We start from the raw sequence: 72,089 nt of genomic DNA on the forward strand, positions 1-72,089 counted from the left end.
GATTTTGGGGAAGACAAAATTTCATATTTAATATCAAAGTGTCCTACTTGTGCATTCCATCTCTCCACTCTTCATGATCTTTTAGAATTCTTCATCACTGATTCAATTGGTACTTTCGTTAATACCTTTATCTTATGTGCCTGAAAATATATGCGGAGCTTAAATGATGCATAAACTAATTCTAAGATTAACTTCTCAATCTTTGAGTAATTCTTCTCGGCAGTATTAAAAGTTTTGCTAATAAATGCGCTTCTTCACTCCTGCGTCTATTCGCAATAACACATCACTTAATGCATGCGACGACTGCGACGTCGTCGCAAGATAGATCAATAATTCTTCTCCTGGTTCTGCTTTTTGAAAATAGTTGTATTCATAAGATGTTCTTTGATCCCTTGAAAAGCTTTTTCACATTCATCAGTCCATTTAAATTTCGCACCCTTCTTGAGTATATCGAAAAATTATTTGCATTTGTCTGATGATCGCGAAATGAATCTCCCCAGCGAAGCTAGAAGCCCATTCAACTTCTGTACATCTTTTATTGTTGCTGGTGTTGGCATGTCACGAACTACTTGAAGTTTTTCTGGATCAACCTGTATTCCTTCCTTTGATACAATGTAGCCTAAATTTTTTCCCGATGCAACTCCAATAGTACACTTCTCAGGATTAAATTTAATGTTCTACTGTCGCATTTGTTCAAAAATCTTCCTCAGGTCTTGTACATGGTCTTTAGCTTCTTTACTCTTTACTAACATGTCATCCACGTATACTTCTAATGTTTTGTGTATCCATTTTGCGAACACCTTCTCTACCATTCTTTGGTATGTCGCTCCCGCATTTCGCAAACCAAATGGCATTTTCGTGTAACAATATAAACCTCTAGGGGCGAAGAAAGCAGTATGTTCTTGATCTTCTTCAGCGAGAGGGATTTTGTTATACCCTTTGTACCCATCTAAAGACGATACTCTATCATTTCCCGCTGCGGATTCCACCATTTGAGGAATATCTGGTAACGAAAAACTATCTTTGGGGCAAGCTTTGTTTAAATCAGTGAAATATATGCAAATCCTGATTCCTTTGTTTTTCTTTGGGACAATGACCATATTCGCTATCCATTCTGGATATTTAGCTTCTCTTATGATTCCCGCATCAAGCATTTTCTGTAGTTCTTCTTCTATTTGGGAATGGTAAGTTGTTGCAATTTTTCTTATTCTCTGTTTAAATGGTCTCACATTTTTGTTAATCTCCAACTTGTGGCATGCAATTGATGGATATATTCCCGGTATCTCATCCATGCTTCCTGCGAAAACATCTTTATACTCTCGCAAAAGGTTAACAGTTCTTTCTTCTTCTTCCACGTCCATTTTGGTTCCAATTCTCAATATTAGAGGTTCTTCTATAGTCCCAACGTTTATTTCTTTTGTTGGTTCTGCGGCAATGTAACTGGGTTTAGGTTCTCCCATTGGTGTTGGTTCTTTTATTGTTTTCACAGGTCCTTCTCCTTCTTCCAAAATTTCGCTGGGTATTCCTTTGCCTTCTTTTGCCCTTATCATATATACTCTAAATTCTTCTTCTTTCTTTGCTTCCTTTGCCAACTTTCTGCGAAATTGTTTCTTTTTTGCTTGTCCTTCATAATTCTTTACTTCAATTTGATGACATAATTTCGCATTGTCAACATCTCCTCTGATTTCACCTATTCCATCTGGTGTGGGGAACTTAATACATTGATGCAACGTTGATACTATAGCTTTTATCGCATGTATCCATGGTCTTCCTAATAACATATTATATGGCGATTTCATATCCACCACACATAATGTTACGTGTGTTTCGATCTCTCCAAGTGGGATTCGTACCACTATTTTTCCTTTAGGTTTTGTTGTGGACTTTCCAAAGCCGTGAACAAAATATGTTGAACTGGACATTTTTTCATCTTTAAATCCCATTCCCCGGAATGCATGATAAAATATTATATCCACTAAACTTCGAGTATCGATTAAAGTTCTGTTCAATATCCATTCTCCCGTGGATTTTGTTGTTGTCTCCTTCTATTTTCGCGTAATAGGCACTGTAATAACCAATGGAGATGTGTGGTTCAAATTTTCTTTTGGTATTTCTGCCGCCATGAATGTAATTTTTTGCTTTTCCCAATCTTTCAAGGGTGACGTCTTTTCTACCGCCATAACCTTCATTCCTTCAAAATTTCGTTTATGTATTCTTCCTTTGATGTTTTCATGGAATTCATTAACCATCGTTTTTGTTATCATATTACACTCCAATCTTTTGTCATCTTCATTAATTCTAATCTTTTTCTTTTAACTGGTTCACTGATTTATTTAATCACTTTCTTGATTTGAACAATCTCAACAACAATCTTCAACTTTCGATCTTCAATTCCCTGTTTCTAGCACCATTATGTAGTTGCAGGAAATCCTACACTACACCCCTCATATGATTTCATGATTACTCAACTCATTTTAGATTTACACTCTTAATTTTATTGATCAATCTTTGAATATTCTTACAAGAAAAGATAAAGGAATCAAGAATGACCTCTGCTCTAGACTTTCTCTCTCCTATTTACTTGTTTCTTACTCAAAAAAGATCTCTCACTTTCCTTTACAACTGAACGACTATTTATAGGGAAGTACATAGTGGATGACAGCTAATCTATCCTTTATTTTCGGAAACGACTTGCGATATTCTCGCAACCTTACAAATCTTAATCTCGCAAACTCTCTAAATTTCGCAGGACCATCACATCTTTCTCATGATTTTAGCTGACGTCGTTTATTATATCATTTCTGAAATTGTTCTGCGACACTGTTGTGTTGTGTTTTTGATAATTTCGCTAAGATATTATTGTTGCGAGATTCTGATCCTACAAAGAAAAAGTATATCAAAGAGTTATATCTCAATTTCTCAATTCAATCTGCAATCAAACAAATAGGAATTTGCGAGCCTGATTGAATATAAGAGAAATAACTTGAACGGTACCAAAAACCATTGTTCAAGGATCAATCGATTTCAATCAACAACCAAAGGTTGGATTTACCAATTGATCGATTCAACGCACAACCTGTGATATTTCAATTATATAACAAAATATAATGCGGAAAAGAAATAACACACAGACCAGTAGTTTTGTTAACGAGGAAACCGCAAATGCAGAAAAACCCCGGGACCTAGTCTAGATTTGAACACCACACTGTATTAAGCCGCTACAGACACTATCCTACTACCAATGAACTTCGCTCTGGAATGTAGTTGAGCAATAATCAATCTCACACTGATCAAGGAATAGTTGCGCTCCTTACGTCTCTGTACCCCATCAGGATTCTACGCATTTGATTCCCTTAGCTGATCTCACCCACAACTAAGAGTTGCTACGACCCAAAGTCGAAGACTTGATAAAAAAATCTGTATCATACATAAAAGTCTATTGAATAGATAAATCTGTCTCCCACAGAAATACCTACGAGTTTTATTCTGTCTTTTGATAAATCAAGGTGAACATGAACCAATTGATAATCCAGACTTATATTCCAGAAGAACATCCTAGTATTATCAATCACCTCACAACGATCTTAATCGATTAACGAAACAAGATATTGTGGAATCACAAACGATGAGACGAAGGATTTTGCGACTACTTTTCAATCTTGCCTATCGAAGATAAAATCTCGAGCAAATCTTAAAGAAGATAGTACTCAATCATGATAGAAAACAACAAGATCAGAACATGCAACTACAGAGAAAATAGTTGGGTCTGGCTTCACAACCCCAATGAAGTCTTCAAGTCGTTAACCTACAGAGTTTCGTAAAAAACCTAAGGTTAAAGGAGAATCAACTCTAGCTTATACAACTAGTATCACACAGGAGGTGTGGGATTAGGTTTCCCAGTTGCTAGAATTCTCCTTTATATAGATTTCAAATCAGGGTTTGCAATTAAAGTTACCTTGGTAACAAAGCATTCAATATTCAACGTTAGATGAAAAACTGATTAGATTCAAGCTAATATCTTTCAACCGTTAGATCGAACTTAGCTTGTTATACACAAATGAAATGTATCTTCATTTAGGTTTGAGTAACCGTACCTAAACGTGTACACTTAGTCGGTTCAACAATAGTTAACCAATGGTTAGCCATATGAGCACTTTCATATCAACCTTATTCATCTTTACTATAACTAGTTCAAATGACTCAAATGAAACTAGTTGGAGAGTTATTCAATTCCTTAGATCCCAGAAGTATACAAGACACCATTGAAGGAAAATCGATTTTGATTCACTCGGATTAATTCATGAACATCATAGCCACGGTTTGCAAAAGATTGCATTCGTTATTATATAAATGTTTTAATTCATGAACAAACCGATTTTAGAAAGTAACCTACTTAAGTATGCAAACGGGTACGCATACCTAAGTAACCGGACTGAGTTTGGTTACGCCAGCACGCATACGAGTACGCATACCAATTCACACTTCCAAACTCCAGCATAAATTCACGGAACCCAAACTTCTGCCAGTACGCGTACGGGTACGTATACCTTAGTTCCGGACTTCCAACAACCAATCAGTACAGGTACGGGTACGCATACTTAGGTTCCCGGTTTTGGATTTTACACAAATGTGAATACACACTATGTTTATATCCAAACATGGTTAACTCATTTGTAGTTTTTGGAAGATGATTTTGCAGTATTTAATCTTTATTGATTTTATATATTGAAAATAATGTTATGGGATATGTGTGTTTACGTCCGTGAACTATGATTGTCCCATATATGTCAAAAGTTAAGTCTATTATGTCATTATGCATATATTGATAGAAGATAGAATGAACTTTTGACAACAAAGATTAAGTCTATGATATCATTATGCAAATATTGATGAAAATAGAATGAATCTTTGAATATTCCGCAGTATTGATATTTCCATGATCCACTTCTATGTGAATGTACTGTGCGGCTTCGTAAGTTCTCTTATGTTGAGCATTTCCGATTAAATTAATCTTGGGTTCTCTTGTGGTTAATTTAATTGAGTTTTCTGGATACAAATTCATGTTTCATGTAATTTGTTAATGTTCAAGGAAATCCTTCTTTTCTTGCAAAAATAAGGTCGCTCTTGTTGTTCTTTTGGAATGACATTTTATGTGGGAGAGTTCTTATTTGAACTTGTGCTTAATTGCCAAATCTTTGTGGGGAATGCGGCTGTAGAATATTGTAGGAGTTTTCTTGTATCTTTATAAACTCCTTGATGAATACACTAGTTTCGGCTATGTGGAATCATCGAAACAAAGTTGATATGTTCTCTTTTGGTCATGAAGTATCTCTATGGAAATTTCATTAGGATCCCACTAGTTTTCTTAACTTTGCCAATTTATATTGACAAAAATGGGGAGAATTAATGTGTAGTTCACTCTACAAATACATATGGTTTACAAATCATTATGTAAGGGGGAGTGGTTTTCATGTGAGATGAAGTATTGACTAAGGGGGAGTGATACATATCACCATAGTATTGTTGTCAAAGTTGTGATACAGTTGGACTTTGATGTTGTGTAATGAGTTTAACACGTTCAGAATCACTGGAGTACTTGGAAGTGACGAATATTTCGAGTAATGTTAAAGAACCAAGAAAATAAAGCATTTGGATGAGAAACTACAAAGTTTATTTATTTTGTAATCCGTATGTATTGATAGTTTTGTCACTAAAATTGACAAATGGGGAGATTGTTAGAGCACTGCTTGGTCGAACTCGCAAGCGTTGCTATCTCAATCTTGTTTGTCAGGTTTAGTTGCCAAAACTATAAGTCTAGTTTACTTATAGCTAAGTCTCGGATTAGGATAGAAAGTGTAGTTGAGCATTAGACTTCACGGCATTCATCGATTGAAGGAGAAGAACTACTAAGGGGAGCTTGTGGAACTTCATCAACAAAAGGTATGTGGAGACTTGAACTCATCTATCACTCAAAAGTCTATCTACTCTATCTCCTATTTGAGACAAAAGTCGTATAACTATATAGACTTCATTTGTGCACATTTGATATTTCGAGTTGAGTTTAACTCGCTTACATATTTCTCAAAATATGTGTTGGTAAGCTTTCGCTTTAACCAAGTCCATCTTATATTCTTAACGAAAGTCAAAAGATGATCATGTGAAAATATTCTTGTAACATCTGACATGATTTGTGTGAGACAGTCATTTGATGTAGACTCGGAATGTTTCGTATTGATCATTCGATCACTTGAAAATTGCTTTGAAGTTAATAGTTTATGTGAGACAGCTATTTTCGTCTTCCAAGAATGTTTCAACTGTTGAAATGAGAGTTTAGAACAATTTTATATAAGCATAGTATGCATACTTTCATATATGTAGTCTAAGTCTGGGAACCATGGTATGCATACCCGTACGCGTACTGGTTGGTTTAGTGAAAGTCCAGGAACCTTGTACGCATACCGATACGCATACTGGCGTGAGGTTCAGTTCCGGGAATTTCTGTTGAGTTTGGTGGTATGTGTACCCGTTCGCATACTGGTGAACCCAAACTTAGTCCGTCCACTAAGGTATGGGTACCCGTTTGCATACTTGAGTGGATAATGTTCTAAATCGATTTGTTCATGAACTAATACATTTATATAATAAGGAATGCAATCTTTTGCAAACCGTGGCTATAATTTTCAAGACTTGAGTGAATTAAAATCGATTTTGCTTCAATTGTGTCTTGTATACTTCTATGAGAATATTAATAACTGAAAAACTATAGAACTAGTTTCATTTGAGTCATTTGAACTAGTTATGGTTAAGATGAATGACGTTGATATAAAAATGTTCATATGGCTAACTTTGGTTAACTATTGTTGAGCCAACAAAGGTGTACACGTTTAGGTACGGTTACTCATATCTAAATGAAGTCACTTTTCATTTGTGTGTCACAAGCTAAGTTCGATCTAACAGTTGAAAGATATTACCTTGAGTCTAATCAGGTTTTCATCTAACGGTGAATATTGAATGCTTTGTTACCAAGGTAACATTGATTGCAAAACCTGATTTGAAGACTATATAAAGGAGAACTCTATCAACTGGGAAACCTAATCCCCACACCTCCTGTGTGATAGTAGTTGCGTCCAGAGTCGATTCTCCTTTAACCTTAGGTTTTTCCAAAACCCTGTAGGTTAACGACTTGAAGACTTCATTGGGATTGTGAAACCAAACCCAACTATTTTCTCTGTAGTTGCATGTTTTGATCTTGCTGTTTTCTATCGTGATTGAGTATTATCTTCTCTAAGATTTGCTCGAGATTTAATATCCGATAGGAAAGATAAAAAGTAGTCACAAACATCTTCGTCTCATCGTTTGTGATTCCACAATATCTTGTTTCGCTACCATACAATTAACATTATTGTGAGTTGATTGATATTTCTAGGTTGTTCTCCGGGAATATAAGTCCGGTATATCAATTGGTTCATGTTCACCTTGATTTATCAAAAGACGGAACAACACTCATAGGTTTATCTGTGGGAGACAAATTTATCTATTCAATAGACTTTTCTGTGTGAGACAGATTGGTTTATCAAGTCTTCGACTTTGAGTCGTAGCAACTCTTAGTTGTGGGTGAGATCAGTTAAGGGAATCAAGTGCGCAGAATCCAGCATGGTTCTAGAGGCGTAAGGAACGCGACTGTACCTTGATCAATGTGAGATTGGTTAGGGCTCAACTACATTTCAGTCCGAAATTAACTTAGAGTAGGCTAGTGGCTTAATACAATGTGGTTTTCAAATCTGGACTAGGTCCCAGGATTTTCTGCATTTGCGTTTTCCTTGTTAACAAAATTTCTGGTGTCTGTGTTATTTCTTTTCCGCATTATATTTTTTTATATAATTGAAATATCACAGGTTGTGCGTAAGTTCAATCAATTCTGAATCCAACCTTTGGTTGTTGATTATATTGATTGACACTTGGATATTGGTTTTTGATACCATCCAAGTTATTTGTTATATTCAATCGGGCTCGCAAATTCCTATTTGTTTGATTGCATATTGAATTTAGAAATTGAGATATAACTCTTGGATGTACTTTCCTTAAGATTAAGTCTGACTGTCTAGTTGATTCTCTTGAAAGTATATTGGAGTTATACAGATTGCTAAGCAAAATATTGAGTGTGGCGTTAGCCCCCGCTTTTTCAAATAGGTATACAAGTCAAATTCTATTATATTTCCTTACGTATCATTTTTTTCAGGGGTATAATTGACAACCAAACTAGAATATAACATATCTAAAAATCCGTACTTTGGAATTTTACAAATTTTATCTCGTTGGAAAGATTTTAAAAGAGATATACACGATGGGTACAAACAATAATATCAAATTTAAAGTTTTACGAAAAATTCGGAGGTGTTTATCATTTTAGGCACAATTTTCAAAAATTGATTTCATAGCCCATTATACAAACCACCACAAAGGATGCATAAAACATTATGTAGCCATACTTTGGTTTTACGCATCAACTAATTTTCCATTGCAACTAATAAAATGATATACTCCCTCTGTTTCCGGAAAAGTGATACTTTCACTTTAGGCACAAATATTTTTTATAATCCAATCGCAGCAGTGTTTCATTTTTTCTTCGATCGACCCTCCCACCGTGGTAGCGATGTTCTAGTATACTTAGGTAGAGAAACATGGCCTTTGGATTAGAGAGTGCAAAAAAATGATTTTCTGTAGAGAATATGTCAATGCATGCAGAGATGTAAGAATGCATGGAAGTCAAGAATGTAAGAGAGTATATGTTAGCTAGCCTTTTTGGATATTTCTTGTCTAATGAGACTAGTATCAGGATCTATATAGTTTTCCCCAAAGGTCATTGGACTCGATACAATTTTATGGATTAGGGTTCACTTTTCTCATTTGTATATATAAAGAATCCTATTATTGGGCTGTAAAAGGGGTGGGAATTTTGGGGATTTACAAGATCACGAAATAGTAAATGAAGTTATCCCCTATCGTGTTACATTTTCTAATGTCTACCCTTTTGTGAATTAGTGTTAATTATGATGTTTGACTAACCTAATTATAATTAGTGATTGGGTTAGACTAATCTAATGATTAATATATTGGAAATCAAAAAAATCTTTATTTTGTTTTCTTCCTTGATTTTGATGGAGAATGATGATTTTGATAATTTTTTTTTTTGAAAAACTATGAAGAAAAAAAGATCAAACTCTTAATCAAAATACGCAAGAAAACTTTATGATAAACTCCCAACAACAATTTGGTAGATTCAAATCCGTAAAAAATTCGGGAAAAATTCTGGGTTTTTTATTTTTTTCAGCTGAGATAATTTGTCGACCCAACCGTATAACACAAAAACGGTTGGGAATTGATGGTGTTCCAAGCCGTATTTTTTATTTACGGCGGGGAAATAAAGAACTCCCAGCCAAAATTGTATTTCTGGTTTCCGGAACCAGTTACGGCTGGGAAAACCTAGCCGTAACAACACTTACGGTTGGAAACACCCTGCCGTAACTGGTTCTGGAAACCAAACAAAATCAAAAAAATAATTTAGGTTGGGAAAACCAAGTCGAAACATGTACTTTGGGGTGGGAATTTAAGAACTCCCAGCGTAAACTCCTTCAGAAATTGTTTTTGTTTTACCCGAAATTCATCGAATCATATTTTTTAACCATTCAAAAACAAAAATAAATGGTGGGTTTTCTTAGTTTTTTCTTTTTATGATGATCATCATCTTTATTACGATCTGTCAATGAGAAAGAGAAGATAATAGTTTGGGTTTTCTTTATGATCATCATCTTCATCATGATTTATGAATGAGAAGACAAGGATGGGAGAAGATAATAGATTTAGTTTTTCTTTTTATGATCTTCATCTTCATCATGATGAAATCATGATCATCATCTTCATCGTGATTTTCAATAATAAGAGAAGGAAAAGATTATAGATTATAGATTTAGGTTTTTTATTTTTATTATATGAATAGTGAAATTTAGGTAAGGGCATTTTTGACTTTATCATATACCTTAGGTCCCCTATCCACCATTTGGTTACACATATCTTTTTAAGCCCCCAAAAACTCAGCCCCCTACAACCCCAATAATGGAGTTCTACCTACATATAAAACGTGCAATAACATTTGATTTATACAAGAACCTGAGAAAACTGAAATACCTTGGCAAGTTTCATCCATTTGATTTGGATTTCAAGAAACATTGTCAAAAGGGGACACTGCCAAACTACACGGTGATTGAACAACGTTTTCTGGATCTAAATTTTTTTCCGGGAAACGATGATCGCCCTTCTCATGACGTTGCGGAGGGTCAAAAAATAGTTAAACATGTTTACTAGACCCTCAGATCAAGTCCACAATGGGAGAAGATGTTGTTTATCATAACGTACGACGAACATGGTGGATTTTATGATCATTTCCCAACTCCTACTGTTGGAGTTCCTAGTCCAGATGGGCTTGTAGGTTCCGATACTTACAAGTTTCAGTTCGATCGACTTAGTGTTCGTGTTCCAACTATTATGATTTCTCCCTGGATTGAACGTGGAACTGGTCTGTATATCTTCAAAATTCTTTCATTTACATGACTTATTCTATATATAAATTATTGAATTGATGAGTAAAAAATGTGAGTTTTTTTTCTTCCCTTTCAGTCGTGCATAAACCATCAAGGCCAGATCCGACATCAATTCCAGCAAGAGTTAAGAAAATCTTCAGTTTAAATGAGATTCTGACAAAGCGCGATGCATGGGCGAGTACTTTTGAATCTGTCATCTCTAGAAATACTCCAAGAACTGATTGCCCAGGTAATTCTATACATTTATGTATTAATTTTACCGGTCTTCTATTGAGCTATATCATTTTATCTACAACTGAGTCACAAGCATATATTGATATTTATTGATAACAAAATGTACGTTACCTGTAGTCACATTGCCCGATCCACAAAAGATACGACCACGTGAAGTAGATGACAATGGAAAGCTCGGCGAATTTCAAGAGGAACTTGTACAGATGGATGCAGCATTGAATGGGGATTTTTACAAGGACACATACCTAAAAAAAACTAGTAAAAAACATGACTCGTGCAGAAGGTTGCTAACTAGTAGATTTTTCCATTTCACTTCTAGTAGATTCTCCCATTTCACTTCTTTCTTTTCCAGCAATTCTTTTGCTTCTTCTATTAGTAGTCGGTTGTTCGGGTGTATTTCTTCTTCTAACAATTTCTTCAATGTTAACAATATTGCAAGAAATTATGAAAAATTCTTAATCAATCACTTTAAATTTTCACAAATCTCAATATCAATCTTTAGTTTTTTCTAGAATAATCTTCAACTCCTCTCTGTTTCTAGCGCCATTATATAGTTGCAGGAAATCCTACACCACACCCCTCATATGGTTTCATTGTTGATCAACTCATTTTTAGGTTTACACTCTTAATTTTATTGATAAATCTTTGGATGTTCTTACAAGAAAGATAAAGAAGTCAAGAATGATCTCTGCTCTGGACTTTCTCTCTCCTATTTACTTGTTTCTTACTCAAAAAAGATCTCTCCCTTTCTTTACAACTCGAACGACTATTTATAAGAAAATACATAGTGGATGACAGCTAATCTATCCTTTATTTTCGGATATGATCTGCGATATTCTCGCAACCTTGTTAATTTCGCAAACTCTCTAATCTTCGCAGGACTATCACATCTTTCTCGTGATCTTAGATGACGTCATTTATTCTGTCATTTCTGAAACTGTTCTGCGACGCTGTTATGCTATGTCATTGATAATTTCGCTGAAACATTATCATTGCGATATTCTGATCCTACATCTTTCCTCTTCTCATATCTTCTCTGCAAAGTAGAGAATGATATGAGAAATGCCGCAGCTGCTCATCTTTTCATATTCTGCATTTATCACAAGTATACTTTCGTCCATTTGTTTCTTGACACGTCTTCTGTAACCGCAACTTTTCAACCGCTCACGTCTCTTCGTCTTAATGGTGTTTATTTCTTCGAGTAAAAAAATTCTCCTTTATATATTCATCTTACTCTTCTTTCTATTTTTATTTTTACTTTCTCTTCTATTTTTATTCTCTCGTCTCTGCAATTCTGTTATTCTTATGCAAGTTCTGCTGCTGTAACTTTTTCTTCCTTCAATCCTTTTACTTTCGATACATTCCCATACTCTTTATTCAAACATGGCTCCAAGTGGTCATAGGTATGAGAAGAATTTACAAGATGTCCAAAAAGATCTTGCTGATAAAGGTTTCATACTCTCCACCATTCCTAGTGAGAATGCCAAATCAATTCTTTCTGTCAAACTTTTCTATGATCAATATTGTGATGATCAATCAATCATAATTTCGCTAGGTCAGATTCTCGCAGGTCTCCCCATTCCTCTTTATAACCCAGATTTTCCTTTATTTTATGAAATTCTCGCTCATTCGGGATTTTCGCGAGCCATCTTCCAACTGAGTGGGGACTACATTCGTCTGATGCTAGAGTTCGCTAATCGTGGTGCTGGTAGAGTATCTCTGTACTCCAAAGAACTTAGGGATCCTAAGTTCGCAAACCTAGAGATAGTTGCTGAGAAGTATACAGTGGCGAATTTATTTGAGAACTACGAACTTATATCCATGAAGAAAGAGAATACTTGCTGGGGTATTCGTTTAAAAAGGAAAGATAACATTGATGAAGAAAAAGTTCTCATGCAAGATATTGACTGGCATTCTGGTAAAAAAACAACTCCTCGCCAATCTAAAGATGATAAATGGTGTGTTTTTCCTTTAATGCTAAAGGGGCCCTACATTGTTGGGTCAAATGTTCTTCCTGCGAATCTCGCTGCTTATCAACCTTGGGTTTTCTCTTGGCCCGAAAAGGAGAAAGAGGTATGTTTCTTCTCATTTAACTCACTTTATATTTCTTTATTTATTTTTATTATTCTGCTTGCTAGATCTTGCGGCATTTCGCAGATACAAAAACTTAAAGATAGTTATAACAGGACTGGGAAATCTAGTACTCTGTTAGCTCTTCGCTCCTACACGGATGAGGTAAGAAATTTTCTCTTATGATTTTAAAATTTCTTCAACTTTTTCTTTTGATTTTAAATAGTATACTGTTACTTCCATGCTTCCATTTATTATTTATGTCTGTGTGTGAAGATTATTGCTGAAGTAGAAGAATCTGCCGATGTTGCGAAGATTAGTGATAAAGGTAAAGGTGCTCTTCACTGGGAAAAATCAACTGGTCCTCCTCTAAAGAAAAGGAAAGTTCGTTCTTCTTCTCCTTCAAATGTTCCTCCTAACGAAAATTTCGATAGTGACAAGGGTGATGAGGACAACGATGATCTTGTTGCAACTGAAGATTCTCCACCCGAATCCTCTATGACTAAGCTTTCTGGCCTCTTTTCTGATTCTCTACAAGGAATGGGATATAGCCAATTTGCAAATACCTGCAAAGCTCTCGCTACCCTTTGCGATGTCCCTTTACTAGATGGTGATAGCTCTCTTCGTGGAGTTTCTAGATCAGTGACTCCCGACTTCTTGCATTCTCTCAATAGTCTAGTATACTTTTATCCTTTTACTTCTTCATTGTTATAACTCAAAATTTCTTTCTACATTAATATTTTTTATATCTTTTCATAGACTGGAAAAGCTTCTTTTGTTGTTGCCTCAGATCTAGAGAGAAGACGCGAAAATCTTGAAAAGAAGAATCTTCAATTTCGCAAAAAGAATGAAGAATTGGAAGCTGAAGTTAAAGGTCTTCGCGAGAAAAATAGACAATTAGAAATTGATTCTTCTTCTTATAAGAACAAAATCTCTAGTCTTCAGCAAGCTAATAATCACCTTTACGGTATGTTACTTTTCTCTTTTCCCTTTATTCATTCATCCTGTTGTTTTATCTTATTTAAATGATCCTTTTTGCAGACATTTATGGTCTTTCTGACGAAGCTACCCTTCCTCGCTCATTTCCTAATGCCTTGGATAATGATACCCTTCTTGAACGTCTTAACAATTCCTTAAATAGCTTCTCAAATGATAGAATTTCATCTCTTTCTCTAAATGAACTTAGATCTAAATTTCGCCTCTTAGAAATTGATCATAGATCAAGTTTAGGCTTAGCCAACAGATTTAAGCGTCTCCTTATTGATTCCAAAGAGAAAACCAATGAGTTAAGAACCAAAATTAGCGGTCTCATAGATGATAAGGATCGTATCTCTGATTAAGGTGCCAAGGATTTGGCGAAATTCCAAGAGGCTCTCCTTGAAGTTCAACTTGAGCGAGATGAAGCTAACCGCAAGAATATTGAACTCTGCGAAAGGGAAAATCAAATTCGTTCTCGTCTTCTCATAAGTAGTGATGATGAATTTATTTGGGCTGCGAAAATTTTAGATGATGCTAGAAAAGATTTAGGCGTAAATGTTAGTCTCCAAGTTGAACATACAGCCTTGATTAGAGATATGATTTCTGACAGAGAAGGTTGCTAATTACTCTTCTTTACTAATCTTTTGCTTCTTATGAATTTTCACCAAGTTAATAATTGATTGTCTTTTGTTCGCAGATTCTGAAAATAAATATCGTGAAAAGATTGAAGAACTTGAAGCTGAAAAGGAGGAACTCGCAAAGAATCTTTCTTCTCGCAACGACAAGTATTCTAGATTAAAGAATCAAATCAAGATCACTGTTGCGAATTTTAAGAATGACGCTATGCATTTTCACAATCAAACCATCCAAATGGTTTGTGATGATCATAATATCCCACATTCTGATTATCCTTGTCTTTTAGAACAAATCCCACAGAATACTCCCAGTTTGATTATCTCTGATAGTGAAGCTGGCGATGAAGAATCTGATAGTGATGGAAGTTCTGATGGTGGTGAAGATTCTGACGCAGATGAAGAAGGAAACAAGTCTGATGAAGATAATGAAGGATTAACCAAAAAATAGTCTTTACTTCTTTCTTTGATTCTTTGCAATACTTGTACATTTATTTCTTCTTTATGTATATTGTGTTTCTTTCATTTTGACCTGCATAAATTAAAACAATTCTTCTTTGCAATACATTTAATCAATATAATCATTAGTTCTTGAATTTTTTGAGTAAATCTCTCATATGGAGACAAATAACATTTTCTAATTTCATACATTCTCATACTTGCCTCTGTTATTTGAATTTAAATGAGAGATTTCATAAAAAATTTCTTATTGTATAACTTCGCAACCTTTTGCGAAGTGAATTTTGTTTCTATTCAAAACCTCATTCCCGTGTGGTTTTATTTTGCCTTCCTAATTAAAGGTCTTATTATGCCACCTCTTGTCATTGCGACAAAATCGTAGGACGTCCTTGCACTTTCATGCAAAAACCCATTGATCTTGCCTTAACTTTTTCTTTTGTATTATGGCCTCTTCAGGAATGTTGCGACAATATGACAGGCCTAAATATTCTTGCAAAAATGAAGCCCTATGACATTGCCGTCTTGCGACGAAATCGCAGGACGTCTTCGCACTTTCATGCGAAAACCCATTGATCTCGTCTTATCCTTTTCTTTTGTATTATTTCCTCTTCAGGATTGTTGCACAAATATGACAAGTCTTAATATCCTTGCGAATAAGAAGCCTCATGACATTTGCGTCTTAAGACACTTATCAGCTCCCTAATGGAGGGTGCCGCCCTTATCTTCCCCCTGGTTGCCCCTTCAAGGAGGCGTACTTCTACCATACAAGGTTAGCTCCTCCCATCCAGTCTTAACAACAACCAGTTGTTTTCGCAGTCTCTTATCCCTTTTACCTATATGCTTTATGGTTACGAGACTGCACCCTAAGTGGGGTTTTCTTCAGGCCAAGTGCAGTATAAGCCAAGACTTGTCAAGAATGGCAAAGTACGCTTCAAACGTCTCTGGAACTCTTGACTCAACCGTGTACCTCAGCGCCTTGATCAGATCTGCACTCCTTGGGAGAATCCTTATTACCTTAGTCGCCCAACCTAAGTCATATGCTTAAGTTGAGAATCCAAGGTGCCTCTCCCGGACGGGCTTCATTGACCCAAAATCTCCATGACTCAAGTTCCGGTGGAGGTGTATCCTTTCCTTGAGTCATGCAATAGGTACCCCCTTATATGACGTACTTTAGGTCTTACATTTTCGCAAGAACTAGGGTATACGCCATAAAGGTTAGCCTCTTTCTATTTTGTCATTCTTCTCTGATTATTTTTTGTAAAATTCATTATCTCTGCGAGAGTCTCGCAAATCGTTATATTGTATCTGAATTTCACAATCTCAATTTTGTTATTCAATCAAATGTATATTTGAGAATTTTACTCATTGCGAGATTATCGCAACAACTTAATCATTTATACATTTCTTGTTTTTATTACCTTTGCCATCCTCTGCTTCTTTATTATTTTCTGCTACTGCTTCCTTGGTAGTGGTATGTTCATCATTTTTATTCTGAGCTAGCATTAATTTAGCAACATCTCTTCTCCTTTCCTTTCGATTGTATCCACCATCAACCTCTCACTTATTTGTACATCTTTGATTTTGTGTCGCCAGTTTTCCTTCTTGTTTGCTCTTCCTTCGCAAGATTCTATCTTAGTTTCGTAACATCTCTTTCCTTCGACCCAATCTCCCTTTATGATTCCTACACCATTGGGGTGAGGGAATTTGATGCATTGGTGGAAATTTGAAGCTACACCTAGAATCCCATGTAGCCAAGGTCGACCAATTAACGCATTGTAGGGTGATTCTACATCAACGACACAGAATGAGATTTCAGAAGATATTCCCTTCAATGGAATTCGCATAGTAACCTCCCCTTTAGGCTTGTTAGCAGTACCATTAAAACCATATATCTTATATGTTGATGGTATAAGATCATCATCTCTTCCACCCATGGTTTTATAAGCATGATAAAATAAGATGTTCACAGAGCTTCCAGTATCGACTAGAATTCTATTGATTGCCCATGAATCTTCTGCTTCATCATCCTCATCTTCTTTCGGTTTTGGATTAATTTCTAATTTTATTACCAATGGATTATTACCAATCGTCTTATATGAATGTACGATAGAGTGACAGAATAGATTTTTTGCTTTTGCACCAACTTCTATGAAGAATGTTTCTTTCTTTTTCATCGTATTCACTTTATGATGTTCTGGTGGTGGTGGTAATGGTTGAGATTGCGGATGCCCTACCAGAAAGTCATTTAGTTTTCCTTGATCTATCATTCTCAAAATAATTCTTTTTACATTTCTGCAATCGTTTTTGGTATGTCCATGAAAATGATGATAAGAACAAAATTCATGACTTCTGTGGTTTGGAGGTGGTTCCGTTCCCATGTTCCACAATGTTGGTATATTTTCCATCAAGATTATAGCTTCCCATATCTTCTCCACACTTGCATTTAGAGGTGGCATCTTGATTTCTTCCCATATTACCTTGTGACTTCCTTGTCCTTTATTATAGTTTTTCATTTGACCTCCATAAGTTTCTTGCGGTTGATCGAGCCTTTGAATCTTGTTATTTCCTCCACGATTGTAGAAATTTCTTTCTCTTTCATACTCTTCTTGATATCGGCTCCCCATATCTACCAATTTCTGCTGATTGTTACTTATCACCTTCTCGTGTTGTACTTGCGAAGTATTCGCCATTGTGTTTATTAGCTTGGGTAATAAGCTTGCATTCGCTGTTTGTGAGCTGGTGTTCGCAACTGGATATGATTCCATTTCATTTTTCCGTTCTTCTAGAGCAATATATTCTTCTTGAATTTCTCGCAATTCAGTCATGATAATCGTATTCTTGACTCTGAAAATTTGGACATAAAATAGGTTTGTTGCAAACATAGCATTGATAAACGATAATATGAGATATCTCTCATCTACACGGCCAGCCATTTCGCTACACATAGTTCTCCATCTTTTAGTCAAGTGTTTCAAACTTTCGCCAATCCTTTGTTTTAATCCAAACACATCTTTTATACCTGGTCGTGAGGAATTATTACTTATATATGCCCCAAAGAATGTAGTCTGCAAATGATTGAAGGAGGTTATTGTATTCTTTGGTAAACCTTCAAACCATTTTAACGCTTCTCCTGTTAAGCTGGATACGAAATATTTGCACAATACCGCATCATGATTTTCCCATTGTAACATGCACCTCACATAGGCTTTAATGTGCTGAATTGCACAAGTTGTTCCATAAAAAATGCTGGTTAATACGGGAAAATTTCATTTCGGTGGTATTCCTCCTAATTGTACTTCCCTTGTAAATGGAGTTTTCGCAGCTTCTTCTATTGCTTCATCCAATTGTCTTCTACCTACTTCTCCTCTGTTATTCAGCATTCCTCTCATTTCTTCTAATTCTTTCAAGATTTGTTTATTTACACCTGAATCTTGATCCATTGGTCTTTTTAATTTTGCTTCTCTTCTTCTGCGTTCACGGCTATCTTCTCTCGCGAAATTTTGCATCTCTTCTTCATTATCCTCATCTCGTCTTCTTCTGCGATTCTCTTCCTCATATCTATCTTGAATTCTCAAATGATGATGTCTTTCATTTTCCCCTCCATAATTTTGTTCATTTCTTATCAATTCAATTCGCTGTCTTTCAGTCATCCTCTTTACTCTATCATACTCCTCATTGAGATTGTCGTTATTCCGGTTTTGTGTACGCCTTCTTTCTCGATTGTCATGATTGTTCTGGCGAATTGTTTCCTGAAGCTCTTGTTCTTCCATTTCCGCTCTCAATCTTTCACGTTCGCAGATTAAACGTGCTTGTTCAGCATAATGTCTTTCAATTTCTTCTCCAATTGTCTGTTGATTTCTTTGGGTTTCTCTCACATGTAAAATTCTTCTTCCTTCCTCTTGATTTCCTTCGTCATCTTGGTTATTTTGTCCATGATTTTATCTTATCTCTTGATTTCCTCCAATTTGCCAATCATCAAAAGTTTCATTTGTGGAATGTAACGATCATCAGTTCTTTCTCTATTTTCGCGATATTCTTCATTAGGATTTGATATTTCTTCTTGAATATTGTTTCCAGCACTGATTGTGGGTGAATTTCGCCTCATTTCTCTTTTAGTCGATCTTGAATATGATTTTGTAATACTTATCGATCTTCTATTCTGTAGTCTTATATTTCCATCCTTACTTCGTGATTTTGCCTTGTTAAATCCGCACGTTCCTCTGACTCAGCTCTTCTTTCTTCATGTATTCTTCGCCTCAATATTTCTAACGCTCCAATTTCCTCACCTCCATGAATTATTCCTTCATCTGCTTCTTGATTTCTCTCTTCCTGTCTATAATTTCTATTTTGTTGTTCTTCTTCTATTTCTTCTGCTGAATTTGATCGCCAAGTGTGTACGCTCACCCTGTCATAATCTGTATTCCTCTCTTGAACTAGTGTTTGTTGAATTGGCGGTTGAATTGGCGGTTGAATTTTATTTTCTCTATTATTTCTCATTCTAGTAGATTCTCCCATTTCACTTCTTTCTCTTCCATCAATTCTTTTGCTTCTTCTAATAGTAGTCGGTTGTTCGGATGTATTTCTTCTTCTAGACATTTCTTCAATGTTAACAGTATTGCAAGAAATTATGAAAAATTCTTAATCAATCACTTTAAATTTTCACAAATCTCAATATCAATCTTTAGATTTTTCTAGAATAATCTTCAACTCCTCCCTGTTTCTAGCGCCATTATGTAGTTGCAGGAAATCCTACACTATACCCCTCATATGATTTCATTGTTGATCAACTCATTTTTAGGTTTACACTCTTAATTTTATTGATAAATCTTTGGATGTTCTTACAAGAAAGATAAAGAAGTCAAGAATGATCTATGCTCTGGACTTTCTCTCTCCTATTTACTTGTTTCTTACTCAAAAAAGATCTCTCTCTTTCTTTACAACTCGAACGACTATTTATAAGAAAATACATAGTGGATGACAGCTAATCTATCCTTTATTTTCGGATATGATCTGCGATATTCTCGCAACCTTATAATTGTTAATTTCGCAAACTCTCTGATCCTCGCAGGACTATCACATCTTTCTCGTGATCTTAGAGGACGTCATTTATTCTATCATTTCTGAAACTGTTCTGCGACGCTGTTATGCTATGTCATTGATAATTTCGCTGAAACATTATCATTGCGAGATTCTGATCCTACAGGAAATTTTAGGGAAAATGAGTATTTACTTAGAAAATATTTGCCAAGATGTACATGGGATCGGTAAATTGAGAATTATGTCAATTTTCATAGACTTTTTGTTTCAGTGATTTTCGGAGATTTTCTGAAGATAAGGAGACTTCAAGTGATTGTATGAGGGCATTCTAACAACTTGTGTGGATACAAATTCAGTATATTTTTTGACAGTTTTTGGTGATTTATAAAGACAAAGAGAATATAATGATTTATCATACTCAAAATATCCACCGACTTTTTACCTAATACAAATTAGGGTTTTTTATCTTACGTACATTACAATCTTTTTAAATGTGTGAATATTTTATGAACAAGTAATAAAGTTTATGTAATTGAATTGTAACTATCTTTTCTTATATATTGTTTAAGCAGAATGCATCAATAAAAACCTAATGTGAAATCTAAGAGAATAAAAGAAAAACAATGTATAAAAGAGAGAAATTATAATTATTTTGTAAATTAAAAATTAAAAGTTAAACTGTGCTGAACATAAAGGATTGGAATCTTTCATAACCATATGGGTTTTTGGACTGCAACGGTTTTTTTCTTCATTTGATGTAGGGGATTAGTTGTAGCTTTGGTTATTGTTGTTATTTTTTTTTATGATTAATCTCTAAAAAAAAATAAAACAAAAACGTCTCTCAAAATGTCACCTACTTTGAAGAAACTTTTTCCAAACCTTTTATGACATGTTTTAACACTCCGTATTAGGGTAATACCCAAACTAATTGGGAGCTCTAAAATTTTAAGTGGACTTGGAAAGGTGGCTAAGGGATGGTAAAACGTGGCAAAGTTACCTTATTTAAACCTAACCCCCATTTTTTGAAACCAGTTTAACCTAATACCTAGAAACTCTTTCATCTTCTCCACTCCTTCATCTTCCATCAATCCTCTCAAAATCCTCATCTTTGAATTTCTTCAAAAATTGAGTGATCAAAAGCAAATAAGTAACAATCCTAAAACTACTACTATATTAAAATCTCCAAATCAACAGAAAAAAGTAAGAGAAAAGTTGAAATCCATGAATCAGTGAACCCAAGCTTGAAATCTTTGAAAATGGTGAAAAACAGCCATCAACGGTAATATGCAGACTGTAAGTGATGATTAAACTCAATCACATTGATTTATTTTGTCATATGATTTTTATATTAGGTGAGATTATTGAAAATGACGATTTTCAAGGTGTAGGTCGTCATTGTTTATGTATCAGAAACATAACGTTGAAAATTATTAGGGGTCGTAAAAGTCGAAGGATGAAGATCGTGACGACTTTTGATGGGGTTAATGGTGGCTATTAGACCAATACACAGGGTCCTCAGGGTAACTAGTCCTTAAGCATGACGAATTTTTATAGTTGTTTAGGTCGTCATCTTTGTTTAATTTAGAACATGACGACTTAATATCACGGGAACTTTAATGTTCTGTGTAAATTTTAGGGTGCAGGTCGTCATGGCTTGAGAAAAAAAGAACATGACGATTGTGTAGCAACACTTGTTTCCGGATTAGGGTAATACCCAAAAAAAACATGACGATTGGATACTTGTATTATTTAGGTTCCAACATGGTAATTATATTCTTAGCTACTATATTTTGACTCTAAAAACATGGAATAGGGTTATCTTATTGAGTATCTTTTTGGTTAAAAATTATCACTTTAGTAGATCTTGAAGCTACAAGGTCCCCTATGATCTTTTTTAAGGCTTTGAAAGATCCCATGTGGTAAATGACACAAGTTCTCATGATTGCGATGTGGTCTAAGATGTTTTTAAATTTTTTTACCTTCTTTCTTAGAGATCCGGAAGCTTTCCTTTATTTTGAGTTGGTGAAACTCCACACGAGTAACATGAAAGGGGTATTTAGTTTTTATAAGTACGTTTTCAAAAGATTTGTAACTTTTTAGGAAACCATATTTCTGGGTTATGATTTCATGACTTTGTTTCCTCCCTGGTTTAGTTATTTTGTTTGCTGACAAGTTAAATATCTGGTACAAATCTTTGCTATAATTTAAGTATTTGGATTCTTAAAACATAGTTGTTAATGACGAGGATGTTCCCATCCAATTATGTGTAGAACCTTAACCTAGGTTAAATCCGAGTGGCTCATGCACTAGATTCCTTAAAATAACTCCAACTTACAGATACTGTTGCTTTCATTGGGTTGAACTTGAGCGGCTCTTACCAAGTTATTTAGTCAAAAGGATTCAACGTGTAGCTCTTACGCCTTTGATGATACAAGGAATTTCGTCGGAGTAAGCATGTGATAGGATTCTTTAAGGTTATTGATTTGAGAGACCATGAATATTGAGTATGATTAAGTTGATAACGTGTTGGAAGATGGAATCTCTAACCAGTACTCTTTACCTCTGATATTCGTATTAGTTTACTTTCCTTAATTTAATTTAGTTTTAATCATAATCAAATACCCTCTATTTACATAAGTAATCAAATGTAAATGACAATTACTTACATCTATGTGGACAAAAACTTGTTCTTGCTATTAGACTCTATTTATATTTATGAAGTAAGAACTTGGTTTCATTTGTTTAATAAACAAAAAGTGTTCCATGAGAAAAGTGACACTGAAAAATTGGCACCTTTGTCGATAGTGCCCTAGCTATTATAGGAATAACCCTATTATTTTCAATATATTTAGCCCTTTGGTGTTAAAAACTTGTCCAAAAATGAAACTATAGCGTTGCATATATATATATAGGTTAACAATAAGATTGCAGCAGTAATGGTGATATAGTTGGGTCATCATCAGCAAAAGTCTACATAATACCCTGAATATTTCAATTTATTAATGGAAAAATAAAATATTAGCAATCTTATCTCACTCTCAAATAATTCAACAAGTAAGAAGTTGCCCTGGAATTTATTAGTAACCTACATTTCACTTACTGATATTGATACTGAAAATGGTGGGATACTTTGTTCATTATTGAAGTAATTTTGCGGATCAACTTTTTCCTTAACCATAGCCAGTATTTTGAAATTTCCTTTGAAATACTTTGTTCTCCATTGAGTAGCTTTCAAATGATTCACATTAGGAAGATCATTATTCTTACCCAGATCAAGATCTCTATGATTGACACAAGCAGCTCTTGGCGAACTCGAAACATACAGAGTTATGCAACTGGAAAGATTTCTTATCCAATTTATATGTTTTGAGATGGTTATCCTTGATTCCACTTCACATTATATTGAAAATCATACAAATTACCTTTTCTATGTCAGAATGGTATAGCTGCATATGGAATGTCATTCATCTTTCCGCCAAACGGCTCTAAAATTATGTACACCATGTATATTTCTTCTTCAAGAACTCTTTTCCAAAGCCCTTCTAACCCTGTAATCCGGGAAATCGTTTTTTACATATTATCGGATTTCTCTTTGAAATGCAATATAGCAGTGTGTGTTTTATTTAGAAGTTGAGAAAGTTGTTTATAGTTACCGATGTTCAAGACCGAATCGATCCAACCTATTTCCTTACAGTCGTTTGCGGTTAACCTGATTTTGCATTATTTTGAGTAGATCTTGAGCACCACCAAGACACAATGAGTTGAAAACAACTTGAACTGTTTTTTTACAATTCCAAGTGCCAAGTTGTATGACGAGTCTAATGAATAGAACTTGTGGAAGTTTATCATCAACTTTTTGCCATATGACAAGTTTGCATCTTGTTCTGCTACTCTACCAGGTGAGAAAACAGAGACTATTTGGTGGAACTTGGACTAGTTTGATCTTCCATGAAAGAATGATTTTGAAACTTGCACCGCTTCCACCTATGATTGCCTAAAACAAATTTTCATCCATCGATGTTCTATTGAGGGTGTTTCCATTAACATAAAGTATGGTGGCATCAACAATACTATCAGCGGCAATACCATATTTTTCGCACCAACATTCCAATACCAGCTCCACTGAAGTTCCCACCAACACCCATTGTAGGAAAAGTCTCTACAGGGAACGCCATTGTTTTACTTTTTTCATTAATTTTGTAAGAAAGTTCACCAACTGTTGCACCGGCCTGAACCCAAGCAGTTCGAGTGTTAAGGTGGATAGATATTGATTGATAATTAACGAGATCGATGATTATGAACAAGAAATTTGAAGTAAAAGATAAACCTCCGTAGTCATGACATCTACTTCTTACACTGATTTGTAAGCCGTTTTTTTACTTAAGAGTAGAGATTTTCTTATTGCTAAAGCACTCTAGTATGATAGTTGGTTTTTCGGCTTTGATGGAAGTAACCAATCTAAGGTTTTGAATGGAATGAGAGTATATAAGTAACCAAAATTTAACCGCCACTAAGCATCACTTTGCATTATCACACTATAATTACTCAGATCTCAAAGATCCTCTTTTTATCTAGACAATTATGAGCATTTTAATATATTAAATAGATTTATCACTATAAATTCATTCTGAGACAAAAATGATGTCAATAATTACGAGAAATGACATGCAAAAACACATGTTAATTACACAAAAACTTAAGAAAGAAATACAAAATAGGAATCACAACAAAAACCATCTTTTTATCCGTATTGATAAAATATCCTCTCATACATTGAGACATCCTAAAAGGAGGGATATGAAAGCAGAATAAGAAGAAACACCAAATCTGACCCACATGTCCACCATTTTAACCAATATATCTACCACATTTGCTTAAGATAATGACGGGTGGTAATCAAGTAACCGAAACAACGACCGAGTTTGAAAGAGGAGACAATGCATTTAATGCAAATGGCAAGGAAAAAGAAGGTGAATACAAAACCAGAATAAGGTGGGATCCGATCATTTAGATACTTGCGAGACAAACTCTGCACTAAACCATAACAAGGAAAGCATCAGGGGACAAAAAAGAATACATGGGGATAATACTTTAATAACTCGGTCCACCCACTTCTATGAGGACATAACCACTCGGTCACATATGCTAAACACCATAATTTGGTCGTATCAACACTCTTGACTATAAATTCAGGGCTAAGCTATAAAAGAAAAGTTAAGTTCTTTGAGTGAGAAATAAGCATAGGGTGAGTCTAAGAATATTCTTGAGAGAAAATATCTTACCCATAGATCTCTTTAACCTTTTTCAAATAATAAGAACAAGTATTTTTTTTCGTGGACGTACGTAATCATACCAAATCATGTAAACCTTCGATTATTGTCGCTATTTATTAACAGTTATATATTTGCATGGTTGTTTGAGTTTGATAGTTCGCAACACGTTAGTGGTTTGAGATGGGTAATTATATTTTTAGCTATTATATTTTGACTCTAGAAAACAGGATTGAGGTTATCTTATTGACAATTTTTTTTGGGTAAAAATTCATCACTTTAGTAGATCTTGAAGCTACAAGGTCCCTTACGATCTTTGTTTAAGGCTTGGAAATATCCCATGTGGTATGACAAGTTCTCATGATTGTGATGTTGTTTAAGATGTTCTTAATTTTTTTGTACCTTCTTTCTTAGAGATCCTAAAGATTTCCTATATTTTGAGCTGGTGAAACTCCACATGAGTAACATGAAAGGATATTTAGTTTTTATAGGTACGTTTTCAAAAGATTTGTAAGCTTTTAAGTGTGAACACATACATCACGAAGGCATCTATACGTTCACAAACAATGTTCGCATACTATACACATGCTTGCACTGATGAGACGATTGTATTGATTTCTTGGATCAAAACCTTCGGGTTTATCATTGCCTCGTCTAATATCATCACCAGAGGCGTTCACATAGAGGAAGATAAAGAAAACGAAGTGTAAAAGTAATACTCGTGGGGTATGAACTGGATGTAAAGTGCTGAAATGTAAATAAGACTGGGATTTACGTGGTTCAGCACTAAGGCCTACATCCACGGGGTTCTCGTTTTCACTATGCATTTGATGATTACAGAGGTAGTCGAATGACTTTGGAGTTTACATAGGTCTGCGAATTTTAAAAGGTAAACTTACACTAACAATTCTTCTCTCTAGACTTCTCTCTAAACCTCCCTCTCTTTTTCGATCTCCTCTCTCTTGGTGGAGAGGGGGTATTTATAGGGTTAGAGTGTGGGACCCGTTTCTGAGAGCCGTTGGAACCTTATCTTCTTGTGCTTTGTGTCCATCACGCAGAGGTCTTCGTTCATTGCTTGATCACGCAGAGTCATCCTCGTTCGTTCCACGGGTTGATCGACACGTACACTGCTCAGAGTGTTTAATGCGGGTAGTTGAGACGCGTGCTCGTGTCAGACAAGTGTCTTCTGCCCCTGTCATGTCCATGTCAGTCAACCTTCTCTTCACCGTTGATCTTGGATTCTTTTGGGGATGAGATAAAGCAACTCTTCAGGAGTTATTTGGTGCTCCACAGTACACCGTGCTTTTGGTACATCCTTTAACTTCTGACCTTGGATTTGTTCGGGCGAAGATCCGACGTCGACGGGGTGGGATTCTTGGCTGTGGGCGTGTGTCATCATATTTTGATGACTTGGTCCGCATGCTCTCCACGTGTCTTCTCACATACACGTGTTTGATGATGAAATATGTACACACAATTTGCCCCTTTTCTTCGGGCTTGAGTGTTTAGTGGGAGCATTGAAGAAAACAGACGTTACATATTCCTCCTCTCTCCTAATAACTTCTCCTATATACGTTGGTATGTTTCTCACTTGTGCATTAGCTGCTCATTTAATGGGCACGTTTCCCATTCCTCCATTAACTTCCTTTTCTTTCTTTCGAGTATATAAAGGAGAGGAGAAAAAATTAATTGCATTCTCCTTGAAAATTAATTTCATTCTCCCCGTCATACTTCATCCTTTGTTCTTCAACCATTAAATTCTCTCTACCCTAGCATTAATCACGCTCGTTTCTTTTTTGTTTCTGGTTTGTTCTCTCATTTGTCTTCTTTTGGGATTTTGTTTGTGGTGGTAAGGTTTCTTTTCTTCGTTTCTGTTGTTTTAAATTTTATGTTGATTGTAAATTTCCTGCTGCAGTTGTACCTTGTTTGTGATGAAGAACATCTTTCGATGCATGTATGCTAGTTTGCCCCTGTTCTTCTTCTCAAAGTCGAGGAGGCCTGTGTTTCAATTGTATTGATTGATTTTTTTTTGATTTTTTTTTTTAGTTTTAGGGTTTCTGGGCTATGCTGAGATGAACTGTTAATTTTATGGTTTTTTGATCTTTGGTGATGCCCTCGTGTTTGCTTCTAACTTGTTTTTTGTACCTCCTCGCAGCCATGTCTGACCGTCCGCGGCTTCCTTATCAAACTCCTCCTTCAAGTCTGCCGAGATCCCCTCCGCGTAGAGAGTCTGATACATCTCCACATGGGGGAGATCTCTCTAAATTCTCGTTGATGGATCCCCGCGGTAATAGAGTTTCGTCTTCTTCTGGGACGAAGGCTTCACCTCCTAGGAAGGGAGATCCATCGAAGGGCCCTTCCGGGTCTCGATACGCTGCCAGCCGTGCTCCTTCTCGTCCTCGTGATGACTCCAGGTGTACGAAGACACCTCCTCGCGGTGACACCTTCGATATTCCCCCTCTTCGTTCTATAGTGCCCGTGCAGAACCCTCTGCCGCCGCCTCCAGTACTTTCTTTCAAAGGGAATAACTCCAAAGGTGCTGTGCCGAGAGCTGAATCATCTAAAAATCCTCCTTTCAAAAGAAAAGCTTCCGAAGCTTTTGTTGGTTCGTCTGATCCCGCAGAAGAAGAGGAGGATGTCCCGATGATACGCAGCGTTTCGGTTAGCAAGAAGAAAGTCACGTTTAAGCACATTGACCTTGAAGTTTTCAAGGAAAAGCATGAGCTCCAAGCATTCGAGGTTCGTTTCTATGCCCCTGAGGATGATATTACTTACGAGATCATCTGGAAGTATCAGTTTGATGAGTTTTATCTGTTGACTACGGTTGGAGCCTTCGAGGCGGGTCTTATGCTGCCGTTGTATAAGTATGGTGATTCCTTTTATTATGATGTGCTGGCTGGTCGCGAAGGCTCTTCCACCAATACTCATAGTCGTTCCGTGTCGCAATTATCGGGGAATTATCTCCGTGCACTGAGGGAATGTTATCTGCGGAGTAAGGGGGAGACGACGATGACATGCTACGTTCCAAATCCCGCTGAGAGGGAGTGGTATACTCCTGAAAACTTCAACAGCTCCTTTGGGGATTATGTCAATAGTAGGAACCGTAAACCGTGGAGTGTTAGTCTTCGTAACCTCGCTGCTCCTCGGGACGAAATTCGTCTCTTAAGTGAGGTGAGCGATGCCAAACTGAAATACGCTCCAGGCACCGAGGGGTCGGCTCAGCGGAAACTTTTTCTTGCTCGTGAAAGGATCAAGCGTGACCATGATTATGAGTGGCATGCCACTTTTATTGAAATTGTTGGTCCTTGGGCGTATGGTTGGATTCCCGGTCCGCGCGGTTGGCGTCCTTCTGAGAGTAGCAGGCCTCGTGAATCTCCTCCTGCTCGTTATGGAGATTTCTGTCCCTGGCGTTTAAATTTCGAGGGCATGAACTTTCCTTATGCTCTCGACGTTGTTGATGGAGACGAGGAAGAGGGTTCTGGTGCTATACTTCCACCGAAGAGTGCCGCTACTACCAAGGTATGGTTATTGCAGATTCTGTCCGCGCCCCTCCTTTTTTGAAAATCAAACTTTGTGTATGAGGAAATAACTCTTTTTGTGGAACGTGTATTGGTTTTCAGGTGTCGAAAAAGAAAAAGATTGGGCCCAAGCAGTCTTCTATCATTGTGACGGGTGAGGCTGAGGTTCATGAAGAAGTTACCAGTCCAGTGAACGAAGAGTTTGCCGAGGATGAGGCAATGTCTGATGGGGAAGAACACACTGATACTTCCCCTCCTGATGTCGAGGAAGAGGTTGGTGCGGGTTGTGATGGTGTTGATGGGGGAAATAATACCGCGGTGGCCGAGGGAAGTGTTACCGCGGAAATGTCTGCTTCTGCTGGTGATAACCCTGGTGGTACGGAATTTATCGGAGGGGGTGAGGCTGCGGAAACTCTCCCCACCATTTCTCAAGAGTTCTCCTTTGACAGGATATATTCCGCAGGGGAACTCTTTGATGATTCCCTCGGTTTTCCCAAAGACTTTCTTTGCTTTCCCCCAATGATGATTGGGATGTGCTCGGGGATTTTGGTAAGGAAAATGTTGTTGTTCAGAATGAGGGCGCGGATGATCACATTGCGCGTGGTGATGCCGAGACTTGTGTTGATGGGGAAATGACAGCAAAGGGGAAGTCTGTGGTTGACTCACCTTCCGAGGATTTCCCTCACTCGCTGATGTTTGAGGGTGAGGATGCCATAATGGATTGGCTCAAGAAAAAGAGTCTGATGTTTGTTCCCCATCCTTCCCCGGTGGTTGCTGGAGAGAAAGATTCTGATGCTTATACTCGTCTGATGATGGAACTATCTTCCGAGGCGCGTGTTGCCGAGATGTGGGGGAAAAGCTTGAGTGTTCCAGAGGCTACCCTCGTAGCGGACCCTCCATCTTATGTTGCTGAAATGATGGCCATAGCCGATGGGTACCAATATGGTTTTCCCCAACAGCGTGTCTTGGAGGTAAGTCCTCGTACATATCTCTTCGTGACACTCGAATCCTTCGGTGTAATAATGTTTGCCGTTTGATGTGTAGATGATGAGGAGTGAGCATTGTAACCATGTGCTGTATCAATTCTTTAAAGCGAAATCTTTGAAGCTGGAGGATAAGCTTCGTCACAGGGAAAAGGCATTATCTGCGGCTGAGGTGGAGATAGAAGAACTGAAGAATAACCTTAAAGAGAAAGAAAGGCTGGGTGAAGCGGAGGCTGGTCTTCGTTCAGAGCTTGCCACCGTTCGCGCTGAGTTAGAGCAAACTCGCGGTAAAGTTTCAGCTTTCACAGGTTTAGTTCTTCTCCATCTTTTATCCTTCGTAATTCCTTTCTACTACTTTGTTGTTCTGTCTGAGTCTCCCCACCCTATTTTCAGTGGGTGGAGTCCCCGAGCTGATATGGCTTCGGAATGAAAGGGCACGACAAAAATCTCGTATCAAAGATTTGGTCGAAAAAATTAAGAGCGAAGCCAAAAAGTGGGACGCTCGGGCTGAGGGATGGCGCGCAAGGCATGTTCAGATGGTTGATATGCAAAATCTGTATAACCATGACCATATTTTGTTCAATGGTACACTGCTGTGGACACGTGAGAATCTGCGGGAATCCCGTGAGCGTACTTCGTTATTAGAGGCTAGAATACATCTTCTGGAAGAGGAATTACGAAAGGCTCGCTCCCTTCCGTTTCCGGGAATTAGGGAGAGTATGTTGTGTCTTACCAGAGAAAGGGACGATGCCAGAGCCGAGGTTGGGGCTCTCAGCAAAGCTCTTGCTGCATCTCGCGCTGAAATATCCCACCAGGCTGAGTCTGAGAGAAATCTCGAAGTATGCATGTACAGACTTAACAAAGGGGTAACAGAGATAAACAACGAAGTCAACCATCTTCGTCACATGGATTCGATGAAGCAGGTAGAATTAGATGCAAGTCAATTTGCTCTCACCAACCTTCAACTAGATTATAAGAAACTATCCGAGGAATATGACTATCTTGACGAAGCGCGAGACGCGGTTGTTAATGAGTATGAAGAGGCTTCGGCTTGTGTCGAAGGTATAACCTCATTTCATCGAGTGTGATTATGTCTTTTCTGTGCTAACTCCCTTGTGTTGTCTTTTTCAGAGCTCGAGGGACAACTCTGCGCTGCAAATGAAAATTTTGAAAAGGCTCAATCTTCCTTAGTGCAGCAGGAAGGACAGACTAATTATTTTAAGAGTCTGGTGGCATCCCGCGAGGAGGCCGTTGGTGCTGCTTCTAAAGAAGTGAATCGTCTGTCCTCATTGTTATCTCAAGCCCACCAGCGAACGACAGTTATTATGCATAAGTCTCGGTGTCAATTGGCGGAGGAGACAAACAAGATGCTGGAGAAGATTTAGCTTGGCCTTAAGACCGATCATGTCCTCGTCAAGAGCTATCCGCGTCGTCCTGTACCTGACTCCTTGCCTGGCTCCTCGGGACCCTCTTCTGGTGGGAGCGTCCCTTCAACTCTTCGGAACAACCTTGCTGATGGGGAGGCATCTTCCAAGTAGAAACCACGGCATTAGCCTTTAGTTAGATTTTGCTAGTATTTTGTAAAGAGAATGTTTTTGATGTGTTTTTTCTTTGAATTGGCCTTGCCGCTCTTTGTAACCAACCCTTATGAAATGGATCATTCTTTTGGTATACCTGCAGTATCAGTTTGTTTTTTATTTTAAGCATTGTGAGGAAGGACATTAAAAACAAAAGAAGAATGTTTTAAGTGTTTGGGTGCGATACCGAAGGGAGGTACCTTCGTGATCGTCTTGAGACCTGTCACCCCGCTGGCGAACCCTGGGCCAGAGGATTCCCAGACGGTGGGGGCCGAGGCAACGTTCTAGGTTATGGGGTTAAAATATTTACATACACCCATTCCGTCGACCCGTTGCCTTAAGATTGGTTGGGTATCTCTTTCTGCTGGGTGCCTTCCCCCTGGTCTTACACTCATATACACTGATGGGGGAGCCCTGAGAGATTGTAGATTAACTACTTTCCCCAATATTGATAGTTTATTACACGATGTGCCGTATGTACAGGTGCTCGTCCCGCGGATCTGTTTGTTCATCCCGCGGAATTGCTTCGGAATTTGCAAAGAGTTCGTTTGATTGATAGATTGAGGTATGCTAATCCTCGTCCAGAGATAGAAACAAGTAAAGCGGTTACGCTGCCTTCTTCTTCTGTTATTCTTCACGCAGATGCAAAGCTGCGTTGCTCCTATGGGTAGTACGGTTTGAGCCACTTAGCATTCCAAGGATGCCGGAGGACCTCGCCTTTCAGATTGCGAAGATAGTAGGAACCGTTTCCCGCAATGTCGTGTATTATAAAAGGTCCTCCCCATGTAGGTGCTAACTTTCCCCATTTATTCTCTCGTTGATACTGTGGGATTGTTCTTAGCACATACTGCCCTTCTACAAAATTTCGAAGCTTTACCTTTTTGTTGTACTCCCTCGCTAGTCTTCGTTGATAATTTTCCATCTTCTGCAATGCTGCTTCCCTCCTTCCTTCCAGGTCGTCTAATCTCTCTAACATCATGTATGTTGTGAGATTTTTCTCCCATGCTTCGGTCTTGGTGGTTGGCATGAGGATCTCTGTTGGGATGACTGCTTCAGCTCCATAAGTGAGGAGAAACGGGGATTCCCCAGTGGCAGATCTTCGTGTTGTCCTGTATGCCCATAACACATTGTGCAGCTGTTCACACCATCGCCCCTTATGTTCGTCTAATTTCTTTTTGAGGATAAGGGCGAGGGTCTTGTTAGTGGCTTCCGCTTGTCCGTTGCTTTGAGGGTATATGGGGGTGGATTTGTTCTTCCTTATTTTGAAAGTATCGAAGAGCATGTCTATATTTTTCCCCTACAATTTCTTACCATTATCGGACACGATCTCCGCTGGTATGCCAAACCTGCAAATGATGTTTTGGAATATGAAAGTAAAAACATCCACGTCTCTGATCCTGGTTAAGGCTTTAGCTTCCACCCATTTACTGAAGTAGTCCGTGGCTACTATCAAAAATCGTCTTTTCCCTGATCCTTCGATGAAAGGCCCGACGATATCTATGCCCCATTTTGCAAATGGCCACGGGCTATCTACAGAATTTAACGTTGTTGCTGGCGCGTGTATCTTTTTGGCGAAACGCTGACATTCTTCACATCGTCGGGACATTCTTGCGGCATCTTGTATCATTGTGGGCCAGTAATATCCTTGCATTTTTGCTTTGTCGGCTAGTGATCTCATGCCGCTATGATTCCCTGCGTCACCATAATGGATGTCGTTTAGAATTCGATGCCCCTCTTTCCTGGATAAGCAACGTAGTAACGGTCCGAGAAAGGATTTCTTGTACAGGACCCCATCCCGAAGATCATATCTTCCTACTTTGGAGAGTATTTTCCTGGCTTGTTTATGATCCGCGGGTAAGGTTCCATCTACGAGAAACGCATGGATCACATTCTCCAATCATCTTCGTTGCTGAAATCTTTGTCTTGATTAGCTCTTGACAGGATATCTTCTTCGTCAAAATCGTTATGGATGTCTTCTCCTACCTGATCTTCGATATTTTCTTCCACTGTATCTTGATTGGTAGCAAAGGAGAATTGCGATGCAATTGAAGGCTCGTATACCCTTCTTATTTTAATAGCTTCGATGCTTTTGTCCTTCAGCATGGATGATATATATATGCTAGGGCATCCGCGTTCCTGAGATCCCTTCTGCATAAGTGCCGGAACTTGATGTTCGGAATTTGTGATGCCAATGTTTGGACCAAGGCCATGTAAGCTGAGAGGGTGTCGTCGTACACATTGTACTCGAGCCTTATTTGCCGTATGACAAGATGCGAATCACTTGTCAGTCTTACGTCGGTTACCCCCATCTCTATTATTAAGCGGAGGGCATGTACGACTGCCTCGTATTCGACGATGTTGTTAGTATGCTATTTGAATTCTAACCTGAGTGCCTGTACGATTCTTTCTCCAGTTGAGGTGGTGATGACAATGCCGATTCCTGCCCCTTCCTTATTTTTGGAACCATCGACGAAGACTTCCCATTGTCTTTGACTCGCGGGTTCGAGGACATCAATTGGATCCTTGCTTTCTTCATCGGCTTCTGGTATTCCCTTAATCTCTTCGTCGTTGTCCATGGGGAGGTCTGCTAAGAAATCCGCCAAAACTTGGGATTTTTGGGAATGTTGAATTTCATGAATGATGTTGAATTGGTCCAGGTGGGTGTTCCACTTGGCTATTCTGCCTACTTTTCCCGCGCTTTTGAGGACTGCTTCCGGTGGTGCTTTGCATGGGACGCGGATGAAGTGAGTTAGGAAATAGGTTCTCAACTTTTGAGTAGCCCACACTAATGCCAGGATAAGTTGTTCGATCTTCGTGTAGTTCCTTTCCGCAGAATTGAGGGTCTTACTGACATAATAGATAAGTTGTTCTATCTTCGTATTGGTTTTGACCAACACTGCGCTAACTGCGTCTTCTGTCGCTGTTATGTATGATAGACACATTTTTGTGTCCAATTTGTTCTCAATACTATATATTGTTGGCACTCGATTTTGTACTAATTTTGTTATTTTATGTATTTGTAGGTATTTTTTGGAAATAAATATTTTAAGAAAATTCGGCTCGAAAAGTTGATTTTGGCACCCGGAGGACACGTGTTATTCGGACTCCGAAGTTTGGATAAGGGGTAACCTAATTACTAAGGGGCACCCCAGGTCACCCCCAAGGCATCTGTTATTCGCACCCCAGTCCAGGATAAGGGGCACCTTCTTCAACAATTCAAATTCTCAAAATTGGCGGGAAAAATGTTCACACACAGGAGAATTTTCGATCGAAGAAATGAAGTAGTGGTAGGTCGATTCAATGGCTGAATTTTGGTAGAAATATGTGATTTAGCCTAAGGAAGATAGTGTGGGTGTCGAATTTGATCGGAATTGGCTGGAAATATCGATTTGATTCTCGAGCTCAAAACAGAGCTACACGGAGTGAACACGACCTGTACACGGTGTTGTGTGTGTTTTGGTTGTGCATGGAAGTGTTTTGGAGGTGTTGGATGACTTATGAGGCATGTATAAGGCTTACTAGAGTGTGCAGGATCAAAGTTTACGTGTGACAAAGTTATAATTGGAAATTATCGTTAACTAAGGGAAGCGAGCAATGACGGATTAAATGGAGAATATACGCAAGTAATGGTCGGATATTTTGGTCCTAAAACACTATAAATACAAGGAAAAAGAGTTTGGAATGGTTAGTAAGTCATTGGGAGAGAGTTAGAGCCGAGAGAATCGAAGGAAAGGGTCGACAGCAAGAAGAGTTCTGCTGCTGCTCAGCTAAGAACACGAAGAACAAAGACCAACCAGGAAAGTCGTAGAGGAGTGTCGCTGAACTGCGACAATTCCCTATTCCTTTCCCGTGATTTCACAACAGCGTCAACTGCACTTCTCATGTGCCGTTCTTTTCAGACGTTTCTTGTGTGTTGCAAAGGACGGTCATAAATTGATTTTCTTGTTATTTCATCATTTGTAATCAACCTGTGAGCATTAATAAAATCTTTTGAGATGTATTACACCATGATGAGCTAAACTTATTCTCTGGGGCGACGGAGGAAGCAATTCCACCAATAAAAAATTGGTAATTTCTATTTTTATTGTTTATGCAATTAAATTTATTTAATTATTTGCCTTGAGTATATAGGATTTTTCCAAAGATTTTTATTAAATAATTGTTATTTTGATTGATGGATTATGCTTGACTTAGAGTTTTTGATATTCCATGCTTTTAACTTACAGTTATTATTTTAAAAAATCAGTTTTAGCAATAATTAAAATTATTTTAAAGGAAAAATTTGCATAATAAATATTAGAAATATCAATTTAAATGGTAGAAAAGTGAAATCCTTAACCCCAGTTTCCTCCAAAAATATTTCAATCACTTTGTTATTTTCTTTACAATTTAATTAAATCTAAAAAAAAAAAAAAGTTACCTTCACAAGTTCGAAAGAACCTAGTTTTTACCACTATCTACAACAACATTTGAAAATACATCAACTAAATGGCGCCGCCGACGCGGACTTGTATATAGATTGATTTTTTTTAGGTTTATTATTTTTTTTAGAATTGGTTGTTCCTTTTTACGTTTCTTTTTGTCTTTGATTTGCAGGTTCGAAGTGGAGTACTAAGGACCTTAGAAGGAAAAGCTTAAAGCGAAAGGAGCGAAAGAGGAATTTTTTTTTTGTTTTATATATAGAAAAGAGAGAAAAAAAAAAGAGATTTTTTATATTTTTTTAGGTTATTTTTCTTTTTCTTTTGCACTTTACTTTATTTGGACTTTGTACTGGACTCTTGGACTTTATTATTATTTTTTTTAACCCTACGGAAGGGTATTATTATTAAAAAAAAATATTACATAAACTGTGTGCAGGGAAGGACGACGATTACTATATCGTCTCGGCCCCTCGGGTTCGCACACGGCATAGGAGTCGTGGCCCGAGTCGACGACAACGGTTCATCGCCCGTCTGGTACGGGAGGTAAGTCCAATCGAAACACCCGCGAATCTCCTGCAAGCGGGTTACTTTCTGCCTTAAGGTGATAATTGTTTGAGGACGAACCAGACTGTCTTTATTTTCCTAGTAAAGGGCAAGGCCTGGCCTAAACAAGATAAGGGTTCGGATTTCATCACCGTTCTCTTCTTGCCCGCCTTAGGAAAACGAAACCGAATGCGAACCTAAGCTTAAAATTTGGAATAGAACGAGACCGATAGGGTAACGAGCTTAATAGGAAACTCGTTCGAAAAATATTGGTTGCTCTTTAAACACACTCCAAAGTTCATGATGGTTTCTGTGAGTTGAATGCGTGACTGCGCCTCCTTGTGATAGCGGTGAGGCCTTGGGTATCAAATCTCCACTGAGCTTCCCTCGCCTCGATTCAACTTACATTAGCTCGGATTGATTCCAGAGGGGTGTGCTCAAATTGTAATGAATTCCTTTTCGAAGGAATAGAAGCTGGTCTAGAAAAAAATCTAAGTGGAGCCATCATGCTTTTTGTTTGCTAGAAATCTTTAAGTTTGTTTTGGTGGAGTCGAGTCGGCCTTGTTTGTGGTTGTGTAGAATTCCCTTGCAATTAAGAATGTCGAACTGGTATGATAGAAGCCAATACAATGAGTATCGACCTGAATTTGAATATGGACATCATCATTTTTATGACCATGTTGGGAATAGTGGTTGGGAACGCCATCCTTTAGAAGGATATGGGTCATACCCTGGTGAGCCCAATTACTATCCACACATGCATCAGTCTTACGAGCAAGAAGATTATAGTACTAGTTCTTCGTCTCTAGAGGATACAATCAAACTATTGAAAAGTAGTCCTTTTTATGATTCTTCTGATAATTCCTCTTTACTAGAGTCAACACGTAAATTAGCTGAGTCAACACGTAAGTTAGCAGAAATGAATAACTTAGTTTTTGACGAAAGAGAACTTTCTATAGAGGAATCCCTCAAGTTGATGGCTGAGACGAACGAAAGACTTGCTCGAAATAATCTAAATTTCCAAAATAGTGTTTCTAATTTTACCCTTGATATCAATAGTGAATATTTGCCTAATTTAGAGGACGAGGTTAGAATAAAAGACACTACTTATTTAGATAAGGTTCAATCATTTTCGTACTATGATGATGAGGATAGCGGTAATGAAGAATCTGAAATATGTAGGCATAGTGATCAGGAGTCTAGTAATCCAATTGAGCTGTATAGTGATTATATTATTTCTAGTTCAAATCCAAATAATTTTTATGATTATTCACCTATTCAAAAGGACGAGGATTTGATTAGGGATACCACCGTTTTAGACGATGTAGTATTTCTTGTTTACGAAGCCGATAGTGATTTAGAGGAACGGGTTCATTTCGAAAATACTGTTTTAGAGTCTAGCGACTTAGAAACAATAGTCTTGGAAGAAGAAGATAGACCCGTAGAGATGAGTAAAGATGCACTACCTGATAATAACTTAGAAGAATATCTTGAATATTTTAAGGACTCTGAAGATACGGAAATTCAAGAAATAATTAGAGATCAATCTAGAGACACTGAAAACTCTAAGTTTGGGGGTGATTATCACTTCCCTAGTGCCTTACCTTTAACTCTCAGAAAGTCCCTACACTTAGGACTTGATATCTGTGCCTCGACCATTTTACAAGATTACCTTCATACTCGTTTTCCCGAGCCTAATGATGTCCATGAAGGAGTTCAATCGTTAGAAACCCATCCTCTGGTTGATGTGGTTTTCCCAGGCTATGATCCCCAGATTGACTTTGTTTTCCCACCAAATAGTTTTCTTCCAAATGTGGGAACGTTTATATTCCAAATGTGTCGAATATTAAGTTGTGAGACTAGACCTAAATGCTTTAGGAAATTAGAATCGACACATTTGCTTAAGAATGACCACTACTCTCACTGTGGTCAATTATGTAAGTCAAACCTGATTGACTTAGAGGATCCTCAGTTATTTAGGTTATTATTATTTTGTGATTCTAAGTTCTTATTTGAGTTTTTCCAAACTCTAGGACCTAATAATTTGGATCCAACCTATGAGGAAATGCATCCGAGGAAAATATTTTATTTAGACCCTTTCATAGAACCTGAACCTGAACCACAATTAGATATAAATATCTTAATCAGGAAACTAGATAAGGGCATGTTATTCTTGGTCACTTTCTTGGGTTATTGTAGTTTCCTTGTGATAGCTCTATTTGGTTTCGATAACCCACAATTATTTCGGCTATTGCTATATGATTCGAGGTGATTAAACCTTTCTTAGTCTGGCTGAAGACTTTAAACTTAGCACTTCTTGGGAGGTAACCCAATCTCACGCAACACGGTAATATCCTTCCTTAACTCTTTTACTTCAAATAGTAACCGTTTCTCCTTGTTCATGTTTTTAATTTTATCTTTAGAACATTGAGGACAATGTTATATTTAAGTTTGGGGGTATTGGGAGAAACTTTTAGTTGCGTAATAAATAAACTCCAGAGCCTAGAAATTTACGCCTATTAAGGATATCACTAACCAATCTAAGTGGATGGAAACATTTTTGTTTTAGGAGCTGAGGAACCAATCTGACTAGATGGAAACATCTATAGAGTCTATTCATAAAAGCACAGAGCTCAGGTGTTAGAATTAACATGATAGTTTCGCCATATCTCGTCGAGTCCTTTTCACTTTTTATTTTTAGTTTTCTTTTATTTCAAGTGATTTGGTGGGGCACACGATTCAAGTTGTTACCTTTGCTAGGGTGAAATAGAGTGACTGAGTTACCTTTCCAAAAAAATAAAAAAATAAAAAAATTTAGACCAGACCAGTAGACCAGTCGGAATAAATACTAACACTTGGATAGCAATATGTGTGCGCTCTCCCTGTCTCCGTCGCCTAAACAAGCGTGGAATGTAGGATCCACGGGAATCACCATGTAATCTGCTGACAAGAAACATGCGCTTCGGTCCACAAGGTCCAATCATGTTGTTAGTTCTTAAATAAATGTGTGTTTAATAAAGTCGACCACTGGTACCCTTGTATATGCCAGTTGTGTTGACCTAGAGTTAGGATTATTAACCACTGGTTCCCTTGTATATGCCAGTGTGTTAATATTAGTCAGACCGGTATCTCAGTCATTTAGGTTAGGTTCATCTTGGCAGAGGCCTTCAGACAGATATGGGAAACACCGTTCGCTTTTCAACTATCTACATTTTTCTTTTTCCATCTTCTTAATCTTTTTATGTGATTAGTCTGACTCCGAGTATGATGTCCATCGTAAAACTATCTTAGTAGAGCTCTGTCACTTATATGAATTATGCTTGAGTGCAAACTCGTGTACATCAATTAGAATTTCGCATTAGGGTTCTTCCTCTTAGAGTCAATAATTGTATGCCAACCAAGGAGGTTCTTTAGTGCTTTCCAAGGTTTTGCGTAGATATCTAGGGTATGGAGTAAAGGTTTTGTGGGTACACCTATGGTAAACCCTCCGGAGACAACACTCCGCCACTAGGGCCACCTAGGGGTTCAAATGATTTTCCTTTCTAGAATAAATTTGCTCGAGGACTAGCAAATAATAAGTTTGGGGGTGTTGATAGACGCATTTATGTGTCTAATATGTCTCTATTGTATGTATTGTTAGTGCTCAATTTTGTATTTATTGTGTTCTTTTATTCTTTGTAGGAATTTTTGGAAAAATAAGCCCTTGCGGCGAAATGGGCTCAAAAAGCAGGGTTTTCCACCCCGGAGAAATGTTTCGTAGGCACCCCAGAAATGCACCGGAAGCATTCCATAAATGTCCCGGAGGAACCCATAAAAATTACTATTTCCACGCAAAAAGTACTATTTCCTCCAAATTCCTATTCGCACCCAAGCGCTGGTTAAGGGGCATCCATCTTCTCTTTAAATTCAAAAACAGTTTTTTGGCGGGAAAAATATATTCAAAACTGGCAGATTTGTGATCGAGAAAATGAAGGTGTTTTAGTGCGATTCAATCGCTGAAATTTGGTGGGAAGTTGTGATATGGGATAGGGAACACATTGTGGGCATCAGATTCGATCGGAATTGGCTGGAAATCCTGGTTTGAGTCACGAGCTCAAAACAGAGCAACGTGTCCTGTAACACGAGTTTGATTGTGTGTTTGTCATGCATGGAGTGTTTTGGAGGAGTTCGATGACTTCGGAGGCGTGGGGAAGGTTAACTAGAGCGTGCAGGATCAAAGTTTACGTGTGTAGAAGCCAAAAATGGAAATTATTGTTAAATATGGGCAGCGAGCAATGACGGGATTAATGGGAGATTATACGGTGTTATGGTCGGATATTTTTGTTCTAAAACACTATAAATACAAGTCTAAAGAGTTGAGAAGGGTTAGAGAGTCTTGGGGAAAGTTTAGGAGTCGAGAGAATCAAAAGAAAATCACGCAGAGAAGAGAAGAGTTCTGCTGGTGTAGTTGAAGACGAAGAACATTGTACAGTCCAGGAAAGTCGTTGATTAGGGTCGCAAATTTGCGACAATTCTCAGTTCCTTTCCCGCGACGAGCTTACAGCACTTCTGTAGTGCCGTTCTTCCCTACGCTTCCCGTGTGTCGCAAAGGACAGTCTTAAAACTATTTCTTTTTATTTCATCATTTGTACTCAACTTTGGAGCAATAATAATATATTTTGAGATGCATTACACCATGATGAGCTAAACCCAATCCCAGGGGTGACGGAGGAAGCCATTCACACAATATTTATGTGGTAATTGTTATTTATTTAATTTTTGCAATATTTTTATATGATTAATTGCATTGAAAAAATATGATTTAAATGGTTTTTATTAATCAATTGTGTTTTCTCTTGATAATGCATGCTTAGTTTTATACTCTTGATGCATTATGCTTGCGACTAACATTTGATATTTTGGAAATCTGCTTTTGGCAATTATTAAGAATCAAATCAATTGTTTAATTTGCATAATTAAAAATTAAATAACATTACATAAATATTGTTGAATGGTGGAATCTCACCTCTATTTTTCTCCATAAAAATTCACATCACTTTGTTTAATTTTGTTACATTTCTAAGTTTTAAAAAAAAATAATCTATCTTCACAAGTCTGAAAAGAACCCTGTTTTAAAACCACTATCTACAACAACTTTTGAAAATACATCAAATTTTGGCGCCGCCGACGCGGACCTGTGCTTAGGTAGAATTTTTTTAGGTTTATTATTTTTTTTACTTTTTACGTTTCTTTTTGTCTTTGATTTGCAGGTTCGAAGTGGAGTACTAAGGACCTCGGAAGGAAAAGCTTAAAGCTATGGGAAAATCTTTTAGTTGCAATAAATAAACTCCAGAGCCTAGAAATTTACGCCTATTAAAGATAACACTAACCAATCTAAGTGGATGGAAACATTTTTGTTTTAGGAGTTGAGGAACCAATCTGAATAGATGGAAACATCTATAGAGTCTATTCATAAAATCACAGAGCTCAGGTGTTAGAAATAACATGATAGTTTCGCCATATCTCGTCGAGTCCTTTTCACTTTCTATTTTCAGTTTTCTTTTATTTCAAGTGATTTGGTGGGGCACACGATTCAAGTTGTTACCACTGCTAGGGTGAATTAGAGTGACTGAGTTACCAAAAAAAAAACGGACCAGTTAGACCAATCGGAATAAGTATTAACACTTGGATAGCAATATGCGTGTGTTCTCCCTGTTTCCGTCGCCTAAGCAAGCGTGGAATGCAGGACCCGTGGGAACTATCGTGTAATCTGCTGACAAGAAGCATGCGCTTGGATCAAAAAGATTTATTCATGCCGTTAAGTTAAAAAAAAAATGGTTATTGTTATGTGTAGTCAACTGCTGGTTCCCTTGTATTTGCCAGTTTGTTGATCTAGATTTATGTTATTGACCACTGGTTCCCTTGTATATGCCAGTGTGTTAATATTAGTCAGACCGGTATCTCAGTCATTTAGGTTAGGTTCATCTTGGCAGAGGCCTTCAGACAGATATGGGAAACACCGTTCACTTTTCAACCATCTACATTTTTATTTTTCCATCTTCTTAATCTTTTCATGTGATTAGTCTGACTCCGAGTATGATGTCCATCGTGAAACTATCTTAGTAGAGCTCTGTCACTTATATGAATTTTAGTATGCTTGAGTGCAAACTCGTGTACAGCAATTGGAATTTCGCATCAGGGTTCTTCCTCTTAGAGTCAATAATTGTATGCCAACCAAGGAGGTTCTTTAGTGCTTTCCAAGGTTCTGCTTAGATAGCTAGGGTCTGGAGTATTGGTTTTTGTGGGTACACCTCTGATAAACCCACCCGAGATTATCTCGGTCACTTTTCAAGAATAAATTTTGCTCGAGGACTAGCAAATAATAAGTTTGGGGGTATTTGATAGACACATTTTTGTGTCCAATTTGTTCTCAATACTATATATTGTTGGCACTCGATTTTGTATTAATTTTGTTATTTTATGTATTTGTAGGTATTTTTTGGAAATAAATATTTTAAGAAAATTCGGCTCGAAAAGTTGATTTTGGCACCCGGAGGACACGTGTTATTCGGACTCCGAAGTTTGGATAAGGGGTAACCTAATTACTAAGGGGCACCCCCAGGTCACCCCAAGGCATCTGCTATTCGCACCCCAGTCCAGGATAAGGGGCACCTTCTTCAACAATTCAAATTCTCAAAATTGGCGGGAAAAATGTTCACACACAGGAGAATTTTTGATCGAAGAAATGAAGTAGTGGTAGGTCGATTCAATGGCTGAATTTTGGTAGAAAGATGTGATTTAGCCTAAGGAAGATAGTTTGGGTGTCGAATTTGATCGGAATTGGCTGGAAATATCGATTTGATTCTCGAGCTCAAAACAGAGCTACACGGAGTGAACACGGCCTGTACACGGAGTGAACACGGCCTGTACACGGTGTTGTGTGTGTTTTGGTTGTGCATGGAAGTGTTTTGGAGGAGTTGGATGACTTATGAGGCATGTATAAGGCTTACTAGAGCGTGCAGGATCAAAGTTTACGTGTGACAAAGTTATAATTGGAAATTATCGTTAACTAAGGGAAGCGAGCAATGACGGATTAAATGGAGAATATACGCAAGTAATGGTCGGATATTTTGGTCCTAAAACACTATAAATACAAGTAAAAAGAGTTTGGAATGGTTAGTAAGTCATTGGGAGAGAGTTAGAGCCGAGATAATCGAAGGAAAGGGTCGACAACAAGAAGAGTTCTGCTGCTGCTCAGCTAAGAACACGAAGAACAAAGACCAACCAGGAAAGTCGTAGAGGAGTGTCGCTGAACTGCGATAATTCCATATTCCTTTCCCGTGATTTCACAACAGCGTCAACTGCACTTCTCATGTGCCGTTCTTTTCAGACGTTTCTTGTGTGTTGCAAAGGACGGTCATAAATTGATTTTCTTTTTATTTCATCATTTGTAATCAACTTGTGAGCATTAATAAAATCTTTTGAGATTATGATTAATATGAGGAGCTAAACCCAACATTGGGACGACGGAGGGAGTCTATTTTCGTCATTGTGGTAAATTTAATTTATTCTTTTTATGACTTTTGCACTGATTAAAAATTGAAAAATGATTTTAATTAATTAGTTATCATTTTATTTGATGCGGCATGCTTGCTTAAATGTTTGATGTCCCATTCTTACGATTTATAACTAATATTCTGAGAATCTATTTTGGCAAAATAAGAGTCCATATATTTATGTTTTGAGCAGTAATGTTAAGAATAAATAAAATATACCACATGCATGAAGAATTGGCCAAGTCCTTAGTCCCAATACCTCTCGAACATCTTGTGACAAATTTGTACATATATTTTCATTTTAAAATCTATTCAAGTCCGAGCAACGAACTTTTACTACCACTTTCAAAACTATAACTAATGTACAATGCCAAAACCTCATCAGGATCAGGCTTCTGCAGGATTGGAATTGAAGCCAGGTGTTCTTTGATTTTTTGGAAGGCTTCTTCGCATTCTGCGGTCCATTCAAACTTACTTCCTTTTTTGAGAATATTGAAAAAATGTTTGCATTTTTTCGAGGATCGGGCAATAAATCTGCCCAAGGCTTCTATGAACCCATTGATCTTCTGCACTTCTTTTAAATTCTTCGGGGATGGCATTTTTACTATGGCCTGAATCTTCGCTGGGTCTACCTCAATGCCCCTTTTTGTTACCAGATATCCGAGGAATTTCCCTGAGGTGACACCGAAAGTGTATTTTTCTGGATTTACTTTCATGTGATGTTTCCTCATTGCTTCGAAGATATCTCTCAGATCCTGGTGGTGATCTTTGCGCAGCTTACTTTTGACGAGCATGTCATCAACGTAGACTTCTAAGGTACTACCAATCCATGGCCTGAAGATAGCATCGACCATTCTTTGGTACGTTTCCCCTGCGTTTCGAAGTCCAAAGGGAATTCTAGTGTAGCAATAAAGGACATGTGGGGTGTAGAATGTTGTGTGTAGTTGATCTTCTTCTGCCAGGGCTACTTGGTTGTAGCCAGAATATCCATCCATGAATGACGGCTCTTCGTATCCTTCTACGGCTTCAACCAGCTGATCTATGCTTGGAAGGGGATAGCTGTCCTTTGGACATGCCTTGTTGAGGTTAGTAAAATCGATGCATATCCTAACCCCTCCATTTTTCTTAGGAACGACGACCATGTTGGAGATCCATGTAGGGTACTTGACTTCCTTGATGAACCCTTCTTCTAGTAGTTTCCGAAGTTCTTTTTCCACTGCCTTATGATACTCCGGTGCAACTTTTCTTATTTTCTGCCTGAAAGGTGGCGTGCCTGGTTTGATGCGCATCTCGTGTTGGATTATTTTCGGGTCAATCCCCGGCATATCTCCTAGATTCCAGGCGAATACATCCGCGTATTCTTTAAGTAATTTGGTTAAGGAATCTTCTTTTCTTTCGTCCATTATGGTCCCTACTTTGATCATCTTCGGGTTTTCTTCCGCTCCTATGTTGATTTCTTTTACGGGCTCTACTGGCGTGAACACCCGCTTCGGATCCCCGAGGACTGGGACGTTCTTTGATTTCTATTTGGTATGTTTCTGTCCTTCGTTGGCTGCTGAAGTACCTGTTTCTGTGTTTAGGACATTATCATCTTTTGTCAAACCCCTCCCTGCGGTTTCCTTGAGGAACATGTCTATGGCCTTTTCTTTCGCGTCTTCTTTATTTTTAATTCTTCGGGTTGTTCGCTGCTCTTCTTGTTCGTTGTTGATACGATCCTGATGGCACTCTTTTGCAGAGACCCGATCTCCCTTGATTTCCATCACTCCCTCAGCTGTAGGGAATCTGAGATATTGGTAGTAAGTTTCCGCCACTCCTTTGAGTTTATGTAACCACTTTCGTCCAATAATGGCGTTATAGGGGGATGGGGCGTCAACCACGCTGTATCGTGTTTCTACTTTCATGGGTTTGGCGTTAACCTGCAACACGATGTCTCCCAATGGCTTCGTGGGTGCTCCATTGAATCCGTAGATGGTGTAATAAAAGGTCATTAGATGTTTATCATGGAGCTTCATTCGTTTGAATGCGTCGTAGAATAGAACGTTTACTGAGCTTCCCCCGTCTATGAGGATCTTTTTGAGGTTACATCCAGCCACTGGTAGTGTTAGGACCAAGGGATCGTTATGATCTTCCATATCTTCTTCGATATCTTCAGCATCGAAGATAATAGGTGCGTCCATCCACTCTTCGTGTTCGTCCACCTCTACACCATCAATCTTATATAATTCGCAGTGGTCCTCGAACTGCTTCCGTAGCCTCTTTCCTATCTGCGCTGTAAGGGAGGGCCCCACGGCTTCGGAACACGAGATGGTGTTGATTGTGCGGTTTTCCTCTGGAAGTTGGACTGACTTGGTCCGTTTGGATATATCCTCGGCGACCTCCTTTCGTATGTAATGTTTGAGTTCGCCAGCATCAATCAGTTTTTTGATCATTATTTTGAGGTTTTTGCATTTCTCGGTCTGGTGTCCATTGAAGCAGTGATATTCACAGTAATCTTTAGACTTCTCGGTTCTTGGGGGCTGTTTTCCCTTAGACCACGGCCACTCCAAAATTTCCCTTCCTTTGATCTCTCGCAAGATCCGAGCATATCTAGCATTGAGCTTCGTGTAAACTTGATCTTCGAATTTTCGATCGTCTTTTCTTCGTTCATCTCTTCGTTCCTTCCTATCTTCGTGAGGCCGTTCCACTGAGCTATTTCTTTTGGCCCCATTGGTTTGTTCTGCGGAATTGGTACGGTGAGACCTCTGCGTGTGTGCCCTCGGGTTTTCACGCTGGATTTCTTCAAGACGAGCGTACTTTTCAATAATTATTCGAAGATCTCCTTCTGTCTTAGGCACGCTTCCATGAATCTCAACAAATAGTGGACTCATTCGGTCTAATCCCCACTTGTAGTAGTTGATACTTACTACTGGGTCCACACTCCCTATGGCTTGGCAGATCTTGTGCCATCTGTTAGTGTATTCCCTCGTGTTTTCCTTGTAGCCAATTTCCAGAGAAAAAAGCTTATCCATTCCAGTGTTGACAGCTTTGTTGTACATGTATGTCCTCATAAATTTCTCTGCGATTTGATCGTAGGAGTTGATGGAATCTGGTGGTAGGTTTTCAAACCAAGACAAAGCCGATCCCTTCAGACTTGACGGGAAATATCTACAGAGGACGGCGTCGTTCTGACTCCATCGGGCTAAGATACGGTTATAATACCGAATATGTGCCGCGGGATCACTGGATCCGTCGTAGCATTCAAAAGTTGGGACAGGGCACTTTAACGGAATGGGGGTATTTTCCAGGCGATGAGTTAGGGGCGTGGAGTTAGCTTCTTTCATCACCTCTTCGATCCTTCCTCCGCCTTGTCTGGCTTTTAACTGTTTGATCTCAGCCATCATATCATCGCGCAGCTCCTCCATTGTGCGGTAATATCCCATGTTCTCATGCTCAGTTGAGCGTTTCTTTCTTCGATCTTCGCTATCATAATAATATAACTCTTCGGTGGCATATTCCGGATCTGATGCGCTGCTTCCCCTGGCGTCATTTGGTAGGATGACTCTTCGGTCACGATTGGGCTATGGCGCTTTAGAATTTGCTTCGTCCAGTTGTTGGCTAGTCTTCGTGATTTGGGCAATCTTATCTTTCAAGTCTTGTTTCTCCCTGGCTAGAAGAGCTACGGCATTTGCATAGACCTGCTGGCTATTTTTCAATTCTTCGAGCTCTACCATCAGTCGGTGGGATTGGTTTGATCCCTGATTGGGAGTTCCGGCTTGTACCCCTACGGCCACAGTTCCCCCTTCGTCTACAGTGTGTATTAAGGGTGGCCGAGGATCTGCTTCAATCGTTGATATCTCCAAGTTTGGTCCCCTCGGTTGAATTTCCGCCCGTGGTCCTAAAAGCACTGGTATGGTTTGATTCTGACCGTTGGTTGACGGCATTCCGAAGATTGGTGGATGTGCGGGCTGATGCGTCATGGATTCTGCTACCCCTTCTTTTTGTTGATGGATTTGGCTTGGGACCCAAGTCTTGTTAGCTTCTGTAGTCTGGGGGGCCACAACAGTCTTCGTGGCTGCATCTTTGAGGGCCGTGGATGCTATGGAGTTAGTGTTCATAGGTGAAGTGATTTCCGCAGCATCCTGCCTCTGAGCAGTTGTTTTAGCTTTGTCTCATTTCTGCTTGCTTCGGGTCATGACCGAGGTAACCCTCGGTGTCTCCTTTGATGAGGCTTTGGTTTTTCCTGCCTCCAATATCTTCTCCATGTTTAACCCTTTCCTGCATAGGGAAATAAATAAGGAGAACCAAAGATATCCACGAGGATAGGGTTAGCGTCATTCGTACTCGCAAGACTATTGGAATAGAATGAAATGAGTTGCCCAAAGGCCCTTAATAGAAGAGAAATGCAAAGATTTCATGGGTCTAGTTTTTGAAATACAAATCTTTTAATAAACGATCATGAATCTTGATTTCAGACTAATTTTGAAAAAGAATTCTTGAAAAGGCAGATCTGTCACGAGGACTCACGAATCTGGATTATTAAGTCTTAGTTGGAGAAAACACCTCACATGCAAATCGGTGATAGATAGTCGCGGGTTTGTCTGCTTTGAAATGGTGTTTGTGAAAATGAAGAACATTAACCCAAAAAATAAAAAAGGTTTTGAAGACACGCTGAACCCAAAAAAGGGCACAACCATAGTGTGTGTTCTAAGGTGAAATCACAGGATAAGATAAATCTTTTACCGGGACAGAGTCCCTGTTTCTAGCGCCAGATTGTGAACACGTACATCACGAAGGCATCTATATGTTCACAAACAATGTTCGCATTCTATACACATGCTCGCACTGATGAGACGATTGTATTGATTCCTTGGCTCAAAACCTTCGGGTTTATCATTGCCTCGTCTAATATTATCACCAGAGGCATTCACATAGAGGAAGATAAAGAAAACGAAGTGTAAAAGTAATACTCGTGGAGTATGAACTGGATGTAAAATGCTGAAATGTAAATAAGACTGGGATTTACGTGGTTCAGCACTAAGGCCTACATCCACGGGGTTGTCTTTTTCACTATGCATTTGATGATTACAGAGGTAGTCGAATGACTTTGGAGTTTACATAGGTCTGCGAATTTTAAAAGGTAAACTTACACTAACAATTCTTCTCTCTCGACTTCTCTCTAAACCTCCCTCTCTTTTTCGACCCCCTCTCTCTTGGTGGAGAGGGGGTATTTATAGGGTTAGAGTGTGGGACCCGTTTCTGAGAGCCGTTGGAACCTTATCTTCTTGTGCTTTGTGTCCATCACGCAGAGGTCTTCGTTCATTGCTTGATCACGCAGAGTCATCCTCGTTCGTTCCACGGGTTGATCGACACGTACACTGCTCAGAGTGTTTAATGCGGGTAGTTGAGACGCATGCTCGTGTCAGACAAGTGTCTTCTGCCCCTGTCACGTCCATGTCAGTCAACCTTCTCTTCACCGTTGATCTTGGCTTCTTTTGGGGATGAGATAAAGCAACTCTTCGGGAGTTATTTGGTGCTCCGCAGTACACCGTGCTTTTGGTACATCCTTTAACTTCTGACTTTGGATTTGGTCGGGCGAAGATCCGACGTCGACGGGATGGGCTTCTTGGCTGTGGGCGTGTCATCATGTTTTGATGACTTGGTCCGCATGCTCTCCACGTGTCTTCTCACATACACGTGTTTGATGATGAAATATGTACACACATTAAGAAATCATATTTCTGGGTTATGATTTCATGAATTTGTTTCCTCTTTGGTTTAGTTATTTTGTTTGCTGACAAGTTAGAAAATTGGTAGAAAGCTTTGCTAGAATATAAATCTCATGCTTCTTAAAACATAGTTGTTAACGATGAGTTATTCCCATGCAATTATGTGTAGAACCTTAACCTAGGTTAAATCCGAGTGGAACTTGCGCCAGATTGTTAAAATAACCTCAACTCGTAAAGATTGTTGCTTCCATTGGATTAACTCGTGTGGTTCTTGCTCCAAGTTATTTAGCGAAAGGATTAAAAGTGTGGCTCTTACGCCTTTGATGATACAAAGAGTTTTGCCGGATTAAGCACGTGATAGATAACATGTTATTTAAGGTTATTGATATTGAGTGATCATGAATGTTGAGTATGATTCGGTGAATAACGTATTGGAAGATGAACGATGAAATCTCTAACAAATACTCTTTACCTCTGATATTCATATTAGTTTACTTGCCTTACTTTAATTTAGCTTTAATCATAATCTATGTTTATATAACTGATCAAATGTAATTGAAAATTACCTGCATCTATGTGGAAAAGAACTTGTTCTTGCTATTAGACTTTCATTTGTTTAATAAACAAAAAGTATTACATAAGAAAAGTGACACTGGCAAATTTGCAACTTTTCCAATAGTGCACACTAACTATTACTCTTATAGAAGTTAGTACATAGGAATAACCCTGTAATTTTCAAAGCCTTTTTGCGTTAAAAACTTGTCCAAAAAAAACAACTGCAGCGTTCCCTATGTAGGGGTCATGAATAAGATTGCAGCAATAATGGTGATATACTTTGATCATTATCAACAAAAGTCTACGTAATACTTTGAATATTTCAACTTATTGATGGAAAAATAAAATATTAGCAATCATATCTCACTCTCAAATCAAACCGTAAGAATTTGCCTTGGAACTTATCAGTCACCTACATATCACTCACTGATATTGATGCTGAAAATGGTGGGATACTTTGTTCATCATTGAAGTAATTTTGCGGATCAACTTCTTTCTTAACCATTGTCAATCTCTTGAAATTTCCTTTGAAATACTTTGTTCCCCATTGAGTAGCTTTCAAATAACTCACATTAGGCAGATCATTATTCTTACCCAAATCAAGATCTCTATAATTGACATAAGCTGCTCTTAGTGAACTCGAAACATATGGAGTCATGTAATTGTAAAGATTCCTTATCCAATCTATATGCTTTTGAGATGGTTGTCCTTGATTCCACTTCACAATGTATTGAATCTCATATAAATTACCTTTTCTATGTGGGAAAGGTAATGCCGTCTCTGGAATACCATTCATCTTTCCGCCGAACGGCTCTAAAATTATGTACACCATATACATTTCTTCTTCAAGAACTCTTTTCCAAAGACCTTCTAACCCATCCTGGGATATCGGTTTTTGCACGTAATCGGATTTCGCTTTGAAAGGCAATGTATCGGGGTGTGTTCTATCTTGCAATTGAGAAACTTGTTGATAGTTCCCGATGTTCACGACCGAATTAATCCAACTCATCTCCTTGCAGTCATTTGCGGTTAACCCGAGCTCGGGGAAGCTTTGTTGCATTATTTTGAGTAGATCTTGAGCACTACCAAGGTACAGTGAGTTGAAAACAACTTGAACTGTTTTCTTTCCGTTCCATGTGCTAAGTTGTATGACGAGTCTAATAAATAAATCTTGAGGAAGTTTATCAGCAACTTGTTGCCATTTCATAACAAGTTTTGTTGCATCTTGTTCTAGTACTCTACTAGGTGAGAAAACAGTGACTACTTGTGGAACTTGGACTAATTTGATTTGCCATGAAAGAATAATTCCGAAACTCGCACCACTTCCACCTCTGATTGCCCAAAACAAATTTTCACCCATCGATGTTCTATTTAGGATTTTCCCGTTAACATCAAGTATTGTGGCATCAATAATATTATCTGCAGCAATACCATATTTTCTTACCAACATTCCGATACCACCTCCACTGAAGTGCCCACCAACACCCATTGTAGGACAAGTCCCAACAGGGAATGCCAGAGTTTTACTTTTTTCATTAATTCTGTAAGAAAAGTTCACCAACTGTTGCACCAGCCTGAACCCAAGCAGTTCGTGTATTAAGGTGGATAGAGATCGAACGATAATTTACGAGATCAATGATGATGAACGGGAAATTTGAAGTAGAAGATAAACCTTCATAGTCATGACCTCCACTTCTTACTCTGATTTGTAAACCATTTTGTTTACTACAAAGTAGAGCTTTTCTTATTTCCAAGGCAGTCTTTGGTGCAAGTATGATAGTTGGTTTTTCGGCTTTGATGGAAGTGACCAATCTAAGGTTTTGAATAGAAGGAGAGTATAAAAGAGATGAATATGAAGATGTTTGTGAGGTGTGAATTTGTGATAATGGATGAGCTTTTGCAGACATACATTCAAGAAAAGTGTTTTCAACAGCACTGATTGTTAAAGTTGATGAAGTGGTAGTACCAATCCATGAAACTGAAAACAGTACTATCAAGAACAGATTTGTTAGTGAGTTTCTTCTTGATGAACCCATTTTGTTAGTGAGTATAAATAAATGAACTTATCATTAGTTAATTATGTTTTGCATCTTGGCGCACGTTGAAAGAAGATTAGTTGTCGGCAAAATGTTTGTGCTTATCTAATGAGTTGATGTCACTAGCCCTCGTCTAATTAGACGACTTACGGTCTTGCAAGTTGGACAAACCAGTAGGTACTACGCAGGAAAAATAAAAGGCAAAAAAACGAAGAAGATTAGGTAAATAGGTACTCAAGATTAATAAAGAAAAATGCAAGATAGATTTATGCATTATGGGCCTTTAATCATTTTGCCGCTCTCGAGTTTCCTCCTGCCCACTGGTAACACAATTTCAGAATCGTCAGTTTCACTCTTCCTTGAGCGATTTAAGCAGAGCCACCAATACCATTAAAACAATGCAAATACAACGAAATATACATTCAACATTAAAGGAATCATTACAAACAAATAGATCAGTAAAAATTCAAACACAGGCATACACAAAACTCACACTGGTGAAACTCGGCTATCTTCGGTGATTTACTTGCCAACACTTGCTTGTTCTCGGTGAGGAATCTAGAATTGGCTTGGCCAAGTAGCGAGTAACTCGGCCGAACTGAAGACTCAACATAACCCACACTCATAGATCATGCTTCTAGCGTTCTATCTGTATAGTTAAATGGCTTATATTGTAAACCCTCTTAATATGATCGCTAACTTTGTCCAGCACCAAATCTGCATCAGCATCAGGCTTTACCTTAACATGACATGCCAAAAGTACCTTACCAACAGTGATGGCCCAAATGTGAAGTTCATGAATAGCAATAACTTCGTCCATCTCACACAAATCATTCTCAAGCATTGCTGCATCAATTTCTCTCGGTGTACTTTCCATGAGAACTTCCAGTATGTTCCTCAACATTCTAATAGTTGTTCCGAGCACAATTACCGAGAAGATGAGTGTACAGATCAAGTCGATTATTTTCCATTCAGGTTTATACCAGATGACTGCCCCTCCAATCATAACCCCAATACTTTGAATTGAATCACCGAGAACGTGCAGATAAGCTCCTTGTATGTTGATATTTCTCTTCTTCTTCTCTTTACCCCCAACTTCAGAAGATTTCAGCAACGGCTCTGAATGGTCTGAACCATGCTCATGGTCATGACTGTGGGTATGTGAATGAGGATCATGAACATCATGGCTATGGTTATGGCCGTGGCCATGATCGTGACCATGCTCACCATGATCATGACCATGCCCACCATGTCCATGATCATGACCCAACAGAACAGCCATGACAATATTAACCACCAAACCAAAAGCAGAAACTAGAAACATTAAAAACCCTTGAACTTCACCTGTATCATTGATGATTCTAGAAATGGCTTCGTATACCAATATTCCAGCTAAGAGCCATATCATCTGGATCGAAACAAGAGTCCCGAGGATCTCAATCCTATAGAAACCATAAGATTGTCGTGGAGTTGCTTCCCAACTTGTTGCCCACAAAGAGAATAAAGAGATGCCAAAAGCTGCAACATCTGATAGGAGATGAGCGGCGTCAGTTAAAATCGCTAGACTATTAGCTTTAACACCACCAACAATTTCTACAGTCATGAAAACAACACAAAGGGCAATAGAAATCCAAAGCTTCCTCATGGATGCTGCACGTTCTTTGGCATCCTTAGAAAGTGCTCCCACATCAGAAAAGCCACACGGTAACCCACTACAAGTTTTGGTAATCCCATGACTTGATCCTTCAGATATCAAGTCTCTGCTTATTTCAACGATATGCCCTGGTTGGGCATTTTGTACGTCCATCTGAAACAATAGAGTATAGGCACTCAGTGGATATTCACAAATATGAATAGTGAACTTTTCACCAAAGAAAAAGAAGAACCATGAATCTTAAGCAACAAATGTGACAAAGTAAAACTTCATTTCCTATCAAACAACCTCACGGTAACAACTATAATCAAAACATATTTGCAGAGAACATCACAAGCACAAGTTTGAAAGAAAAAAAAAGTACGAAAAACATTTACATGTATACCCAAATAGGAACTTGAAAGAATAACCAAATGCATCTCCAACGGTCCAACCTATGCACATTTTTCAACTTAGATATTTACGGCCAAGGAGCTATTAAGAAGCCACCCACGCCATTGTTCGAACTTACAAACCTAAACGTTAATAGGGATTTTGGATACTGATCCACCCCAAACATTTGAATCAACAAGTATTTTGTAATTCATGCATGAAAAAAGGAAATCCGATTACCCCGCCAACAGGCTTAAAGCTAAAAGTCTATTAACTGCTTTCTCTCAATAGGTTCCATGGCTTCCCTTACATTCCTAGTAAGGTAATGCCAAATGCATAACTTAAGCCATTCTATAGGCCCAACGCAGAACGTCCACTATCAACCTAGTGTCTCATTTCACAATATCTTAAACGAACACATTCACATCAAGAAACAGATGAACTGAAGGATTTCACAAGCAAGAGATCAAGTCGAAGTTGTATGAGAATTCAATGTACTATCCCTAACAATATCATGTCCATGGACTCAGCCCAGAACAAATTTTATGAAACAAAAAGATTACACCACAAAATCCAAATCAAGCAGAATTAACTTTATGAATCAGATTAATTGAACCTAGCAAAATAAGATAAATTACATACAGAGGAATAAAAACTTTGAAATTAAGAGTAGAAAATAAAAATTAAACAATCTGTATTTGAAACTAAGATTCACATTGATAAAAGATAAAGGGATAATAATATACCGAATAGATTCAGAGAAAAAGCATCCACAACTCTATTAATTTCAGCTTCTTCAATGATGATTGATAGATATTCCAATGAATATACAGAAAAACGTGAAAATAGAGTTTGGGTTTCTGCTGCTGCTCTCGATTGTGTTCAGAATTCACAGCATTTGAAAGCTTTTCAACTTTATGGGTACCATGATAGAACCCTAAACGTCTTCTAGCGATAGAATTTAATAAAGATTGTAACCCCAAATTAGAACTTTTCAAACCTTCTAGAAACCAAAAACCCCAAATTAGGACTTTTCAAATCTTCTTTAATGATTGGAGAAAAGGGGAGATTTTTTTAAAAAAGGAAAAGAATAAAGCAAGAAGAATGCACAAGATTAGTTATCCAATTGAATCAACTGTGGAGATGATAGCTGTGAAGAAGATTTTGAGCAGGTAATGCTGCCTGCCCTTGTTGGGGAGAAAATGAGATAATGCTGCTGCTTAGTTCGCGGAAAGGTTCAAAAGCAGTAGGAGAGAAGTTGAACCGCAAACTGTAAAGTACATGGTACAAAGCAAGTACAGTCGTCTTGGATGGTAACGAGTCAACTCAGTGACAAGGTTATTCTTTGCGAAAAAATCTTGAAAAAGAATTGCTAGACCAGCCGAGAAAAGTCCCGTGGTAAATTCCTTCCCAACAAGACGGTGAATATTTAATTTCTTAATCCTAATGTTAGAATCGCTTTTCTTTTTATCATGGTGCCGTTAGACCTCTCGAATTTTCTGACAGAATAAAGTCTCGGTCAGTGTAGTATCGTTGCACTCTTTGTTCACCATCAGGCGTGACACTATAAATTATTATTTTCTATTTTATTTGACTCAAATGGTTAAACAAAATTGATGGGAAAAAAGGGCACAGTACGAATGGTTAAAATATTACTCAAAAGGAAAAAAAGAAGAGAGGTGCAAAGAATAAAAGCACACGTCCTAACTTTTTCACACGTTTCTCTCTCCAGACCAGAGCGAGAAAGGAACCAAAAATTAAATTTGTCGGCGACTCAGATTCGCTCTTATGGGGCAGATCTAAGCCGATACTCGCATAAAATCCTTCTTCATCTCTTATCTTCTCACTATATTTATTGATTCATCTTCTTTCTGCTATGTTTTTACTTTATTTGAATTCTAGATTTAGGTTTGGTTTCTTCTTTTCCCCTTTACTGATTTTTCGAATTAGGTTTAGATTTATCAACTCTTTCTTCTGATTTCAGTAATTAATTTAAGCTTCTACTTCAGTTTCTAGATTTGGGTATTAACTTTAGGTATTTGTAGATCGGGTATTTGTAAATAAGGTTTTTCATAGATTTTCTCCCTTTTGATGAAGCTTTTCATGAACAGCAACATCAACAAAAGATCTATAAAATCAGCAGCAGCAGCACCAGGTTTTCCAAAGTCACCGGCACCAACATGTTCCCTAAAGACACCAACAACAATGCCAAAGTTATTGAAGACACCAGCAACAAAAAGTTACATAATACAGATTTCATTGAAGACCCAGACCGAGTCCAGAGGATGACCTATTCGGGTTATCTTTGTTACTGTTACTATAAGAATACACTTGCCAAATGGGTGGATCTATGGATCCCTTTATCCTTGTGTCATACGTTTTACCATGATTTAAAAAAAAAAAAAAACTTGGGAAATGGTTCGATTTTTGGATCCTAACATCTCTATTAATTGTGGATTTGTTATATAATTTGAATGTGTTACTTTCATTCCAAGTTATGTCATTTAAACTAGTTATGTTACTTGAAAACTTGTATGAAATGGTTAGGGTTCTTCTTCGGATTATGTTTTTTAACTGCATTGTTAAGTGGCTTGGTTGTCTGTTTAAAATATATGTAATGGTTGGAATCCTCCTAGTCTGTCATGTAACTGCTCCCGACTTTAGATCGGAATATCAATATCAACGTATCTGAGGCTTGCCTCTTTTTCGGGGAAAAAAAATTAAAATAAAAATAAGAGCATTGTACAGTACAACTATGTGGCATGATAAAAGCCGACACACAAAACACGCTAAAGATAATAATGACATTAGCCCAGCGCAGCTGGCAACCAGCCTATAGGAGCCATAAGACCATAACCGCTAACTCTTCTTAGCTGAGGTTATTTTCCCACTATTTAGATTCACAGTACTCAACTCTCAATTCCTTTTTACTTCATTTACGCATTTTTTTATTTTAAATTTTATAAACAACCACCTTTAACAGGGCTAATGTTCCCCTCAACAACTGGGAAGAGCCAGATTAGAGGCACCGACAAGTACATGGAAGACTTATGTTTTTTGGCCCATTGGGAAAGTTCGTGTGCAACAGAATTACATAATTTAGGTAGAAAAGTGAAAATTAAAGCTTCTAACTTAGAATAAAATAGCTGAATGTATTTAAAGATAGCATCCGTCCTATAATCACCATCAAATTTTCCTGAAGAAAATTGCTTGATAAGATCATGTGCATCACTTTCTATAATGATGTAAGAAAGTTTTTGCTCCACTGCTTTCTTTAACACCACCCAGATAGCTTTAGCTTCAGCCTCAACAGCATATTCAACTTCAAAAACTATTGCAACACAAAAGGAAGCTTTGCTGGTGAAGTCTCTCATCACATAGCCTGCTCCATTATCCAGGGAGGAATCATCGAAAGCACCATCAGTGATACATATTATCCATCCAAGAAGTGGGGGCATCCATTTATCCAGCAAACCAATAATGATAAAGTGACCAATATGAATTTTAGGTTTCCTAGTTAAGAGTATAGCTATGGCTCTATTCTAAACAACAATATGGGTGTTTCTGCTACTCCAAATAGATCACAGAATGGTAACAAACAAGCATTGAGATTCATCGGGAAGTTTAGAAACATGATCAATTAACCAGAACATCAACCAATCAATTGAAGGATTTGTAACTAAAAGCTTGAGTGTTAACACACAGGGAATAGAGAAACCAAACACGACTAACAGAAGGACAGAAGACCAAAGCATGCATGACAGATTCATTAGGATCAATACATCTAATACAATCAACAACATGCATAGGCATTCTAGTTTTGAGGATAATTCTAGTAGGTATAACATTTTTTCCGTTTTTCCAAGTAAAAATCTGAATTTTATGAGGAACTCTGATTTTCCAAATGAGCTTCCAAAGATTACTACAAGGGGAATAACTAAGTCCTATAATTCCCAAGTAGACAGATTTAGAGGTAAATATACCATTCTTTGTAAAATCCCAAGCCCTCATGATCTTCTCAACAGAAGCACCATCAAAATGGGTGGTAAGTCTACTCATATCCCAAGATCTGGTAATGAGATCAATGAAATAAGAAACTTTAATGCTAGGATCAGGGGGACCATAGGATTAGGTGTGGCAGATCCCAGAGTGGGATCCATTTGATACACCAGGGATCAATAAATTGACCATCTCCCACTATCTAGGGAATAAAAGGCTTAATGATCTCTTTAATGCCATTCAAACATTTCCAAGTCCAAGAACAAGTTTTAGGACACTTAGCATTTATAAAATCAGATTCAGGAAAAAACCTAGCTTTAAGAATCTTATCTAGGAGATAATCAGGATTTTCAATAATTTTCCAGACATTACTAGCTAGCATAGCCAAATTATTTAACTCGGCTTTCCTAAACCCCGACCTAACAAGTATAATTTTATATCCTCGGGGTCTGGGTTTCACACCACCAAAGTTTGTGTAAAACTTACGCACTTCATCTCTTGAAGATGACTTATCATCGTTATAAGTTTCATAAAATAAAGTAAAATAACTAGGTGCCATATCTGGTATACAAAAAATCCATCAATAAATTGTGATTTATAAAAATTCCATATTCCCCAAAAGTAATTCAAGAACCACAAATATTTTAAAATGTCTAAATTAGGTCATTTCAATTTTAAAATAATACCCAACCTATCCTCCCATTCTTCCTCTTCTTTTTCGTATCTGGTTTACCATCTCTCTGTCTTTCTAAATCTCTCATACCACCACCAGCAACACCTTTTCTTCATGTACCACCACCAAAACCATAACCATATCTTGATTCTCCATCAACATCATTCCCTTCTTTACTTCCCTCGCCAACACCAGCGCTCCTCCTATTTATCTTCGTTATTGATCTCCATTCCCTAAAGGAATTTTTCTATGATTTTCTTCCACTAACATACTCAGATCCGCCACCAACAACACCTCTGCCACCACCAAACCAATTATGATGTTCAGATTCGCCACCACTAACACCTCGATCTCTTCCTCCTCCTTCCCCACCATCACCTCCTTCTATTTTTTACCCACTGTCAAGTTTAAGTTTACCACTAGCACTAAAATGAATATCTAATGATGCTATAACTCAACATATTATATGGAAGGTAATCAGTTTTCTTTCGAAATTATAGGTCGAAAATTGAGTTTAAATTGGGTTTTCCTAAGAATTAAGGTAAAAATAAATAAGTTTTATACATAGATGCAGTTAAAAAGATACAAATGCTGAAATTTTTCAATAAATAGTGAAGTTTGTTCTTCTTAAAAACTTATCCCAAAACGCACGTGATGTAGTTTTTACAGCGGAAGTAAGGGATTCGATACTCGAACTATTTTGAAGGTTTGGTTTAAGACAAATAAAAGAAAAACTAATAAATTTTGATTTCTGTTACCAAGGAGAGAATAATCTAGGGTTTTGGATTCCACTACTTCCGATGCTTGTAAAATTAACAATTTATTATCTCAAACAACTACTCATATAAATACTCAAAACCATATCGAACCCAATCTCAGGTTTTGGAAGATGAAACGTTTAAAATTAATTATGCGACTCTCGTCATTACACAAAAATATAACCTCCTTCGCTTATAAAAGATCGGTAGAAACTACACAAAACAATTAAAATGAAGCATTTATAGAAGAGAAATTATAGTCATGAATAGCACAGATAATTGAGCAATTATTGTCTAATAAATAAAACATTAAATATTATCCATCAAAAATAGTTTCTTCCTCCACCCTAGCGGAGAAATTACTTCATTCAGTTTCTGGAATTTTAATCATACTTTGAGAGTTAACAATGACTTAGTTGATGGTACTGCTAAGAAAGTAAGGTTACATAAGTCCTTTGTATAGGAACTTCACAATGCTCCGAGTTGTCTTGAAACTCTTTTAGACAGGCATACTGCGCCTCTCATTATTTAATAAAAAGTTTCTCTTTTATCTAAAAAAAAACAAAGAAATAAAAACTCTTATGTTTCGCTCAGACTCTGGACCTCCCCTTTTTCTTGTATTCATAGCGTATTTATAGCTTTCAAAGGAATCCACTTTCCTTTTCTATTCACCACTACCACATCATCACCGAATGAGAATACGCCACATGACAGGATAATTTAAAATCCTCCAATAAGAATGTGCCACGCGTCAAATAATATAGTTCTCATGCATTTATAATTTTTCTTATTTGAAAATTATTTATTCTTTGTTAACTCCAACCATAAAGAATAATATTCTTTCCATACTCTTTATATTTTTAATTTCCACCAATTAGTCCATGTAGATTTCTTACTTAACACTTTTATTTTCTACATTAAAAATAAATATCTCCATATATCTTTTTAATATCTTGTAAATGATGTTGACATAATGGGCTCCCCACTTTCCACATTCCCATATCCAAATAACTGGACAAATGAAATAATTCTCCATCTTCTTTCTTTTGGGCCTAGCCCATTAAATTATAAATCACTTCATTTCCTCCATTTTACGAGCGGAATTCCACATTTTGGTCTGTTGAGCTTTATTTCCCAAAAACACCTGCGAATACACAAAATAGCAAAATAAGTTCAAATTTGAGCACCAACAATATATAAAATTGAGACAAATTAGACACATAAATGCGTCTATCAAATACCCCCAAACTTATTATTTGCTAGTCCTCGAGCAAACCAAAATAAAATCCTAACTCACTGTCGCAGGCATCGCGATTGCACTTAGCGTGTGCAACAATCCTTTAAACCCCTAGGTGGCCCTAGTGGCCGAGTAATAATCTCGGGAGGGTTTACAAGAGGTGTACCCACAAAACCTTTACTCCAGACCCTATCTGTCTACGCAGAACCTTGAAAGGCACTAAAGAACCTCCTTGGTTGGCATACTCTCATTGATTACAGGAGGAAGTACCCTGATGCGAAATTCCAATTGTTGTACACGAGTTTGCACTCACATACTAAAAATCATATATAAGTGACAGAGCTCTACTCAGATAGTCTCATTATGGACATCATATCCGGAGTCAACAAATCACATGGATAGGTTAAGAAGATGGATTTAGAGAAAAACGTAGATGATTTTGATGTCGACTAAGTTGAACGGTGTTTCCCATATATGTTTGAAGGCCACTGCCAAAATGAACCTATCCTAATGGACTGAGATACTAGTCTGACTAATATCAACACAACCGGCATATACAAGGGAACCAGTGGTCGATAATCCTAATTCTAGGTCAACACAACTGGCATATACAAGGGTACCAGTGGTCGACGTTATTGGATTTATACCGGTTGGTCTGGTGGTCTGGTCTCAAATTATTATTTTTTTCAACTGCATGATTTGATCTTTTGGATCCAAGCGCATGCTTCTTGTCAGCAAATTACATGATAGTTCCCATGGATCCTGTTTTTTTTTATGTAAACTTATGGTATCTCAATCATTGTATTTCACTCGATTCATGATCCCACCTAATCACTTAGTTAAAAAGAAAACAAAATAAAAACAGAAGTGAAAAGGACTCAACGAGATATGGCGAAACTACCATGTTATTTCTAACACCTGAGCTTTGTGCTTTTAATTATGAATAGACTCTTTAGATGTTTCCATCTACTCAGATTGGTTCCTCAACTCCTACAACCAAGATGCTTCCATCCACTGAGATTGGTTAGTGTCATCCTTAATAGGCATAAGTTTCTAGGCTCTGGAGTTTTTTTTTTTTATATTTATTATTAAAAACTAACTCAAAGTTTTTCCCACCCCCAAACTTAAATCTAACATTGTCCTCAATGTTTCAAAATGAAAGTGCAGTACTAAAAAATATAAGTAACAAGAGGAAACAGTAAAGAGAGAAGTCAGAAAGATAGTACCTAAATGAAGCGTAGCAATCCTTCAATGGAATAAGAAAAAAGTAAAACCAAAAACAAAACTAATGTACAACAACAACAGGGTCCTCCAGAGGGACCTTAATTTCACCATGTATGGATTGCCTCCCATAAAACGCTAAGTTTAGTGTCTTCAGCCATACTTCGGTAGAATTATTAGTCACCACATAAAATCATAAAGTAGCAGTCGGAACAATGTGGGTCATCAAAACCAAATAAAGCTACCACAAAAAGAAGAAAACTGCAGCAGACTAAGAAAGTGAACCAACCAAATGCACCCTTATCAAGTTTTCTATTTAAGACAACTACATCTAGTTGTGGTTCGGTTTCGGGTTCTATAAAAGGGTCTAGATAAAATATTTTCATTGGATGCGTTTCCTCATAGACAGGATCAGGAGGATCAGGTTGTAGAGTCTGCAAAAACTTAAATAAAAGCTTATAAGAACATAATAATAACCTGAATAATTGTGGATCCTCAAGTCAATTAGATTTGACTTACACAGTTGACCATAATGGTGGTCATTCTTAAGAAAATGTGTCGACAATTCTAATTTCATAAAATAATTAGGTTTATTTCTAAAAACTATATAATGACACATTTCAAATTGAGATACTCCCACATTTGATAAATAAAATCTTGGTGGGACAATAAAGTCAATTATGGTATCATGGACCAGACTAACCACATCAACCAGAGGATGTGTTTCTATCAACTGAGTTTCTTTCTGGACATAACTAGGTTCAGGAAAACGTCTATGAAGATAGTCTCTTAAGATGGTAGAAGCACATACGTCAAGTCCCAAATTAGGGACCTTTGTAAGAGTCAAAGGTAAACTACTGGGAGAATGATATTCACCCCAAAACATAGAATTGTCAATATCCTTGGATAAACTAGTCACAATTTCCTCAATTTCTAAATTATCATATTTAGGAAAATGGTCTTTTATTTCTTCTAGGTTGTAATCATGTGGTTCTACATTTTTATAATCCTCAGCAGAGACTATTATTTCTGAATCGCTAGACTCTAAAATACTGGTCTCAGGATAAACTCTTTCCTCTAAACCATCATCATCTTCATAATCACAATAATATGCTACACCGTCTAAAACAATTGTATCCGTAGAAAAATTCTCATCCTTTTGAATAGGTGAATAATCATTAATATTATTAGGACTTGAACTAGAAACAACATTATCATCATAAGGCTCAATTGGTGTAAAAATTTCCTCATTATTATGATTACATATTTCAAACTCTTCATCGACACTATCCTCATCATCATGATATAAAGATGGTTGAACCTTGTCTAAACATGTAGTGTTTTCAATTCTAACCTCGTCCTCTAAATTAGGTGAATAATTATATGTATTATCAGGGGTAGGATTGGAAACACTATTTTGGAATTCAAGACCATTATGAGAAATATCCTTAGGTGCATATTGTTCCACATACTTATTAACAGTCTCACACATTCTATCGAGGATTATTCGAGATTGACGCGCAGATTCACGTGTAGTTTCATTGAACCTCTTAATTGATTCCTCTAAAGAAGGACTTGAATATTCATCACTACGTGATATACCAGTCACTTGTTGAAACTGTTTGAGTGCATCTTCTAAGTAATGAGTTTTATATTCAACAGGAACTGGTGGTAATTGTTTGATTAAATCCTCTAAAGATGGATAACTCTCATTTTTTTCATTATAATATTGCTCATTCGCCTATTCGTATGATGGTGGACGTGCGAATAGTAATTGGGATCACCATGGTATGAACCATAACCTTTAGAAGGTCCGTAGTGGTCACAAGTACTGTCCACACTTCGGTCATAGTATGGATATTGTCCATTTCAATACTCAGTCAAATAATCATAATATTGGTCTTTATAATACCAACTCGACATTTTCTGTGCACATGCAAATGCAGGGTCGACTAAAATTGGTATGCTCAGGTTACCTTTAGCAGAATATACCTACAGTCGAAGACTGGTCAGCGGTACTGGGCTGAGGCTTGTGGTGTTTCGGATGATAAAGCCGAGAGGGTTCACCGTACTAAACCACGAGTTTTCCTAAAATTCAGTGTCTGGCGTTGCAATTGGTGTGTGCACGTGTTTTTTTTGAAATAAATAAAAAAAATATTTACAAAAAATAAAAAGAATCTTAAATTAACTATGTACAAAGAAAATAAAATAAAAATCTACCAAATATCAATTTTTACAAAACAAGGAAAAAATGGAATATCTTTACTTACCTTTTTCGTTGTCCAGTTTTATTCTCCAATAAATGTCAAATTAAACCTGCACACAAAGGCTAAAAATATACCCAACGTAAAATAAATAAAACAAAACAAAATAAATTCTAAACTACCAAAATATTTACAAAAATAAATCTAAAACCTAACCTAAATACAAGTCCGCGTCGGTGCCGCCAAAAACTAATGTAGTTTTTACAGTGGAAGTAAGGGATTCGATACTCGGACTATTTTGAAGGTTTTGTTTAAGACAAATAAAAGAAAAACTAATAAATTTTGATTTTCATTACCAAGGAGAGAAGAATCTAGGGTTTTGGATTCCACTACTTCCGATGTTTGTAAAATTAACAAATTATTATCTCAAACAATTACTCATAAAATATTCAAAACCATATCGAACCCAATCTCAGGTTTTGGAAGATGAAACGTTTAAAATTAATTATGAGACTCTCGTCATTACACAAAAATATAACCTCCTTCGCTTATAAAAGATCGGTAGAAACTACCCAAAAAAATTAAAATGAAGCATTTATAGAAAAGAAATTATTAGTCATGAATAACACAAATAATTGAGTAATTATTGTCTAAGAAATAAAACATTAAATATTACCCATCAAAAATAGTTTCTTCCTCCACCCTAGTGGAGAAATTACTCCATTATTACAAAAGATAAATTAAAACAAAGAAATAAAAACTCTTCTGTTTCGCTCAGACTCCGGACCTCATCTTTTTCTTGTATCCATAGCGTATTTATAGCTTTCAAAGGAATCCACTTTCCTTTTCTATTCACCACTACCACTTCATCGCCGAATGAGAATACGCCACATGTCAAGACAATGAAAAATCCTCCAATAAGAATGTGCCACACGTCAAATAATATAGTTCTCATGCATTTACAATTTTCCTTACTTGGGAATTATTTATTCTTTATTAACTCCAACCATAAAGAATAATTCCCATCAATAAAGAATAAAGAATAATATTCTTTTCATACTCTTTATATATTTAATTCCCATCAATTACTCCATATAGATTTCTTACTTAACATTTTTATTTTCTTCATTAAAATTAAGTATCTCCACATATCTTTTTAATATCTTGTAAATGATGTCGACATAATGGGCTCCCCAATTTCCACACTCCCATATCCAAATAACCGGACAAATGAAATAATTCTCCATCTTCTTGCTTTTGGGCCTAGCCCGTTAAATTATAAATCATTTCATTTCCTCCATTTTACGAGCGGAATTCCACATTTTGGTCCGTTGAGCTTTATTTCCCCAAAACACCCGCGAATACACAAAATAGCAAAATACGTACAAATTTGAGCACCAACAATGTATAAAATTGAGACAAATTAGACACATAAATGCGTCTATCAGCACGCACCTCATTTTGTAGTTAGTGTGGGAAGCCGACTAGTAATATTATTTCTAATACTTACCTGGGAGAGGAGAGTAGCCCAATTAGGAGAAATCTCTACGTCGGCTTCATTTTAAAACTTATGTGGAATCAAGAAATGTCTAGAAGTACCATTGGTGGGAAGCTGAAATCATATTCTTATTTTATTTTTTGATTATTGATTTGACTGACTAATGGTAGTTGAACCTTGATGCATGCACTTGGTTTGTTTATTACGTGATCCTTTTCTTTTGATATAAGGTCACTCGAATTAGATATAGGATCGACAAAGTTCAGATCTATTTTTAGATCTGGAAATAGGCCTGTGATCATCCATTGTTAACATACTCCATTCTGTGTGTGTTTGATCACAAAATCAAGTTATTTGTGCAGGTATATTGAAGACCGAAGATTTGAACAAGAAGATTTTCTTATGGGTATTCTGATATTTATGATTATATTTGGTACACACTTTATTCACTAGGATACAAAAAGTTGGTTTATCTTTGATAGACTTCCATAAATTATTGTGTGGATCGGGGAATTATTATTTGTTGGTTCTCTTCAGGATCCGAATCTGATAGGTTTTAAACTATGATTTCATTGGATCGATAATTTAAATCTTGGTTGATTTATACCGATATAAAGGATTTTATATTATTTAAATGGACGAGCCTTTAACTCAACATATATATCTGATTTAATTCTTGAGATTGATAGAGCAGTTGTCAAATACAGATTAGTTCTTCACTATTACGCAACGCAATCCAAAGGAGTTGAGTGGTAGAAGTCTCCACAATGTCTGAAACAACTTAAGATTGTGGAATTTATCTTAGGATTCACATGCGTTTACTAGATTGGTAGTAGGCGCAGGAATACTGAATGAACTAGGTAACTTGGAGTTAGTTTACTTGGTCTGAACTATAAGAAGTTGTTAGTATTCAAAACTGAACTAGGTCCTGGTGATTTTATGCATTTGCGGTTTCCTCGTTAATAAAATATTGTTGTGTGCTTTCACTTTAGTTTTCACATTATAACTATTTTTTTAGTTATAAAAAAGTAATTGCATGATACATTAATCAGACACTTGGTTTGGTCCCATAGTTGATTCAGTACGAACTTTGACTACATACCAAGTGGGCATCTTATGATTGTTATCTTCTTGACAGTCTCTGTCTATAGTAGATCATGCAAGGTGTATCTTATATAGGTTGATACAAAAAGATTGTGGTGTACTTGGTACCCACATCATTTCAAGAGAAATTGTGTAAAATCTCTTTTCAGTTGAATCTTCCACTCAATGGAAAAAATAATTAATTGTCCAATAAAAACATTTAAAATATCATTACATTAGCATAGCAAATGACACAAAAATGAAAATAACGACAGTTCAATGGTATCGAGAAAACTTGTGGATAAAATAGTAGCCTTTGGTTTTCATGCATCTTTTGTTTTTCTTGGCTTTACGTTTAATCTATGTATGGTAAAAAATTATTTTAAAACAAAAATATCAACAAGTATAACTATATTGAAAAGCTTATCAACTTTATGGATACCATGACAGAACCCTAAACGTCTTCTAGCGATTGGTTTTAGTAAATATTCTAACCCCAAATTAGAACTTTTCAAACCTTCTAGACACCAAAATCCCCAAACTAGAACTTTTTAAACCTTCTTTAAAGATCGGAGAAAAGGGAACATTTCTTTTAAAGAAAAAAAAAAGATTAGAGAGAATAATGCACAAGATTAGTTATCCAATTGAATCAAATACGATAAGGGATATTTAATGTTTGGTACCCAACAAATGTCCAATACCTAACTTTGGTACCCAACATTTCAAATATTAAGGGTTGGTACCTTGGCCCATCAGAGACTGATCAGTTGAACCGTTGATCTACTATGTTAGCATATTGTAACAAAATCAACGTTTTCACTTTATTACCCTTGTTAATTGTAACACTGACTAGGAAAGTCCTAACTTCCGGTTAGTGAATGACGCGTGTCGCAGTCTCCATGTGTCTAATTATTCACGTGTCTCAATCTTCCACCATCACTTAGTCACCTCCTTGATTTCGAATTTATTTCCGTTTTCCCCATCCTAACTTCTAAACACAAACAAAGAGAACATTTAGATATATGTTATTCTCTTTTGATTTCTTTCAGCAAAAAAATAAATAAATCTCCGAAAAGTAGTAGAAAATGGAAATCTCGATGTGTCTTTTTAAGAAATTGAAACATCAATGTAACTACAACATCAGGTATTTGATATATCAGTGGAGGAGAAGATTTCAATTTTTTGGGTTCCCTAGTTTTGATTTTGGTGTTTGGATATGTTTAATCAAATCAAATTGTAGATTAATTCAGGGTATATGGATTACAAATAATATGTGGTTTTATATGGGTATTTGAATGTTTACAACAATGATGGTCGGACGCGTACTATTTTTAAAGAGAAGTGGTATTGACTACGACTGGGTTTTAGAGGAGATTCAAATAAGTTTTTTTTTTTGGAAATTCATAAAAAGACAAAGATTTGTTACCATCGAAATGGGTAATGAAAGGTGGAGAAATTAAATGACTTTGCTTCTACCATGTTTATGTAGGTTTTTATTGATGGGTTAGATTCAGGGTCGGTCCTGACATTTTTGTGGCCTCAAGCAAAATTAAAGATTGCGGCTCCTAATAGACAAGCCAAAGTTCTTTTTTTCTTTGTAGAATGCCTAATCCTACATTATATATATGTATATTGTTCATTTCGCAAGCAAAATGAAACTGTAAAGTAAACCATCTACTTATGTTAGTTTAGGAAATGTACGGGTAAGATAATTGCCTGATAAATTTTCGACTATTTTAATATGCAAAACAAAATCGCGCCAGGTATTTATTCATTAATAATTTTATTTAACTATTTTAATTATTTTAAAGGTTTTTCTCAAAATAAATTACATGAAATTTAAATTATTATTTAGTCCCAAAATCTCTAATATACATGCAATTTTGTGTTATTCATGTCAATTTCTCAACTCACACATTACTGATTCAAGACTTGTTCACGAATATTCGAATAATGAACAAATAAGAGAAATTAAATAGGAGTTAATGTCGCTATAGTACCATGGTAAAATCAATTGAAAATGACTTCAATGTTTCAAGTATAAAACTTGAAACACGAAATATATTACTGGTTAAAATTTTAACGGAGCAAAAAAATAATTGAAGAAAAGCCAGAGGCTTGTTGATTTCTTATCGACACTAAACTACCTTTGAAAAGGTATACATTGACTTAACTATAGGCCTAGAAGTATATGGCACAACAAGATGTCACTCTTAGGTACTTGTTTAGCATTACACTAATCTTCATCTTATTATCCCAAGACTTAAATATACCATAAATAATTAGTTACTTAGGCAATTGTTTTGATTGGTTGTCACTGATCAACCACTAACAACATTCACTACAACAAACAAAACAAAATTTGTGTGGCCTCTTAGTATTTGTGGCCTTAAACAAGGCTTTCCTTGCTTGTATGGCAGGGCCGGCTCTGGTTAGAAGAGATTAAATACAACAGAGATTAGTGGCGGAGCTGGAGTGGTTTGGATGGAGTCTGTGATGGTTGGTCACCATGGAAGAAGATGAAGAAAATGGTGATAAAGGTGCAACCATGTGAGAGAGGCATATATACAAACCATCAAATTAGTCGTTAGATTAGTCAATTTCTTATCACTAGATTAAATTTGTAGGGTCACATGCTGACGGTTCATATACGCCATCAAGTAATTATTGTTTATTATTAATTCTAATAATTTGGTTAACGAAAGATTAAGTCAACGGTTTGACTTGACAGTCTATGACGGGTCTAGGTACCAATCCTTTATATTTGAAATGTTGGGTACCAAAACTAGGTGTTGGACATTTGTTGGGTACCAAACGTTAAATAGCCTATACGACAATTGTGTAGATGGTATTTGTGATTAAGATGTTGAGCAGGTTATGCTGCCCTTGTTGGGAGATAATACTGATGCTTAGTGATAAGGTTATTCTTTGAAAAAATTTCTAGATTGAACGAGAAAAGCACCGTTGTAAATTCCAAGTGATAGTGGGTTGCAACCAACAAGGTATGGTTCAAGTTAATACCACTCGTGGGAGAGAAAGAAAAAAATCCTCTCAGACATCGAAAGAGAATCTGAACGGAGATAGGTGGATCTAGCAATATATCAACAATTTGAAACTTCTAACTCACCAGGAAAACATTATTGAACCAAGTAACATCTCGGAATACACTTTGGGTGTCGTATCGGAACAACAAAACACTCTCCTTTATTCGGTCTTGGGTACAGAAAGTGGTTTTTGTTCTAATTTTCTTAAATATTATCTATCTATATATAGGGGAGTTTGATGTCACATTTTATAATTACAATTATGAGAACACTGCTGAAAAAGCGGGGGTCTAACAACCACACACAATATTTCCCTTAACAATCTGTATGGACTAACTCCAATATAATTTCAAGAGAATCAACTAGATAGTCAGACTCAATCCTAAGAAAAGTATATAAAAGAGTTATATCTCAATTTCTCTATTCAATCTTCAATCAAACAAATAGGAATTTGCGAGCCCGATCGAATATAAAAAATAACTTGGACAGTATCAAAAGCCAATATCCAAGTGTCAATCAATTTAATCAACAACCAAAGGTTGGATTCACAATTGATTGAACTTATGAACAACATGTGATATTTCAATTATATAAACAAATATAATGCGGAAAATAAATAACACAAACACCAAAAGTTTTGTTAACGAGGAAACCGCAAATGCATAAAAACCCGGGACCTAGTCCATATTTGGACACCACACTGTATTAAGCCGCTACAGACACTAGCTTACTCCAAGTTAAATTCGGACTGGAATGTAGTTGAGCCCTAACCAATCTCACATTGATCAAGGTACATTTGTGCTCCTTACATCTCTGAATCACAGCAGGACTCTACGCACTTGATTCCCTTAGTTGATATCACCAACAACTAAGAGTTGCTATGACCCAAAGTCGAGGACTTGATAAACTAATCTGTCTCACACAGAAAAGTCTATTGAATAGATAAATTTGTCTCCCACAGATATACCTATGAGTTTTTTTCCGTCTTTTGATAAATCAAGATGCATGAACCAATTGATATACCGGACTTATATTCCCGAAGAACAGCCTGAAAATATCAATCACCTCACAATAATCTTAATCGTATGGTAGCGAAACAAGATATTGTGGGATCACAAACGATGAAACGAAGATGTTTGTGACTAGTTTTTATCTTGCCTATCGGAGATTAAATCTCGAACAAATCTTAGACAAGATAGTACTCAATCATGATAGAAAACACCAAGATCATAACACGCAACTACAGAGAAAATAGTTGGTTCTGGCTTCACAATTCCAATGAAGTCTTCAAGTCGTTAACCTACAGGGTTTTGGAAAAACCTAAGGTTAAAGGAGAATCGACTCTAGTCGCAAATAGTATCACATATGAGGTGTGGGGATTATGTTTCCCAGTTGCTAGATTTCTCCCTTATATAGTCTTCAAATCAGGGTTTGCAATCAATGTTACCTGGGTAACAAAGCATTCAATACTCACCGTTAGATGAAAACCTGATTAGACTCAAACTAATATATTTCAACCGTTAGATCGAACTTAGCTTGTTCCACACAAATGAAAAGTGACTTCATTTAGATATGAGTAACCATACCTAAACGTGTGCACCTTTGTTGGCTCAACAATAGTTAACCGAAGTTAGCCATATGAACACTTTCATATCAACCTTATTCATCTTAACCATAACTAGTTAAAATGACTCAAATGAAACTAGTTCTAGAGTTGTTCAATTGTTTATATTCTCATAGAAGTATACAAGACACAATTGAAGCAAAATCAGTTTTGATTCACTCGAATCAAGTCATGAACATTATAGCCACCCCTTTATTATATAAATGTATTAGTTCATGATCAAACCGATTTTAGAACACAACCCACTCAAGTATGCAAACGGGTACGCATACCTTAGTGTCGGACTAAGTTTGGGTTCGCCAGTACGCGAACGGGTACGCATACCACCAAACTCAGTAAAGTCCCGGAACTTGAACCTCACGCCAGTACGCATACCTGTATGCGTACTTAGTTCCCGAACCTCTACTAAACCAATCAGTACGCATACGTGTATGCATACCATGGTTCCCGGACTTGGATTACACATACGCATACTGTGCTTATGTCCAATTATTCTAAACTCCCATTTCAACCATTGAAACATTCTCGAAAGACGACAATAGCTGTCTCACACAAACTATTAGCTTCAAAG

The 72,089-nt window shown here is 37.1% G+C and overlaps 1 protein-coding gene and 2 pseudogenes across 1 annotated transcript; 1 reads left to right on the forward strand and 2 right to left on the reverse strand.

Annotated features, from left to right (window-relative positions):
* The first annotated feature begins 10,113 nt into the window (after positions 1-10,113).
* LOC113340972 lies at positions 10,114-11,215 on the forward strand (annotated as a pseudogene).
* A 38,943-nt stretch (positions 11,216-50,158) lies between these two features.
* Positions 50,159-52,132, reverse strand: LOC113340920 (annotated as a pseudogene).
* Positions 52,133-52,518: 386 nt separating this feature from the next.
* Positions 52,519-55,418, reverse strand: LOC113341062 (metal tolerance protein 1-like). Its single transcript, XM_026586096.1, has 2 exons — positions 54,924-55,418; positions 52,519-53,958 (listed from the first exon to the last, which is right to left on the reverse strand). The coding sequence occupies exon 2, from the start codon at positions 53,956-53,958 to the stop codon at positions 52,789-52,791; it is 1,170 nt and encodes a 389-aa protein (XP_026441881.1). The 5' UTR covers positions 54,924-55,418; the 3' UTR covers positions 52,519-52,788.
* Between the last annotated feature and the right edge of the window lie 16,671 nt (positions 55,419-72,089).

Source organism: Papaver somniferum, unplaced genomic scaffold (assembly GCF_003573695.1).
Source record: "Papaver somniferum cultivar HN1 unplaced genomic scaffold, ASM357369v1 unplaced-scaffold_24, whole genome shotgun sequence".
NCBI lineage: Eukaryota > Viridiplantae > Streptophyta > Magnoliopsida > Ranunculales > Papaveraceae > Papaver > Papaver somniferum.

Excerpts from the sequence above, each read along its gene's own strand:
- LOC113341062 (XM_026586096.1), bottom strand. The coding sequence starts at position 53,958 with ATGGACGTACAAAATGCCCAACCAGGGCATATCGTTGAAATAAGCAGA.